A 72,089-nucleotide genomic window follows, 5' to 3' on the forward strand; every position below is an offset into this window, starting at 1 on the left:
CTCCTAGACTCCGAGTGTACCTTCTTTTGAAAAACAGATTACAGAAGGACCGGTCTGCCTTCTAGTTCTAAGGTGTTTTTTACATTCTTTTTGCATGGAAAGTTGCGGTGTGATCCATCAAGTGTGTTCTGAGAAAAGGTTGTGGTTCCAAAACTCCCAATGCCTTTTCCATAGACTTTTTTGAGAAGTGCTACAACAAAAATCTGCTGAACAGTATTAAATCAAATTTGGTGGGAGGCTAGATCTTGGCCCAGAAAGCATTTGGAGTGAATTCTTTCAGTAGTTTTTGAGAAATTAAGGATCGAATATATTTGTATCTCTGGCAAGTCAGGTTCAAAGGACTCTTGCGAGAGTGCCTCAACCCCAGCTTTTAAAAAAGTGAGCATTCTTTTTTGCCTTGGGGGCTCTTTTTCACTTGGGCCTCCTCACTTCCACAGGAGTGCACTGCTGCGAGTGCTCTGATTGGCTGGACACAACATGAACTCTGGGACCTTGGGGGGGGGGGGGGGGGGGGGGAGTCTGAACACCTGATTATAAAGGCGGCGGTAACACTGCTTCCAGACTGCTGCCAACATCTGTCATCCCGCAGCAGGAGAAGAGGTGGTGAATGATGGAGGTGCCAGCATTCTGACCAATGGCTCAATTATGACTTGCCTTTCTGCTGACATATACACAGTGATGCCCACAAATGCCGTCAAGTCAGTGCGTATACTATTGCACCTGCACATCATGTTGCATGAAAACTGTACACCTGACTGACGGGAGGCACGGCATCATGGCTGGCATTGGCTTGCAGCTCTTTTCTGGAGCCAAAGCATGCCACAGTCAGTACTCCACCTCCCAAACACCGCCAGCCCCGCAAGAAACTCATAATGTGGCGGTCGGGATGCCTCCGGTTTGGCGCCGTTCTCTCGGCTGGCTGAAGATGTGACTGCAAAAGTCATAATCTGCCCCTCAGGCCCTTATTCTGAGATTGTTATAAAAAAAGATATAAAAGGGAAGCCTGGGGTCCAAAATAAGATAAAAATTGTTTTTTATGTTGCAATTCTGTGGGAGTCCTTCGGGATATCAGCATAAAAAAAACGGCTGATGTAGTTTGCTAAGTTTGCATTTTGACCCCAGGGGTCATTTCTATAATAACATTGAGGACGGGGCATGAGTGGTGCCCACCACCCTAAGCCACTCTTGGACAGTAGGGACCCCACCCCATTGCCAATTGCAAATTTATGGAGAGGGGACATGCAGACCCATTCCCTTGCCTCTATTGGGCCCTAGACATCCCATCCCCAAGGCCGATTTGTAAAAAAAAAAAAAGAGAGAGGAGGTGATCAACCCCCATTCCCCATCCCGAGCTCCAGGGATTACATTTCCTAGGGCCATTTTGAAATAAAAGGCAAGGAGGGCCACACCACCCTTCCCCTTGCAGGCATCCATCCCAGGAACCACATCCCCTGGGGCATGATAATATACAGTGTCCCAGGGAACCTACAGCTGGAACACTGTGGTTCCCTCTCCACACTCTCCCAGGCAGGGAACTCAACTTTGCTCCCACCCACTAGCAGGAGCAGTGAAATTAAATGCTGCTACCACCCAGACAGAGCCAAGGAAAGGTACCGGCTCCTGCCAGCACTCCGTATGGTGCTGGTTGGAGATCTGGTTAGGCTGCAGGGGCCTTGGTGCTCCCCCAGTGGCCTCCCAACAACCCCTAGATTGGCTATCGGTACTGGAGTTTCGTCGGCTACCAACTATCGTAGAGACTTATCAAGGTCTTGAATACGTGCATACTAACACTGAAGAGGACTCTCCCCTCAAGACTATCATTTTACTTACGAAGAAACAGTGGAGTGGTAGCATGACAATTTGACTTGGCGAACTTTGCCTTGAACTAAGACTTGAATAATATTACCTTTGCGGTGCTGACAAACTAACATGAGATATCTTGCAGCCTGATTTGGCTTCCACGGACTGTATAACCTTGACATACCATTTCGGCTGTTCAAACAACGAAGACTCTCCACACATATCTAACATTCAGGAGAGGAACATTGTTTGGGTGGTCTACTGTATGACCATCGTTGAGCAACCACAACTTGAGGGATACGGGTCGACTATCAGAGGCGAAACACTAACACGTCTACGCATTTATTATCTTTGCCTTGAAAAAGTCTCTAGGAGACGAAACACGTGTCGGCGGTGTGAGTTGTGAAGTTTTTTATATGTCTATGGATATACAATAAAGAGTTGGAAGAATACGACTTGGCTTGGATCTCTGAATTTGAAGCTACTTTTAGTACTTTGGACTTTGCACTATTGTCAATTGTGAATGAATTTAAAATACAATATTGCACTTTGATAGCTCTAGAACACTTATCTAGGTTCTCCTAGATTTATCACTAATTGGACAATTTTGGGTGTGCTGTATGGCCTGCTCTCATTTTTCTTTTTGATATTTGGCACTTTATGCTGTTTAACACTCCGGGTGGTGGGTGTGCATCAGGCTATATGAGCACCCTTTTGAGCAGACGAATACTCTTTATGCAATATATTTCACATGTACCATTATTTCTATGAGACGTATTAACTTTATGTGCGGACGCTCTCCCTCCTGGTAGGGTGACACTACCACCGATCTCTTTTGTGAACCCCTAGATTGTGACTGCCCTCGGTGGCACCAGGGCAGCTACCAACAAATTTCAAAAAGCCATCTCCCACAAGGGGAGTTGGCTTGGGCCTTGGAGATCTCCCTGTGGCACCCAACTAAACATAATTAATAAAATGGATTTTTGATACCACTGGCACAAAAGTTGTGAGCTGGCTGGGCAGCCCTGGGTCCATGGAGGCACTGTTCCTCCCCCATGGCCCCCAACTAAAATAAAACATTAAAGTGTGCCGGGTGGGCATCCGGACACTTACACAATCATTTACAAATGGTAAAACTAAAAAATGTATTATTCACTGTTCCATAAAAGAGTACCCCATAATGGCCTCCAAGGGCATTTATATATATTTATTTTAGTTTGATGGTGTCCCAGTAAGGGGCAGGGGTACAACCATTAATTTTCTTTAATGTTTTGGGGGACTGCAAGGAGTGCAGCATCCACCTAGCAGCATATTCTTTGCAGCTGGAGTGCAAAGCCCCCTTCTGGTTGATTTTATGATTTAATTTTGTGGGCTAAAAAATGTTAAAAGAAAGACTAAGGGACATGCTGTTTTTTTTTTTTAATAATATGTCTCTAAGTGTATCTTTTAACATTTTTCAGCCCACAAAATACAATATTAAAAATGATGTTAAAATAAATACTCACAGACATGCTTTTTTATGAAAACTTTATTAGAATGTTTTATAATATTCACTAATATTAAACATTTTTGTGAATTACTGAAATATACATTAAATTAAAAATATTGGTGATACATATGCTACATATATGTGTGTGTGTGTATATGTATTTATATATGTGTATATATATATAAATATCAAAACAAAACCCTTTCAGGCATAGAGTGACGCATAAATTATGCAAAAAAGAAGGAGAGAACTCTGGATAGTTCCCAAGTTTAGGTGGAAAGCAGCTCCTGTCAGAGGACTCTCAACACCAGCGACACTCTACATCTGCTCACCTCAAATGTCTGTTTTTCTATCAATGTCTTTAAGCATAGGATTAGCGCATTGCCATTCACACCGAGATAGAAAAGGATAAAGGGGCATATTACCAAGGGCATTATCGCCGCTTTAGCTGGAATTTTTCCCGCTAAAGCGGCGATAATTGTATCGCCCTATTACCTCGCTGTCGCTAACACCAGTTAGCGACAGCTAGTAGGAGATAGCGGGCATTTAGGTGCCCACTTTGCATGTCAGCGATAATTATCGTTAATGACATGCAACGGGGGCGTGCCAAGATGTTAGCGACTGGAAACAGTCGCTAACATCTTTATCTCCAATTACCAACTTTTGGAAATAATCGCGCTAAGCGCGATTATCTCCAAAAGCTAAAGCCTGGCCTGAGCTATTCTTAGCCATGTTATCCAATGGTAGGTGGATAACATGGCTAAGAGCATTTTCTCGGTAATGCATGAATATCGCTGACTTTACAGCGATATTCATGCATTTCGGCTGATTTTTATCGCTTAGGAGATAAACCTTGATAATATCAAGGCTCCTAAGCGATAAAAATAGGCGAAGCTTGGCGATAATATTTTGCCCGCTAACCAAGCTTAGCGATAATTATCGCTATAGCTTGGTAATATGCCCCAAAGTCTTTTGCCATTTCTACAGCAAAGTCTTTAAGCATAGGACTAGCACAGTGCTGTCCTTGCCGAGCTGTAAAATGACCAAAGCCATTCATCACTCCAGCCACAGTATTTCTGCTTTGAATTGGTAAAATACCAACTCAAGCCAACCTGAAATGAGTAAAAGCAACCCCTGACACAGTGGTTTGCTCTAATTAGAGCTCTTCAGAGAGGTATAGCTTTGTCCAGACACAAGGGAGCACCAGTATTAGTCAAAACAAAACCCTTTCAGGCATAGAGTGATGCATAAATTATGCAAAAAAAGAAGGAGACAACTCTGGGTAGTTCTCAAATTTAGGTGGAAAGCAGCTCCTGTTAGTGCACTCTCATCACCAGCAAAACTCTAGATCTGTTCACCTCAAATGTCTGTTTTTCTATCAAAGTCTTTAAGGATAGGATTAGTACACTGCTAGCCACGCCGAGATAGAAAAGGACAAAGTCTTTTGCCATTTCTACAGCAAAGTCTTTAAGCATAGGACTAGCACAGTGCTGTCCTTGCAGAGCTGTAAAATGATAAAAGCCATTTATCACTCCAGGCACAGTATTACAGCTTGGAATTGGTAAAATACCAACTCAAGCCAAACTGAAATGAGTAAAAGCAACGCCTGACACAGTGTTTTGCTTTAATTAGAGCTCTTCGGAGAGGTATAGCTTTGTCCAGACACAAGGGAGCACCCAGTATTAGTCAAAACAAAACCCTTTCAGGCATAGAATGATGCATAAATCATGCAAAAAAGAAGGAGAGAACTCTGGGTAGTTCTCAAGTTTAGGTGGAAAGCAGCTCCTGTTAGAGCACTCTTAACACCAGCAACTCTAGATCTGCTCACCTCAAATGTCTGTTTTTCTATCAAAGCCTTTAGGCATAGGATTAGCACAGTGCCATCCATGCCGGGATAGAAAAGGACAAAGTCTTTTGCCATTTCTACAGCAAAGTCTTTAGGCATAGGACTAGCACAGTGCTGTCCTTGCCGAGCTGTAAAATGACAAAAGCCATTTATTACTCCAGGCACCTTATTACAGCTTTGAGAACTCAAGTTTAGGTGATAAATGGCTTTTGTCACTCTACAGCTCGGCAAGGACAGCACTGTGATAGTATATATATATATATATATATATATATATATATATATATATATATATATATATATATACATATATATTGAACACCAGTCCAACCATATACTTTTGATAGAAGGCGCTGACTCTGTGAATACTTCACAGTAAGAATAATTTTATTCACCAATTATCTGCTCATACGTGTTTCGGTGAACAGAGCCACCTTGCTCACCCAGTATTAGTCAAAACAAAACCCTTTCAGGCATAGAGTGGCGCATATATTATCCAAAAAATAAGGAGAGAACTCTGGGTAGTTCCCAGGTTTAGGCAGAAAGCAGCTCCTGTTAGAGCACTCTCAACACCAGCAACACTCTAGATCTGCTCGCCTCAAATGTCTGTTTTTCTATCAAAGTCTTTAAGCATAGGATTAGCACAGTGCCATCCAGGCCGAGATAGAAAAGGACAAAGTCTTTTGCCATTTCTACAGCAAAGTCTTAAGGCAAAAGCCATTTATCACTCCAGGCACCCTATTACAGCTTGGAGAACTCAAGTTTAGGTGATAAATGGCTTTTGTCATTTTACAGCTCGGCAAGGACAACACGGTGATAGTATATATATATTATATATATATATATATATATATATTTATATATATATATATATATATATTAAGCATGGCTGAAAATTCGTTCCACTTGCGGAATTTGCGGATTTTCCGTGATTTCGCGATGCGTGAATCTCGCAACATCGCCGTAAAATCCACAAATCAGCGGGGACGAATTTTCAGCCAAGCACTTACGGGGTTACAGCAGCAGGTGCAAAAGTTGAAGCTAATTTTTTGTAACCTTTTACAAAAGGGTTACAAAGAAATGAACTTCAACTTGGGAACCTGCTGCTGTAAGCCTGTAAGTGCTTCCTGGTGCCTTGTTGCCTACTTGCAACTATTCTCTGACCCTGCTCTGACCCTTGAAGCAGGGTCAGAGAATAGTTACAAGTAGGCCATGAGGCGCCTGTCACAAAAATTAAACCTCAACAGGTAGCACTGACAGATATAAAAACAAGCATTTGCAATGCAATAGGTCTCGCATTAGGAAAGTTTGAGCTATTGGTCTTGTAAATTACAATTTTTTTTATTTATGTGTTGGTTTTGAAAATAGCTAAATTAATAGCTTTGTCATTTACAATGCCAATAGTTATAACTTTCGCAAATGTGACACCTATAGCATTTGTAATGCAACATGTTTGTATTTACGTGACTTAGATGTATTGATATTACAAATTACAATGGCTTTTAATTTTTTTAAATAATTAATACTTAAATAAAAGTGATTTTAATTTATAATGGCAATAGCTTAAACTTTTGTAAATAAATTTTGTGAAGATTATGGTCAGTGTATTTTATTGTGACGAAAATCCAAGAACAGAAGTGAAATATTAACATCTTTTTGTGACATTTGTAATAAAGCTTGAAACATTGAGAGAACATATTTGAACCAGTTGTTGTTGAATGGTTGCGCAGATTGATGCTGGGGTGGTGCTGAGTGGTGCTGTGGTGGTGCTGTGGTGATGCTGAGTGGTGCTGTAGTGGTGCTGAGTGATGCTGTGGTGGTGCTGAGTAAGATGTGGTGGTGCTGAGTGGTGCTGTGGTGGTGCTGAGTGATAATGTGGTGGTGCTGAGTGATGCTGTGGTGGTGCTGAGTGATGCTGTGGTGGCGCTGAGAGGTGCTGTGGTGGTGCTGATTGGTGCTGTGGTGGTGCTGAATGATGCTGTGGTGGTGCTGAGTGATGCTGTTGTGGTGCTGAGTGGTGCTGTGGTGGCGCTGAGTGATAATGTGGTGGGGCTGAGTGATGCTGTGGTGGCGCTGAGTGGTGCTGTGGTGGTTCTGAGTGGTGCTGTGGTGGTTCTGAGTGATGCTGTGGTGGTGCTGACTGATGCTGTGGTGGTGCTGAGTGGTGCTGTGGTGGTGCTGAGTGATAATGTGGTGGTGCTAAGGGATAATGTGGTGGTGCTGAGTGATGCTGGGGTAGCGCTGAGTGATGATGTGGTGATGCGGAGGGCAGAAAGGCACAAAAAGCAGTCTAACAAAGGGCAGAAGGGCAGAAAAACAAGGGAAAAAAGAGTTTAACAGAGGGCAGAAGGGTGCAAAAAAACAGTCTAACAGAGGACAGAAGGGCAGAAAAACAAGGGAAAAACGAGTCTAACAGAGGGCAGAAGGGCACAAAAAACTAATCTAACAGGGAGCAGAAAGGCACAAAAATGAGTCTAACAGAGGGCAGAAGGGAACAAAAAACGAGTCTAACTGAGGGCAGAAGGGCACAAGAGCAAGGGAATAACAGAGGGCAGAAGGGCACAAAAAACGAGTCAAACAGGGGGCAGAAGGGCACAACAACAAGGGAAAAACGAGTCTAACAGAGGGCAGAAGGGCACAAAAACAAGGGAAAAACGAGTTTAACAGAGGGCAAAAGGGCACAAAAAATGAGTCTAACAGGGGACAGAATTAATCCCGCCTGCGTGTTTGTCCACGAAGATGCCACCTTTTTGTGCAATACCTCTACTCAACTGGAGTACTTTCTACTGTCTAATCAGTAAGTTTTCCCTCGTTGGCTAAATGTATAGGGGCAGATTTAAAATAACTGGCGCATTCCCAGGGATGCGCTTGTTATTGTGCGCCGCAGCTCCGCCACCCATGGTGCGCCGCATTTACAATGCGGCGCACCATGTGGCAAAAACGGCACAGATGCGTCACGCATCTATGCCGTAAAAGCAGCGCATTGCTGGAGCTGCGTCGCAAGCGCGACGCAGCTCCAGCAATGCTCTGGGGGGCCCTATCTCCCCAATGACCCTGATGAACGATGAGGCTGTGACTTTGCTGCGGACTGCCTTTCTCCCCCGGGACTTGCAGGCTATGTCAGCCCTCTTCCTGGACTTTCGGACTTGGACCTTTGTTCTCCCCACCATTTTCTTTTTATGACTCACTTCTTCTTCTACCTTTCTCCTCCGCCATTTTAGCGATCTCTGACCTCCCCCTCTGTCCTAGCGACCTTTCTATTGTCTCTCCTGTTCCCTCTGACACACTCCTCACTGTCTTACTCATTACTGTCTGCTTCCCTCTCTCGTTTGTCTCTCTTTCCTGCCCTTATCTGTCCCTCCCTTGGTGCTGTGACTGCATCCCCCTCCGACCCCACTTAATGGAACTCTTCTTTTCTGTATATAGAGATAACTCTAATCACTAGTATATGCAGTAGACCTTTGTACTCTACTATTCCTATGTGACTCTTAGAGTATATCCATTCATATCCCTTCCTTATGTATATAGAGATAACTCTAATCACTAGTATATGCAGTAGACCTTTGTACTCTACTATTCCTATGTGACTCTTAGAGTATATCCATTCATATCCCTTCCCTATGTATATAGACATAACTATAATCACCAGTCTCTTCTTAATGTGACTTTACATCTTGTACATTTGCAATTTTTTTCTGTGTGTATCGTTTATGTAACGCATGCAATCCTAAGTCCTTATGTTTTGCAACTGGTTCTTATGTAAAGCGCTCTGACACCTTCGGGTAAAGTTCGCGCTATATAAAATTGCATTAAATAAAATAAATAAAATAAATTCTGCGTCAAGCCTTGCGCCTGCTTCAAGCAGGCGCAGGGTTTTGATGCAGCATTGGCCTAAAAGTGACTAAGTGAAATCTTGTAGATTTCACTCAGCCACTTTTAGGAGGCGTTCCTGCGCAGGAACGCCCTCCCCTGCGCCAGAACGCCTCCTGACGGTGCAGGGCTTTACAACGTGACGCATCTCTCAGATGCGTCACGTTGTTCATACCCAGCACCATGGTGCATCTTTTGTGCTGCCGCTGCATCACAAAAGTGATGCAACTGCGGCGCAAAAGAGGCGCAAGCGGCTTGTAAATCTGCCCCATAGTGCTTTTACTACACTGTAGCTGCGTAAAGGGCCAGAAGATGTGTCTCCAGTGACCATGTGTGCCTGTGCCTGTGTTACAGGCACACATGGTCACTGGAGACACATCTTCTGGCCCTTTACACAGCTGCAGTGTAGTAAAAGCACTATACATTTACCCAATGAGGGAGCACTTACTAGATTAGCCGGTAGAAAGTACTCCAGAGCAAATCACAAAAAAATCTGCGATTTCGCAGGAAAATTCGTGAATTTGCAGATTTTTTTGCGATTTTGCAGGGAAATCGCCCATCCTTAATATATATAAATATATATATATATATATATATATATATATATATATATATATATATATATATATATATATATATATATATATTCCAAATACAACAAGGGTCCTTCCGGGATCATCTCCCGTCGTCAGGTGGCGCGTTGTTCGGCAGACCCCACCGCCGAGTATAATGTCCACAAAAACCAATATGCCAATAAGCACTGCGCGCACTCAGGAGTATGGATGCAATGTTTTTATTCCTTAGCAAACGTTACGCGTTTCGGCACTGAAAATGCCTTGATCACACGTGTGATCAAGGCATTTTCAGTGCCGAAACGCGTACCGTTTGCTAAGGAATAAAAACATTGCATCCATACTCCTGAGTGCGCGCAGTGCTTATTGGCATATTGGTTTTTGTATATATATATATATGTATATATATATATATATGTATAAGGGAGCCTCCTTAGCTTATAAAAAGAGTCCTGTCACTCAAGGGAGAGTAGGTTTAAGAACTTTATTTGGTAGCTGTCTCCCAGAGACACATTTCGGCAAACCCTGCCTTTGTCAATCTGGATATAAACGTGTTTGTCAAAGGTTACCACTGCATGTTTTCAACTTTCATTTCTGTAAAAATGAAACACAAAAACTCAACGTCCCCTTCTTCACAAGCCGGCGTCATGGTAGGCATTAAAACAAACAGCCTGCACGGTGAGTCCAAAGTGTGCACGTACCAAACACGTTGAAAGTTCTTTAAGTAAAAAAAACACTGCACATGATTTTTCGTTCTCTTTCCTTGTTTTAGGAACCACTCACCCTCCACTTCACTGCCTTTAAGCAGTGCCTTCTTCTAGAATCCTTCAGGTATGGGAGCAAGCCTCCGACAGGCTCCATCCAAAGTGCCTGCATGTCCTGCTATCGACTTTGTGGTTTCCCTGGTGCAGTCACAAGCACCTTTAGCCTCGTCCTTCAGGCTTGCCACAGTATCAGGTCCGGGGGCTGAACAGTTGCTGCTTCGCTTCCACTCCTTTCGGCGTTCTGCCTAAGACTTAGGGACATGCTGTTTTTTTTAACAATATGTCTCTAAGAGTATCTTTTAACATTTTTCAGCCCACAAAATACAATATTAAAAATTACGCTAAAATAAATACTCACAGACATGCTTGTTTATTAAAACTTTATAAAATGTTTTAAAATATTCACTATTATTAAACATTTTCCTGAATTACTGAAATATACATTAGATTAAAAATATAGGGGATTTTCTGAGAAAGATTATACATCTGCTATATATATGTGTGTGTGTGTGTATGTGTGTGTATATATATATATATATATATATATATATATATATGTATATATATATATATATACATATATACATATATATATATATTTAAGGGAACCTCCTTAGCATAGAGAAAGAGTCCTCTCACTCAAGGGAGGGTGGGGTTACGAACTTTATTTGGCAGCTGTCTTCTAGAGAAGCGTTTCAGCATTCCCTGCCTGTCAATCTGGATACAAACATGTTTGTCAAAAGGTTACCAGTGCATGTTTTCAACTTTCATTTCTGTAAAAATGAAAAACAAAAACTCATCATCCTTTTCTTCACAACCTGGCGTCATGGTATACATTAATACACCAAGTTTGCATGGTGAGTATTGCCAACATCCAAATTGTGCACTTACCAAACACGTTGAGAGTTCTATAAGTAAAAAAAGACAGCTCGTGATTTTTCGTTCTCTTTCCTTGTTTTAGGAACCACTCACTAAGAATGGCCATAGTTGGCGAAGTGCTACTACGCGGAATTCCACAAAATTTAACAAAAACTCAGTGAATTCCACAACTTCACTCTGTCGGACTCCCAATTAATAAAACAGAAACTTGATTAACTTTTGGTAAAATAACAAGTATCTCTGTCTTTACATGCTAAAATGCATATAGTAATTTTAAAAAGAAAATGAAAATTTAGCAAGCAGTGAGAGAGGTTATGATTTTGGGATCCTCCCTAACCTAGGCAGAGAACCAGGAAAATAAAGAGCACATTTTGATGAACGATTTAGTGGTGGTCCCATCCCACAGTTATGGGCAAAAATACAATCACAACCAAAGGCCCTGCAAAGCATTATGGGACAAGGTTAGCAGTGGCCAGTGAATATTATAGTATCCAATATCAAAATAATTCTACAAAGAGCTGCAGTTCAACTAGTCGTTACTAGGTGTCCCTCACGAGTCAAATGGAAAAGCAGTGTAATTATTACATCAAGCTGCAGTTCCACTAGTCGTTACTAGGTGTCCCGCATGAGTCAAATGCAAAAGCATTAAAACCCTTTCATGAAGCTGCAGTTCCACTAGTCGTTACTAGGTGTCCCTCATGAGACAAATGCAAAAGACTTGATGTAATTACTTGGTTTACAGTAACACAGTGTTTAGATGTTCCCAAAGGCACAATGCCTAGTGGAACACCTTCAGTACTTTAATAGTCTCCTCTACTGTCTTACTCCTTGATTGAAATGTGTATATCATTTACCACTGGTATGCATAGACTAATTGTGATATCACAAAAAGACTGTGAAACTACATGCACTTTGTATAAGAATATTAACATTATAAAATAGCTGCCCTATACACTCAGGTCTGTCATGTGACGTCAGTACCAGGGTTGAATAACTGATTCTAGCCCCCTTTTTATCATTTGATTTACTCTCAGAGGTCTGACATTTTATCCACTTTGGAAATTCATGTATGACAGAATACACATGTTTAATTTGTACACTTTTATACCATTTGCGTGTATCTCTACTACACTGCAAAATGGATGCCATTTGGCTGTAGAAATGCATCTATCCGATATTCCCTCCTTGATTTCCATATCTCCTATGTATTGCCAGCCTTTTCCCATGAATCACTGTGTGACCAAGCTTGCCGTGCAAGCGAAATGCGTAACCTGGAATAAAATCAATTACTGATGTTTGCAGACCTTCGAGTGATCGCTTTATTTGTGTATCTAAGAAATTGCTATGTTTGGCGCGCTCCGCCAACTATCAGCGATCCACTGCAGAGGGCGGGGGAAGGCAGAAGGAGCCCTAAGCCTGAAATCTATATATATATCTATTAATATATTGAGATATATATATATATATATATATATATATATATATATATATATATATATATATATATATATATATATATATATATATATATCCCAACGTAAAAGTTAAGCCCCAAAAGGAAGATGCCACAGGATCGGAATTTTTGAATCCATTTCTTTATACTCTTATACTTTTATACAATTAAAAAGAGCCTGCCCAAGTGGGCGTGGTAGAAAAAAAGGCCTTCTGGGTCTTCTGGGTCTTGAAGTGCACGCAAAGTTTTATAGTATCAAGTGAGTTTCATCTTTAAGAAGGAAATAAATTATAATGAAGTTCAAACCCAAGTGGGCCAGTGAAACGTGATACTGAAATGTCCTGTTGCCATTATTCTGCTGCTCCAGGACAGCCGATCTCATCCAACTTGGGCAGGCTCTTTTTAATTGAGTGCACATCACATCATCTTTAGAATGGATGCCATTGAAGAAGGGATCGTAATCCCGAAACCGGTCTGGCTGTTTATTTAGATGGTGAAAAGTTTGTCTGCATCCCCTGCTGGCTGCTGCTCTCATAAAGATATGGATTCAAAAATTCCGATCCTGTGGCTTCTTCCTTTTGGGGCTTAACTTTTACGTTGGGATATATATATATATATATATATATATATATATATATATATATATATATATATATATATATATATATATATATATATATATATATATATATATATATATATATATATATATATATATATATATATAGATAGATAGATATATCTATATATAGATATCTATATTACCTACTGGCGGTCGCCAGTAGGTTGTTATAGTTAGGACCTAGTTTCTATAGGAAATCGGCAACATTCTTTCTATTGGGAGTAACTTTGGCGCCGGTTGATGAATCTCCGTGAATTTCTCAAAGAAGATGGCCCGCTCCGCTCCTGCCCTGAAAGTCCCAGGAAGATTCGTCAAGCGGGGGCCGAGAAAAAAAGGGGTCCCAAAACGTGTTTTCCCCATGTTAATTTCCATAGGACGATTAGACACGGCTACAGCCCGAACCGCTGAACGGAATTACACCAAATGTGGGAAAATGGTAGGGTCTGGTACGCAGATCACGCTTTTGTTTAAATGGTGTAAATCCCTCCAGTAGTTGCTGAAAAAATTAAAGTTGAAATCAATTATATATCTATAAGCGCGCACCGTGCGCGCACCTTGCCGTGCACGAGCTTCATGCTGATTGGCTGCCACTGTCTGTTAACACTCAAAAACAGAAATTGATGGCAGCCATCTGGTGCCTCATTGGCTTTCAATACTTCAAACCAGGAAGTGTTGGCAGCCATCTTGTGCTCGGTACACCGAGGCACAAGAAAGCAGAAAAACAAACGTGTAGAACACAAAAAGGGATCAGGGTAGAAGCACCCTGACCCCCTAGGCCTGCTCATGGGGTCCCGCAAGGACCACCAAGGCCAAAAATGTTTTTTTTTTTAAAACGGTATGTTTATTTAAAAATTACCCCCAGGGGGACCAAAGTGTAGGGGCATAGTGAAAAAGAAGTGTGGGGGGTGCCCAAACCCCCCCCACACTGCCCCGGGGACCGCCGCCCTCCGGGGCAAAGCAACGCAGCCCCTGGTGCATACTGAAGGCTCCTGGTGGGCTAGTTGCCTCCCAGGGACCCCCAGTATGCAAGGGGAATTAGTTCCCCCTCTGCAAACACCCCGGGGGGCTGCGTTGCAGAGAGGTGTAAAAAGGGGCACAGCCTCATTACACCTCTCTGCAATGCAGCCCCTGGCGCATACTGGAGGTTCCAGGTGGGCTAGTTGGCACGCAGGTACCCCCAGTATGCACGGGGAGTTAGTTCTCCCTCTGCAAACGTGCCCGGGGGCTGCGTTGCAGAGAGGTGTAAAAAAGGGTGTGGCCTCATTACACCTCTCTGCAATGCAGCCCTGGCTCATACTGGAGTTTCCAGGTGGGCTAGTTGGCCCTCAGGGACAACCAATATAAAAGGGGAATTAGTTTCCCTTCTGCAAACGCACCAGGGGCTGCGTTGCAGAGAGGTGTAAAAAGGGGCATAGCCTCATTACACCTCTCTGCAATGCAGAACCCTGGTGCATACTGGAGGTACCAGGTGGGCTAGTTGGCACCCAGGGAGACCCAGTATGCAAAGGGAATTAGTTCCCCCTCTGCAAACGCGCCCATGGGCTGCGCTGCAGTGAGGTGTAAAAAAGGGTGTGGCCTCATTACACCTCCTTGCAATTCAGCCCCCTGGGGAATACTGGAGGTTCCTGGTGGGCAAGTTGGCCCCCAGGGACCCCCAATATGCAAGGGGAATTAGTTCCCCCTCTGCAAACGCATCAGGGGGCTGCGTTACAGAGAGGTGTACAAACATTTGTTATCAATTTATATAAAAAATATGTAATGTAATTTAAAAAATAATATATCTAAAAATAAAAAATGTATAATAATGTAGTAAATCAGTATAAAAAATATAACAATTATTACATTAAAAAATTTTCATTTACAAAACCATTGAAATTCACTGAATAAACCATAGGTTACAGCCACGTTATAATTAGGAATTAGCATTTAAAAAACCTTTGAAATTCACTGAAAAAACCATAGGTTTCACACCAGTTATAGTTAGCTGGTCATTTTACTCATACAAAACCAATGAAATTCCCCTGTTAGAGTTAGTTCAGCTAACTATAACTCGCGCGCCCGCAATGCACTGCTGATGATGTCACATATTACATCACTCATGACATGGTCAGTGACATCACTCATGACATCACTGATGACATCTCAAATGACATCCCTGATGACATCACTGATGACATCATCCTTGTGGCAGACCTCCTCTTCTTTGATACACACGATCAAAAATAGAAAGTAACATTTTCGAAAAAATGGAGATACCAATTCCAGTTAGAACAACCTATTCAGTATTTCAAAAATCTACATACATATCCAGTCATTCTCTAACAGTTCTTTATAGGCACTCATACATGTACTCACTCATCATATGTATTCATACACCTATACATCTTATTACACACCGACACTCATCTATAGAGTTACTCACACATGCAAATAAACTATCAAACATCCATTTACTTGCATATACAGCTATACACCCACCACTACACTAATTTCTACAGAATCGTACACATACTTACTCTCTAAAACAATCACTTATAGAAACACATACTTATTTATACAGGAACTCTTACAATCTCTCGCTCTCACATATACTCATTTATATACATCAATACTTACCTATACTAGTTTAAAACATATGTAGTTACTCATAAAGATACTTTTGAGACAGTCATTCACTCACTAACACACTCACTAACACACCCATACACACACTCATCCACCTATAAAGTCCTGCACACATGCTGTCTTCAAAAAACATACGAACATATTTGTTTATTTTTCAGAAAGAGAAAAATTCACTGGATAATGTCAGCAGTGATGTCATCAGGGATGTCATTTGAGATGTCATCAGTGATGTCATGAGTGAAGTCACTGGCCATGTCATGAGTGATGTAATATGTGACATCATCAGCAGTGCATTGCGGGCGCGCGAGTTATAGTTAGCTGAACTAACTATAACAGGGGAATTTCATAGGTTTTGTATGAGTAAAATGACCAGCTAACTATAACTGGTGTGAAACCGATGTTTTTTTCAGTGAATATATATATATATATATATATATATATATATATACATTAATATATATAGATAGATGTATAGATATACCGATATATATTGTAGCAGGGATTCCGTTTTCCTACAGAGCTGTGCATAGAGATCTGGAACCTCAGTGACTTAGGGTGACCCAAAACTCACCTCAGTATCCAAAATCCCCTTACCGAGCTAGCTACAGTGTCTCATTGGTCATAACAAACTCCGAATGACTTAGACAAACCAGAACATGAACTTAGGTTACCTCAGGTATCGTGGAACACATGAACACTCTTTCGCTCTACAATCATTTCCAACCAGAACTTGGAGTAAAAGAGGACATGTTTACATTTGAAATATTTATTATTCAATGCAAGGTTCTCAAACGCAGTATCTTATATAATACTAGCAAACATATTATAAGAATCAAAGTTATCAACATAGTCACTAGTCCATAGTAAGCAAATGGTGATAGCATAATATAATGCTGAAATTAATAGGAATTAATAACACCTATTTCTCACCCTCCCTATTTAGCATATTATATTATATCTATGAAGGTCTCTTTTGGGTTTTAGCAGGGCGGGCCCATACCTCTAAATCTCAGGAGGAGAGGATCACATCATCTGCCACCAGCTCTCTGAATGCGAAGCATCATCAAGTGTTCTTTTGCATTCCCAGTAACTCTATCTTAAACCCGCTTAGAGCCCAATGTTGGCAGCAACTGTATTTGTGTTATGTCTAATGTGGTGCGAGGATCAGACCTCCCAGCAACCTTGTGTTGAGTTGTTCTTAGAGGGTTCAGCACTCACTGTGCAGACAGTGTACCAAGCACGACTGATATCAGAGTAATAACATATTATTCTCAAATAAATCACATCTTTCGTCTAGGTTGAAAGCTACAATAACAATTATATGTTGTGTGCAAACTAAAGCCAAAGGAAAATATGGCATATAAACACTTAATAAACTCATGCTAACTATAGAAAAGCAGCATCTATATGACATCCCCCCAATGATCCGAGGACGGGCAAAAAAGTAAGCCAATACTAGAAAAGAGGCATAACATGAAAGCAGAGTTCAACAATATTGAGCTAAGCTAAATATATAAAAATATGTATGAATTCCTATAGTGGGCAAACAAATTTTAATTAAAAGTCTTCAACGCAAGGCCTCTGAAGTACAAAGTTTTAGGCCTGGGTTGTATAAATTCAAATGTTCGTAAGAAAAAGGCACCTTTCAAAAATACCAAAATTCACGTGCCATAATAATGAAAGTCTCCAAGGCATCTCAGCATTGGACAGAATATGCAAAATAGGCAGCAACAGCTTCCTACATGAAATCACTGTCATCATCCGAAAACAGTTCAGCCATCCAATTAAGCAATGGGAAAGAACATACGTGCTCCTCCAGCACCGGATCCTCTAGCAACATCAGAGGACAACTCGGGGGTTCTCAAGAACACTATGTGCCAGAAACTCATGCGCCGCTGCGGGTATGTCCCACTGACCCATTAGTCCATGCATCGCTGCCAAGGCCATAATCCGTTCGCCAGAACAAACCAACTCGTGAGCAACTACGGGGCTCATCAAGCGATTAAAATCGACATCAGGAGATACTGTCAAGCAGAGACACTAATCAATGGGCCAGTCGAAATCGCAGCTCAGGCAATGAAACACAGGCTGGACACATGTGAAATAGGGAAATCGAAACGATAATCCAAATGATGTGCTTAAAGTCGCAAGCGGCAGGGTGCCATAGTAATCAAGCATCCGGTTACAAAACAGTGTCAGGAGGAGCTGAGCAGCTTCTTGCGCAGGACGGGCATCCATGTTTTATAAAGCAAAACAATATCAAAATGCCTGCAGCCAAAGCTAGCAAAACAGGGAATCCGCCAAACAAACTTGAGAAAATAGAATGAAAGAACGCGGGGATGACACCAAATATTTTTTCAAAGGTAGTCACGAGACCACTGCTAACTAATTTTAAAAAATGAGCGAGGCCAGATGTGGAGGAGGCATTAAAGATTTGATGAACTAACTCGCAAAAATTAAATGGCAAGTCAGTATTTAAAAGCGCCTGCACCTCTGTGCGTGGGTTAGCTATGTGAAGGACAAAATTTTCCTGGGCCTAGCTCAGGGCCACTTCTTTTTGAGACAAAAGGGCTCTTATTCTACTCATACCATTGAACTCTGCCTTCAAGGTTGGGATGCGCAGCCAGATGGAAACATCTGAAGTCCCATGTGTGGGAGGATATAGAACATTTTTGCAACACACCACACGTTCTGATACAGTAAACACATAAGCGATACCGACCATTAAACCACAACACTCTTCGTTATTCAAAAGCAAATACCTATGTAAATGTGGAACTATTGCCGGAACTGGTGTGCCTTTCAAAACACAGGCTAAATTAGGTCGGTCCTGATTACAAGAACCGTGTAACTGGATGTGTCTGCATATTAATGAACGGTCAGGTGACTGCGTGCATTCTTCACCATTAAGATTCACTTCCTTTCCATCCTTTAGACATCTGTATGTGTATGGTTAAGACCATGCCTCATGGAAGAAAGCGCTGCCTAGCGGTTCATATCGCCCTATTGCAATATACCGCATACAATTAGTAAATTTGTACAAAGCAAATGGTAATGTAGTTAATCCATGGATAAGCCACGTTGCAGCAGCGGCCTCAGCTACAGAAAAGGGTAAAGACTCTAACCTTTCAATATGTAACATAGAAAATGATGCATCATGCATTGAAAGCATGCGCTGCTTGTCAGTCAAATTAAATGGGGCAAAGAGGGAGGACACGTTCATGTAACTCCAGGGCACACGGCCCGCCTTAAGAGACTGCAGTGTCCATGCAAACTGCATTACAGAACGCAATTGATTTTGACCATGGTATAATGCAGACACCTCATCATTTACAATGTCAACAACAGAAGAAACCTTATTATTCAAAGCGTAAATTCGGGAAGAAAGCATGTTAATACTGTTATCGACAACTGCAAGCACTTTTTCCAAATTTGCTTGGTCAATAGCCCTAAGGCGTTTAGCAGCCTCAATTTGGGAAAATTTCTAAATTTCATTGTAAACCGCATAAATCCACCGTTTTGATCTGCCATTAGCCGGGCCTTTTATAAAATCATTTAAATCCACATCATCATTTAACTGGGATAGATGTAGTTTAACTGCAGCTAACGTGGAATGTTGTAACCAATTCTGACGCAGTTTGCCCACTGAGTAAGGTGTTACAGTATGATCAGCTTCAAAACGGGGATCAGGTCTGACTTGTGTAAAACCCTCAGTCAAACCCAGAAATCGATGTTGGCAAGAATCAGAGCTTCTATGCCACATCAGCCAACTCTTTGGATACAAACTGGATACATTAAAGGATGAATTGTGCAATAGTGTTTGTACATCACAAATGGACAATTCAGTGTAATTACCCCAACCTGAATATTCTTCCAATTCGGGGATAGTTGGTGTATTTAATTTTTTAGAAGTTGCCAATCCAAAGCATGTTGTTTGGGAAATGGTAGAATTTAGAAACAACATGTGATTCGGGATGAGACATGCACGTTGCAAATCCTCAGTGCCTTGTACCTGCCAATTTTTAGTACCCCAAACCGATTCAAGGTCAATTATTTCCTTCCATAGCTCGTAGCCATCTACAGCTAACTTGTCTAGAAAGGACTTCGAATACAGCAATTTTGTATCGGTAAGTCTAACTTTGGACATGGACTTTTGTGTCATTTTGAAATAAAATGACTCAGGATTTGATTGATTAAAGTCTGTAAAATAAGTGTATTTGTTCAGAAATGTACTGGAGCTGCCTTGTAATGGAGCTGGGCAATGTTCCCACTGTGTGTAATTTACAGTACCCCTTCTGGAACTTGTTTTATGCAGAAAATGATTACTATAATGTTGAAAGCAAAACAAATCACCATAATTAACAGAATCTAAGTATAAATCCTCAGCATCAAAGGCAGCATAATATTTCAAATATTTCAAATCAGAGAATAATGCTTCCACGGCCTGAATATCCCAATCATCAGAACGCATATTTTGTTTTACCACATCCCCCATGTTTACTCTAAGCACATTCGGAACATTAATCACTTCAGTGGGGCATGGATTTGAAACCTAACCGCATCCCACACAATCCCATCAAGAACAGGCCAAGCAGTGATGTTAACTGTATTCAAATCTCTTTTCAGTCTGTGTGCTGAATGCGAAGAGGAAAGAGGGGCCAATGTTCCATTAAGGTACCGAATTCCTGTTCTCTCTTTGACATAGTGTCCATCGATCAGACGGAAAAAATAAAAAAAAATAAACCAATTGACATAAAAAGATAAATTGAAAAAAGAATCATCCAAATATATGTCCAAGGGGGAATCAAAAAATGTTTTTTAAATAACGTGCCATAAATTGCAATATTTGAGGGTTTCTTCGAATGTACTGAAGCAGAGTCAAAAGAGAATCTGGATTCCGTGGCCAAACGAGTCTGCAAATCCGGCATTGATAAATCAGTTGGATAGGTGTAATTCAGGTCATCAGTGTCATTAACAGGAAAAGTATTTAATAAAGGATTGGAAACAACAGGCATCTCGAGGGACACCTCTGGCTCAGCACCAGAAGTAATGGCCAACACAGAATGTCTCACCATGGAAGGACAGGATACTGCCGGTGTCATGCTATGAAGAATCGGCCACCCTGTGTATCTTGACATTGTCAATTGAGATAAATCTGTTTTCCTTATGACCTGGAAGCGGTGGTAATATGACTGTTCTCGTGCCCTTCATTCCAAGAACGCGAACAGGAGCTCGATATGAAGGACCAAATTCTTTCTTGTTATCGATCTTCTCTCGAACCAGTTCTCCAACATGGGGTAGCCAGCCAACTACCGGGATCTGCAACGCAACATCCGTTGTGGAGGGCAAATGTTCCTTAGCTAGACTGTCTCTGGTCTTTTGTAGATCCTGTAAAACATTGCAATGTTCATCCACGTCAAAGGTCGCAGCCTGGGCCTTGCAGTCTAGACCGTCGAGGTCAGGTACATACATCTTGATACCAAAGAGCATTTCGTATTCCCACCCAGAGACCTTCTAGGGAGATTATTAAGAGCACGCTGCACGCAATTGAGATGGGCAAACCAGTTTCTGCCAGTGCCTATAACTCGAGCTGTCAAAGATTGCTTTAAGTCACGGTTCATTCGTTCCACTACACTATTACCCTCAGGTCTGTATGGAGACGAAAACTTGACTTGGACCCCCAACGAAACCATAGCATCCTTATACGCCTTAGAAGCGAAAGCCGGACCCTGATCCGAATGGAAGGTACCACAGGCAGAAATCCCTACAAAGACACGCAAATCTCTTATGACAGTCCGTGAATCAGCGCTGCGATGGGGCCATACCCACACAAAGCGTGTGCATGAATCAACTACTACCAAGATGTACTTATATGCAGTATCAGAAGAATACAGACCACAGTGATCTAAATAAACACATCCCAGAGGTTTATTAGAAATGTACAACTGTGTCTGAGGCGGACGCGCAGCAGTTGAAGGCTTAATCTGCTGGCAAATGTCACATTGAAGGACATAATCGCGTGTCTGTTTGTACAGTCCCCGCCACCAGAACCGTTGTTGTAGCTGAGTTACAGTGGCTGAGACGCCCGCATGCGCAGACGCCACACCTTCATGCGCCGCTGTAATCAAAGCAGCTCTGCGATCCATGTTGGGGATCAAACGTTCACCAACATCAGGAATTTACACATAAGGAACCTTATAGGGACTTAAGTGGTATGTGTACTTCGAAGGGAACCCCGCAGGATATTTACCTCCCTTCTCAGTTGCAGTAACAGCTGCTAAGATGCTATCATCTATTTTACTTTTGGAACGAGTAACAGCTGCAACTAAATATTTTGATACTGCTGACTTCACCGCTTCATCAGCAAGCGAATTACCGACAGCGTGGACTCCCACACGCTGGTGGCCAAGAGTATGAATCACAAACATGAGTGGTAACTTATCTTTAAGTTCAGCCACTCGGACTCGGATCATTTTATGTTTTATTGTGCTACCTTTGGAATCACGAAACTCAGTCTGAATCCAAAAGGACAAAGTCTCATTGTAAGACTGGACACAGTAGTGAGAGTCACTTACCATTAAAGTCGTCACACAAGGATCAGCGTACTCTAATGCAAGCATCAGAGCACGAAGTTCTGCTAATTGTGCGATGCAGTCCCCAAGTGTCTGCATGTGCACGACACTGGACTTGAACTCCTCGTTCACCATGGCACCGACCACAATGGCGCACGCGGAAACGTAGGCATGTTTAGAGCCATGCGCAACCTGCGCCGAACCATCAGTGTAAATGATGCAATGGAAATCCTCCAACGGCCGCATTGCTAAAGGAGCCGGATGAACGAATTCATACTGTAAGTACTCCTGCGACCGTAAAGTGGCATCAAAAATAAACGTGACATCCTGGGATGTCAAGGATGCAGCCCATTGAATTCACAGAGGGTGAAAAGCTTTGGAATTTGGTACACTGGCTTTCGTAACTGCCTCCAAGGCAGGACACGGGGTAACAACCAACATGCGCTTTCCCTGTGACAGGGCACGTTCATTGAGAATTGCCATCTGCACAGCCGTCAACACTTTCTCCACAGTGGAAATTCGCATTTCAGCCGAAGTGTACAAGTGTGACTTGTAAGCAATAGGTACTGTATCTCCTTCATTAAAAGCTAGGTACGTGAAACCTACCGTCCCAGGAACAATTCTTATCACCAGGTTGGTCTGGTTATCACGAGTCTGTAAATATTCAGAAGCGAGCAAATCAGCTTGCAAAGACTGCAGAATAGCTGAATGCTCAGGCAGCCAGCATGATTTGGAAAAAGATGGTTGTATCAAAGCATACAAAGGCTTGATACGCTGGGCATATTCCGGAATGTATGTTCTCCCGAAATTTAAAAAGCCCAGTAAAGACTGTAATTTTTTCAGTGTTGTTGGAGAGCGCAACTGTGCGCATTTCTCCAGGAAGTTAGGAGCCAAACCTTTTCCTTTATTGTTGAGTTCATAGCCCAGAAACAACACTGTGTACTCTGCAATGTGCGATTTTGCAAAGTTAAACTTGTAACCCATGTCTGCAAAGTTACAAATAATACTGTTTACTCGACACAGATGCTCCCAAAGCTCGTCGTCTGTGAGATATATGTCATCCACATACAAAGAAGCATCTGGGTCGATTCTCTCCAACAGAGAGACTATGCAGGCGGAAAATACTCCAGGACTATTCTTATAGCCCATAGGGAGATGCCGAAACATTTTTTGCACACCGCCGCATGTGAAGGAGGTCCATTGGGAACTTGGACCGTACAATCTATGGGCTTAAAAACCATTGGAAATGTCAAGCATGGTTTTGAACCGCTTACGTACAAGACTATTCACAAGGGCAGAGCCGTGGGTATTCTGTACTGCACAGTTACGGCAATGCGAGTTTAAATGCTGGTAATCCAAAACCAAACAATATGAGCCGTCCGGCTTGTTCACAGCAAAAAGGGGGTTATTTATCGGTGACACACATGTTTCAATTACACCTTGATATTCCAATTGTTCAAGGATAGCCGCGACTAAAGCTTTGGCTTCACGTCGTATGGGATATTGAGGTTGAGGCTGCGGCTGAGACCGTAAAGGTATCTCGTGGCTCGGGGGACAATTTATCCCAGCCACATTGATTGCGGTACACAGCCGGTGCATGCGCCAGAACCCACTCTTCTGCAAAGTGCAGTGCTTCCGCTCTCGAAACAGTGTTCGCAAAACTGAGGAGGATTACCTCCTCCCCTCGCGGAGCTGCAAGTACAAAAGGTGGGGGCCAGTCAGCCTCCGAAAGCAAAATATCATACATAGACGAAAGATTTTCCCAAATACCCCTTTTATGGTTCGCTGTATGTCACCTTCTATCAACAGGACAATTTCAAAAAGTCTATCAGGGGGAGCAACTCTAGTGTCAGCTGTTTCAATGACAACATAAGTATCAGTCGCTGTTACCTTTAGTAGTGGACGGAGCGCCTCTCTCACTATGGTAATCTCCGCTGCGCTGTCCAGCAAGGTCAGAGCCCACGTCAGATTCCGAAGCCGCGTTCTCACTATCTGGGGCATATCGATGCGCTGTTAAGGCTGCGACTTTCCTCTTGGCAAACTGTGGTCCCCTAGGCGTAGAGCCTTCCTGCTTTTCTGCACTGCTCCTCAGGTGGGGCTGGACACGTCCATGCTGGCCACCCCGCCCCCTGCCGCCCCCTCCACCACCGGTCGTCGGAGCAAATGAGTCCTGAAAGGAACGAGGAGAGCGTTGGTCAGAAGCCTGAAACAGATCAGGAGTCTTAATCGTCGCGCGGTTGCGCAAGTCATAAACACGTTCCGACTGCGTAGGTAACAGAGACGCAGGGCGAGAAACCTGTGTTTGTTGTTGTGGTTGGTTTCCATGTTTCTGTTTTTTAGGCCAATTTTGTTTTTTGGACTTGGGCTGCACGTCAGTTTCCAAAGTTTGTCCCTGGGGCTGCTTTTTCTCCTCAACAGAAAAAGGCTTAAGACCCTTGGCAGTGCGACCAACTGTTTTACAAGCCGCCACAATTATCTTCGCCAACTGTCGGGGTTTCTCGGCATCAGGAAGAGCCGCCAACGCGTTAGCAACCTGAAAGTTCACAGCACCCCCCTTGACATTTGCAAGGATCATATCGCAAACTACATCAAAGGTGCCACACAGGCGCATACCCAACTCAACCGCAGACTCCGGTCCGTGATGATCTTGAACACGTTTAAGGACCGTAGACAGATTGGACATAGACGGGGTGCCGTAGCACCTCGCATAGACCGCTGCAAAAGTCTTACCCCATGTCTCACAGTAAACAAGCTCAGGGGCCAAATCTTTCGGCAAACTAAGCGTAAGAATCCGGAGCATTTCACCCGGAGTCGTATTTGGAAATACTGCTTCCAGCTGGTCAAAAATACTCGGCAAGCCAGAAAGGAAAATCATCCTTATCCTGGGGCTTCTTGCCCATTACGGAATTGACCATTACAGGACTGATTTTCAAACCAGTCTGCCCTGCCGGAAGCGCCGCACCACCCGGGGCTCCACCCTGAAGATTACGGCTTGTGTAGTGCACTAGGGCTCTATTCACGGCAATCGCGACTACATGTAGCCGCCGAAGTTCACCTAGGTTACAATTGCCGTGCAGAGGATGAGGAGTAAATCCAGCCAGAACAGGCCAATCAGCGCCTGGAATGGAAAAAGGACCCAATCTCGGAGCGGTTAAAGAATGGGGTAGGGCGCCACCAAACCAAACTCCATGGTGCCAAACATAGATAGGAACTTCCTGCGCCCTGTACGGAGTATACTCATTAGGTACAGGAGTGGCTGTGTATGTGTGGAACACACCAGAATTTGGGTCCACCGCCGGAAATGTCACCCACGAATATAACAACTCGTATGGATAAGCATGTTCCGCACTCACCACCATTATCACAGCCAAGCTCTCCAAAGGAACATTATAAGCCCGCAAATGATCACGCACCGCAATGTGACTATGTTGCGGAACGTCCACGGCTTGTGCCATGACTGCACAGGAACGTGAAAAAACAAAGATTACTTTGTAGCACAACTGGGTAGTAATTCAAGGAAACCGTTTTAGATAGATTCAAGCTTGAAAAGACCTATTTCAAAAATAGGTAGGTTTTTCCGACACCACCGTTTTCCGGAAACGGGAATGAAGGGGTTAAGGTTCGAATGATATACTACTCGAGTGTCATGATATAAGACCACCAACGATTGGGCACCAATTAGCAGGGATTCCGTTCTCCTACAGAACTGTGCATAGAGATCTGAAACCTCAGTGACTTAGGGTGACCCAAAACTCACCTCAGTATCCAAAATCCCCTTACCGAGCTAGCTACAGTGTCTCATTGGTCATAACAAACTCCCAATGACTTAGACAAACCAGAACATGAACTTAGATTACCTCAGGTATCGTGGAACACATGAACACTCTTTCGCTCTACAATCATTTCAAACCAGAACTTGGAGTAAAAGAGGACACGTTTACATTTGAAATCTTTATTATTCAATGCAAGGTTCTCAAATGCAGTATCTTATATAATACTAGCAAACATATTATAAGAATCAAACTTATCAGCATAGTCACTAGTCCATAGTAAGCAAACGGTGATAGCATATTATAATGCTGAAATTAATAGGAATTAATAACACCTATTTCTCACCCTCCCTATTTAGCATATTATATTATATCAATGAAGGTCTCTTTTGGGTTTTAGCAGGGCGGGCCCATACCTCTAAATCTCAGGAGGAGAGGATCACATCATCTGCCACCAGCTCTCTGCATGCGAAGCATCATCAAGTGTTCTTTTGCATTCCCAGTAACTCAGTATATAGAAAAGCAGCATCTATATGACAATATCTATCTATATATATATATAGATTGATATGTTAACAAGAGAAGGCCAATAGGCTCACTTTTTATATTTTGGTGTTGTGACTTTTTGACCAAGTCAATAAGTCTGCTTGAGTGTGTCAAGGACCTGTGAGACCAATCGCAAGCTGCGCATGCATGGTGCGGGGCTGGCTGCTAGCAAGGTACTGGATGCAGGGGTTGCTTGCATCTGAGGGTTTGGTTACAGGACCTGGCTCTACAGCTAGGCCCTGCAGCTAACCCTATGTTACGTACTGCCAAAGGACGTGCACGGTGGGGAGTTGGGTTTAAGGATGGTAATAAAATATGACTTTATGCTAAAGAAAATCCTCGAAATTCAGTCAAAAAATAAAAAGGTTATTTGACATGGCCTATAACTACAATACCCCCACTTAGACTAGATGCAATATAACAATATGGGGGTTTAGTTATCAATAAGGCCTACTGACTTTGTCAGGGTGCCCCAACATCATTAAAAGCAGAAAACATAGAATAATATCTCAATGAAACAATTTTGAAATCAGTTGGGAGTGAATCAACATGCAATAGTGTAGACGGTAATATAACACTTTGCATTGTCTAGCATCAATGTTGTGAATAAGCAGTATATTGATAAACATGTGTCCCAGAGTCTTATTTCTACTTTTACTAAGTACTAGTGCAGCTTTAGCACCAACCAACAGAGGACCCTGCATTCCATACAAAGGTTCAGGCTCTATGAAACATATTCCTTGTTGCATAAATGCACCCTCTGGTTAGGTAGGGTTACTGAGCAAATTAGTTTTGGTGGAAATGCTGCACTTCCTGCAGGCCGCTGAATGTGCCCAAATTGCTGGTTATGCCCTGTGTTTGTTGTATGAGTGGCCTCGTACCACAATCCTTGTATTTACCTGCTTGCTGCAGCCTTGCATTGAAAGTGTTTCTAACATCTAGAGACATGTGTTTACCTTTAAGACTGTGCTAGGACCCTATCCTTATGCAGCCAGGCCAGCTACCTGTGCTGGCAGAGCCTTAATGGGGCCAGGATGGCAGCCGGCTATGCTCATCTTTCCTGTCCATGTTTTTAAACACTGCACTGGATGCCTCTTGATCCCCGCAGACAAGTGCAAGGTGAGTGGGGTAGGACACCAGTAATATCTGCGGTGGCATTTACTCTAATTAGTATTTTATTTATTTTAGTTAAGTATGTCGAATTTTTTTTTTTTATTCATCTACAACATTTATATATTTAGTAGTGGGATATTTGTAGGGGACCAGGGCAGGTGATTAATACATTTTAATACATTTAAATGAATGTGTCCATTTTAATATGTAAATTAAATAGATAATGAAATTGTTTATTTGATTACCTTTTTTTGTAAATTTAATTTGTAAATTATAATCTTGTTTTTAATTTTTATACATTTGATAGTAATTTATAGTTCATATTTTAGAATCTGATTGTTGAGTTTGTATGGGAATAGTGTAGGAAGTTATTGACAATATAGATTATTTAGAATTCATTGTTAACTTTATTTGTTTAATTGATAATTATGTATATTTTTAATTCTTTATTTATTACTTAAATGCATTGTTTTGTTTGATTTGTTTCTTAATTTCTTAATTAATTTAGCTCTATATGTATAATATGTTGATATTTCAAAGACATTGTTTTTGCTTAATTTGTTTAATTTAAGTAATATGTTCATATAAATACTAAATGTTAGAAGCAAAGTGACTTTAATAAAAAAAAATCATTCTTTCAGGAATTTGTATATAAAATATGCTTTAAACATTATTAATATTAGGTTTTTAAAGGTTTCTGTAAAATGAGTGTGAGTATGAATGGTATTTTTAATCCTTATGAAATTCAACACTTTTCCTACTGTTATAAACATTGGGATGAGAATGGTAACTATAACCCTTCTGAAGTCCAACACTTCCAATGCTGTTGTGTAGACTGAAGTGGTAACAGTAAATCTAACCCCTTTGAAATCTGACACTTAACTTACTGTTGCTTAGACTGGAGTGGGAATAGTAAATCTTCCCACCTCTAAAGTTCAACATTTTAACTGCTGCTTTGTAGTTCAACAATTTCCCTACCATTGCTTATACTAGAGTGGGAATAGTAACCCTCCGAAATCCAATGCCATCCCTACTGTTGTGTAAATTGGAGCAGGGGTGCAACAATAACTCCCTCTGCCCCCGTGGTGCGGGTGGAGCCCCGAGCTACAGGGGGCCAGTCTGACACTGTGCATGGGTGGCGTCCGGAGCATGGAGAGCCACCTCTATGCACTTTGCAGGGGGCCCACTCAAGTTTCGTTACGCCACTGAGTTGGAGTGGGAATAGTAAACCAAACTCCTCTGAATTCCAACAGTTTCCCTAATGTTCATCAGATGGATCTATATTATATTGATATTACTTTTAATATTGTTATTTAATTTCACTTGTTTATTTTGCTTGTCTTTTTGCTGTTTTGTTAAATTTTTGAAATAACTACCTGTTTAATTATTTCTTTTGGATACTGTTAAAAATGTATATAATGTAAATATTGTACAGAGGATGTGCTTTAATTTAATTTAATTTACACTCTGATTTTGATTGTATTTACAATATGTATTGTGAATGAATTATGTATTCTGACAAGTAATTCAGTTCACAAATGAATGAATGAATGAATGAATGAATGAATGAATGAATGTGGGATTTGTATTGCACGACTTAGCCCGGAGGCATCAAGGCGCATAAGATGGAAAACAGCTGAGTGAGATGTGAGCACAGATGAGGGGTTTACAGGTAGGCTTCTGCGAAGAGCGAGGTTTTTAGACCTTTACGGAACAGGTCTAGGGACGCCAGGCCCTTGAGTTCTGCAGGAAGCAAGTTCCAGAGATTCAGGCTCAGGGAAGAAAAGGGCTTCCCTCCCCATCTGGCCTTGGCGGATCGAGGGACCGACAGAAGATTTTTATTGGAGGAACGCAGGGCCCTACCCGGGGTGTAGAGGGACACAAGAGACCTAATGTCTTCCGCAACAGATCCGTGAAGAGCACGGAAGGTAAGAACTAGAACCTTGAAGTTTATCCTGGCCTGCACAGGAAGCCAGTGAAGGGTTTTTCTAATCGAGGAACCTGAGGACCGTCTGGGAGCATCAACAACAAACCTTGCTGCTGCATTCTGGACAAGTTGTAAGCGATGGACTAATCTTTTGCTTATGCCCAAATATAGGGCATTACAATAGTCCAGACGAGGGGAAATGAGAGCCACCGAGACTTGTTTACGTGCTTCCGGGGAGAGATAGTGCGTAAGCTTTCTCAGAATCCTTAGGACACCACAGCAAGTAGAAACAGTCCTGTTAACTTGCTTATCAAATGAGAGTGTGCTGTAGAGGATAACACCCAGATTACTGGTAACGGGGGAGGGCTTGGGGCATGTTCCAAGGGCAGTGGGCCTCAAGTCGGCTGACCAAACATCTTGTTTTCCTCCAAAGATGAGGACCTCGGTCTTTTCCCCATTTCATTTGAGGAAATTAGAGGTCGTCCAGCCTGCCACTGCTTCCATACAATTCCTGAAATTAGCGGCCGTGTTCTCCACAGATTGCGAGAGGGAGACCATAAACTGGGTGTCGTCAGCGTACGACAAAACTTCGAAAGATCTTACAAGCCTAGCAAGTGGGGCCACATATATTTTAAAAAGGGTATGGCTCAAAGATGAGCCCTGAGTGACCTCACATTGCAAAGGCTTGGCAGAGGAGAGGAAGTCGCCCAGTTTAACCCTTTGTTCACGCTGACTAAGAAAGCAAGTTAAGAGGCTCAGAGCAGGCCCATCCACTCCCATCTCACTAAGACGGGAGGCCAGAATGGTAGGAGACAGGGTGTCAAAGGCGGCTGTAAGTCGAGCAGGATCAGAAGAGTCATCTGACCACTGACGACCTTAACGCAGATGTTGTTGACTACCACTGTTAGCGCTGATTCTGTGCTGTGTGCCTTCCAAAAGCATTGTTGAGAGGGGTCTAGCAGGTTGGAATGATCAAGGAAGGCACCGAGATGGTGATTGAGATGGGCCTCGAGCATCTTTGCGGGAGCAGGGATGAGGGAAATAGGGCGGAAGTTCTTTAGTATCCCCGGGTCCATAGTGGCCTTCTTCAGGAGGGGCTTGACAATGGCCATTTTCCAGGGTGCGCGGAAAGCACCATTGGAGATTGCCAGATTCATTACGGGAAGCAAGACCTCTCTGCAATTCTTTAGAGTTTTTAGAGGGCAGGGGTCCAGGGGAGGGTCCTGGTTTAAGTTTGTCAAGGAGCCTATTGAGAGCTTCGAAGGTAAGAAGAGGAAAATTAGATAGGTTTTTGTGAGGAACAGAAGGCGGCTCCTGCCAGGGGGATGGGGCGGGGGTACGATTGAGGGCTTCTAAGGTAGTATAGATGTCCACAATTTTGGTGTGAAAAAATGTGGAAATCTGGTCACAAAGCTCTTGAGATGCAACAATTGGATCAGGGTACTGAGCAGAGGATAAGGAGTCAACAATTTTGAATAATTCTCTGGGAGAGCTGAGGGAGGTGGTAAGCTTAGTAAAATATGACTGTTTTTCGGCCAGGACTGCGGTCTTATATTCTTTAATAAGGTCTTTCTGCCAGATTCATCAAAGACCCGTTTTGCGAGTCTTTAATAGCGATTCATAAGGAATCGCTATTACAGACTCGCAAAACGGGATTCATGTAGGAATCGCAAAATAAAATGCGATTCCGACACATTCCTTATTTGCGATTAGCCCATAGGAATGAATGGGCCTAAAGGCCCATAGGAATGAATGGGGAGTTATTCCTTATTTGCGATTAGCAATTTGCTAATCGCAAATAAGGATGCGATTTCAAGGGTGCTATGGGTGTCCAAAGGACACCCTGTAGCACCCCAGAAATGTAATCTACATTGGTGTTGCGCACACACATGTCCAAAGGACATGTGTGTGTGCAACATGCTACTTAGAAAAATGCATTTAAAAGCATTTAAAAGCATTTTTCTAAGTTTTCGCTATTTACCACGAGGTTTGACCTCGCGGTATATAGCAGCCCGAAATTGCGAATTTGCAATTTATAAATGGTTAATGAATTGCATTTAAGGAATCTCAAATAGAGATTCCTTAAATGTAATTCCTCGCAATTTAGCAAAATCGCATTTACCGATTTTTGCATTTGGGATTATGAATCCCAAATGCAAAAATTGCGCTCGCAAAGGGCCAGATTCTCAGAATCTGGCCCTTTGCGAGCGCAATTAAGCTTCATTATTCTGGCTATTTGTGTTTAGTCCTTTCGCCGGGGTCAGGATGGGTCCTCCAGACCCTTTCTTGCCTTCTACACCCCTGCCTGAGCAGTCTGAGGGGGTCCGAGTACCAGGAAGCCAACGGTCGTTTCCTGGCGCAATAATAAGGCTTAGCCGGGGCTAAGATGTTAACAGCCTTCGAGATGGTAGTGGCAAGCTCAGAGGCGGCAGCATGAATATCGGAATTAGAAGAGAACTTGAGGTTAGAGATAAGGGGGCCAAGGGACTCCTTGTTCAGACCTCTGTAGTTCCTTTTTGAGGCCCAATTATTCTTGACCTTTAAAGGTGCGAGGGGTAGACAAAATGTTAACCGAATAGGCACTGCCATATGGTCAGACCAAGAGAGAGGAAGGGGAAGGTCATCTATCACCCTAGAATCATTGGTAAATACTCCATCCAGAGTGTGACCGGCAGAGTGGGTAGGACTTCCCACAATTTTTAAGAGCCCGCAGGAGGCCAGCGAGTCCACCAAAGACATAGTGTATGCTGAGGAGTTTTCCAGATGGAAATTGAAGTCACCAAGGATGGTAAAATTGGGCCTATCAATGAAGGGTTCCAGTATTTCAAGGAGCTCGGCGGTGAAAGCGGACCTGGGACCGGGGGGCCTATAGATAAGGATTCCTGCAAAGGATACCGTAGGAGATGGGCTGAGAGAAAAATGTAAAGCCTGGAAGGAATTCTGAGGAGATGGAAGACACTCGATGTGGCAGTTTACAGAGGTTTTGTGTAAAATGCCAATTCCACCCCCCTTCCGTCCCTCTCTGTCCAGTCTCACTAAGGCATAACCATCGGGATGGCATTAACCAATTCAGGTTCAGAGGAGTCGGAACCCCAAGTTTCGGTGACAAAGGCCCATGAGGGCTTCCTCTCCGAAATGAAGTCTCGGAAAGCAATATTGTTTTTGACGAGGGAACGAACATTGATAAGAAAGCCTGTTTCCCTGGAGGAAGGGGGCGGGTGTAGCTCCATTGTCACAGTCGGGACACATGGGGGTGAGAGTGGGGAAGAGGTTCTCGTATCCCTAAAGCACCAGCACTCGAGACCATGCCGAAATCTCCCAGGCACATGCTTATGATGACAAGATTGCCAGTATGGCTTGAGTGCTTTGAGAGTGCATAGGGGATAGACATGGCTTACTGCGAGAGGGATAGTCACTGGGTCAGCCTCCTTGGCCCCTAGCGCCTCCTTGGCACTGACGGGCGCAGATGGGCAGGACTCTGGCACGACTCCGGCACAGGTCCGGCACGTCCGCTGATCGCGTCCGCTGCGCGGAGACATGTCCGTCACCTTTTATGCGAAACGCATCAGAGCGCTAGAACACACTCAATATGGCCACCGTGAATTTTTACCCGGGACCAACTCGTCAGCATCAATACTCGGCTGAGAGTGGCCCAGGCAGCGAAGAGGTGGGGAGAGGTATGAGCAATTTAAAAGCTTATTAAATCAAGCACAGTAACAATCGAGTTAAAATCAAGAAAATGAGAGAGCAACAAAACCTCCCGGCTTCCGCCTCAGGAGGGATCCGGACACACAGCCTAAACAAGCGCAGGGCTCAGCAATGCTCCTTTTATGCGAAACTAGAGTGCGTCAGAGCGCTAGAACACACTCAATATGGCCGCCGTGAGTTTTTACCCTGGACCAACTAGTCAGCGTCAATACTCGGCTGAGAGTGGCCCAGGCAGCGAAGAGGTGGGGAGAGGTATGAGCAATTTAAAAGCTTATTAAATCAAGCACAGTAACAATCGAGTTAAAATCACGAAAATGAGAGAGCAACAAAACCTCCCGGCTTCCGCCTCATGAGGGACAAGGACACACAGCCTGGTGAGTTTATGAGAGTTTAAAACTATGTCCCATAACATGTTCTAAGATGGCTCCCATAGAATTGTAGTAATTTTTCCGTTCGTTTTCAAATCGATGTCACAATCATGTGTTTAAAGGTCGCCATGACAACGGGGCCACCAACATTGACAAAGGCAGGACTGACGAAACTCGTTTGTTTGTTAATCATTTTTCGCCAATAAATCTTGAGAGTGCTGGTCGAATCTACTTTGCGGAGAGAGAGAGAGAGTGGTGGAAAAATGGAACATGGCCTCCAAAGATCTCTCTGAGATCTTCCTGTGTGGGACGTACTAGAGGTAATAGGACGTCTTGTTGACCCCCAAGGACACTCAGCAGACAAAAGAACTTCATTTCCCCACCAGTAAGGTGCCAGCAGGTGCGTTTGCAGAGTAGTGGAAAAGGGGCGTGACTTCCAAAGACCTCTCAGCAGGACATTCTTGGGGGCCAACAACTCCTCCTGTTACCTTCAGTAAGTCCCACACTTCCAGATTGCTGAGAGGTCTTCGTGGCCCCATTCTTTTCTCCGCCCTCTACAAAAATGCTTCCTAGTGCACTAATAGTTGGGGGATGAAGTCCTGTTGCCTGCTGAGGGTCCTTGGGGGCCAGCAATCACTCCTGTTACTCCAGTATGTCCCACACAGCAGGATTGCTGAGAGGCCTTTGGCACTCTCAAATTCGCTTTAAAAGCCAAAGGTTACAGGGATGTCATAATTAGGAAATAAGATTTGAAATACCTTAGAAATTCTCTGAAAAAAACAAATGTTACAGAGACGTAATAGTTAGGCTCAGATTTCACTTGTATAAAACCCTAGAAATTCAGCAATTTTAGTTACCTAAACTAACCTTAACTAATGCCTCCGCAATCCACTGCTTATGACCTCACATATTACATCCCTAATGACATGGTCAGTGACATCACTGATGACGTCGCAAGTGGCAATTGCTTTAACTTCTGGATGTCGGCTATTGAAATATGGCAGCTACTTTCTTTTCATCCACCTCAATACACTCTGGTGTGATGCAGTCCACAGCAATAGTACAAAGAGGTAATTTATCAATTTTGGCAGAAAAGTTATGTTTCATAAAATGTTGCAATACTGCCTAAACATCTAATATGTGTTTCCAAAATATGAGAGTAGATCAAATTAATATTTAGGTTGATAATGCAAAACGCATTCAAGACACCCCACAAAACTTCATCTATAGACTACTGAAATGCTGTTGGAGAAATACAGAATGTGAAAGGGAAAGCCTGGTATTCAACCATTCCAAATTAAGGGGCCTATTAGGATTGCGGTGAATCCGCATCCTCCAGGCCGGCGGAAGCCAGTGCCGGGCTGGAGGATGCGGATTCATCGCTTTGGTGAGGGAAAACACCAACCGCCACATTACGATGGCGTTGGGATCAGCGGCGGACGGCAAGTCCATTTGCCGCTGATCTGCGGTGGGTGTACGCAAATATGGTGGCGGTGTCTGCAAGACACCGCCAGCCATATTACTATGCAGGCGGAAACATGCTTTTGCATGGCGGCTTTTTCGCCGTGGAAAAGCATGTGGTCTTTTGTTTTTGGGGGCCCGTTGCCAGCCACCAGGGTGTTGGGGGGTTGGTGGTGCACCCGGTGCCTGCCGCTTTGTGCATGCAAATGCACAGCATGCATATTTGACTTTGCGGCGGGTGCTGTTTAAAGCAGCACCCACCGCAATGTTATATATACAGGATGTGACCGCCAGGGTGGCGGTCACATCCTAATTTCAACTGAGGGACGGCCGCTGCCCCTGCGGACGGTCCCTCCACCTAGGGGGTGGTGGACGGACGCAGGTCCGTCCGCCATCCTAATAGGCCTCTAAGTAGGAAATGCTGTTTTATACTCATCACCCTCTCAGACACTGACTAGATGATATGTACATTTTAAATCAAACATGGGGACTGATTCCAAAGGCAAACTTATATAAAAGATAGGACAGTCCTACTTTATGATATGTGGAGACTACGCAGTTATGAAGATAGTACTAGTAAAATACCTTTGTGAATAGAAACCAGTCAGTCACTTGCCCAAAAGTGCAAGCATACCATTGTGAATCAGGCCCTTAGTGAATTTTGTTGGCGTTTCTGATCTAATCTAATAAGAAAGATCAAGAGCAAGGGGAGATGTTTCTATTGATAGCTCTGTTATGTGTACATGTCCTGAACTCACCTCTGTTTTTGTATGGAAAATAAGGGCAAAGAAGAATAAGAATGTAATGGTTCAATAAAACTATAGGGGCTCATTTGTTTGTAGATACAGTTGAGATATTCCATCCCTGACTGAGAGAGTATGCGCTTACCTACAAGGAATTTATGTACCCGGTTCAAATTCTATCTTGCAAGCATAATTTGCAGAAGTAATACATTTTCCTTATTCTAAGACATCACTAAATTCTTGATAGCAAAAAAGTAAAGAAATTGCGCACTGCATAGCTGGAAAAATGTCCATGTCTGCAAGAACCTTGAAAATATTATTCCTTCTTGAACAAACAATAATTCTGACAATAATCAGATTGTATTGAACAGTCCTGGGAGGGTTATCAGAGAGCTAATCAGGGCACCGAAATTATGTTAAACTGTGGAGCATCCATGAGATAAAAACAAAACTTTCCTACATGATTCCAAAATAAATCACTGATAAAATTAACTAATCCTGAGAAGAACTTGGAGCCATCCAGTGGCTTAACATCCTCGGGCATCTTTCACTTAAGAACTGGGATGTGTAAGGATTGAGAAAATGTATATGAATATCACTCCCAGAAGCTTCAAAAGCCAAAAATCCTGAAACTAAACCACCTGTTTCAAGCCTTAAGATAAATCAACTTTATAGGAATTATGTGAATCACAGCTGACTACCTGATATTCACAATTCATATGCATACCTACTTAAATTTCTCACTGGAACAAGATAAGGTACTTGCCAAGGATACCAGCTTTCTGCTTTCTGTAACTCATATGTAGGTAGCACTAATGCCCCTTGACTCTTAAACATCTTAGATTTATTGTATGTAATCTTTTACAAAATCATCTGGTTTTCTACAATACAAACATGAACAGTTTACATGTTTTCATCTCACTCTTCTATACATATAAAATCATCCCAACTGTATTGGCTCTGGAAAATCTCCTATTCTCTTGTACCTTATTACTTATTACTGAAAACAGCCGCCTGAAACTGAACTCAGACAAGACGGAAGTCCTCATCCTGGGATCATCGCCCACCGCCTGGGACGACTCCTGGTGGCCTCGCACGAAACTTGGGCTTCATCCTGTACTCCTCCCTCTCGATGACCAGACAAGTCAACGCTGTGTCGTCATCGTGCTTCAACACCCTGCGCATGCTCCGTAAGATCTTCCGATGGATCCACACCGAAACCAGGAAGACAGTCACCCGGGCACTCGTCACCAGCCGACTAGACTAAGGGAACACCCTCTACGCGGGAACCACTGCCAAACTACAGAAAAGACTCCAGCGCATACAGAATGCCTCCACACGACTCATCCTGGACATCCCTCGCCACAGCCACATCTCGTCCCATCTAAGAGACCAGCAATGTCTCCCCGTCAACAAGAGGATCACGTTCAGACTCCTCACCCACACACACAAGGCTCTCCATGAAATGGGCCTGAAGTACCTCAACAACCGCCTCACTTTCTACACACCCACCCGCCAGCTACGATCGGCCAGCCTCGCCCTCACCGCCGTACCACGCATCCGCAGAGCCACCGCTGGAGGAAGATCCTTCACCTACCTGGCGGCCAAGACATGGAACTCCCTTCCCATCCACCTACGGCTGACCCAGGACCACCTCTCCTTCAGGAAACAACGCAAGACCTGGCTTTTCGAGCAGTAACTGACCCCCCACCCCCCAGCGCCTTGAGACCCTACTGGGTGAGTAGCGCGCTATACACATTTTTTGATTGATTGATTGATACTCAAATCTGGCTTTATGATTTCATGCATAGAGATTCTGAACAATTCCTTTTTAGATAAAGTGCATGCCAGCAAGAAAGATCAGCACCAGTTGAGTTGGTGACATCAATGTGACCTGGTTATGACTTTACACCCTGGAATGGATCAGCCCATATCTTTTGTTGGTAGTGAGCTTCTAGATTGAAACCATTTTTCAGAAGTACAAGGATATTTTCAGTAACTAGTCAGGCAGAGTAGAAGGCCTTACCATGACATTTAACTTAAGGCTGTAGCCATTCACGCCAAACACAAATTATGCATTGTTCCCCTTATCATTAGGAAGGGCCTAATTAGTATGTTGAGGGAGTTGTGTTCCCTGTACATGATTGAACTTACAGATTCTTCAAAACGGGTGGTGCCCACTGTTTCAGTGAAAGAAGAAGTCTGTAGATTTGAGACTCTGCATGCAGTTTCACCCCCTAAACAAATAGATTCTGGTGGATTCATATCTCCTACCCAAGACTCAGGAATTCTTCCCTTGGGTAAAGCCAAGTTATTCTCCACTTTTGACTTAAAGCGGCATACCACCAGAACTGTTTGATGGATAATTGCAAGCATTTAACTATATTTGCAACTGCTGATGGACCATATTTTAACCATAGGATACCGTTTGAATAAGCACTAGCTGTGCTAGATTTCAAGTGGTATATGGAATGTTATTCAAAGACACAGAGGAAGGTGACACATTCCAGAATTACATCTTGGTTTTTGCCACCTACAATGCAAGACGTAATTTTTTCAAATGGAGAGAGAATACCTGGGTCGCTGCATATCTTTTGAAGGTATTAAACCCAAGGAGAAGGAATCCCTCTTAAACACCATCAGGGATGTACAGTTAACCTAGCACAAAGGTCAGGTGTCTTAATTTCTTGGATTATATGAGTATTATTCAAGATTTACAGATCAAATGAGAGTCCTCTTAAAAAAGAATGCTAAATCAGAGTGAACACAACAGATGGCATCAGACTTTAAAAAAACTAAGTGAAACATTATTAGAGACCCTGTCTGTACAACTTTTGAGTGGAAGGGTTTGGGGTGCCGTACTAACTCGAAGCACAGGCACAAGTCCTATTGAAACTTTCCATTCCATTGCTTTGCATTTAAAGCACATACTGATATGGAAAAGAGGTATTGCAACACTAAGCATGAGGCTCCTGGGTTCATGTTGTCCGTTGAACAATAAACATTTTTCTAATAGGTAGCCATTTCCTTCTAAGGGTAGATCACAAACCCCTGTTTTCTTGTTTTCGAAAAAGGGATTGTAAATGGACTGTAAATGGACCTTTGAGACGAATGAGTATTTTGACCAAGATGTTTATATTCTATTTTAATGTGTATTTTTATTTGTTAAGAACTGCAGAGCAACTGTTTTTTGGTTTGTTATGTAAGTTTGACACGATCAAATGTTTGTACATGACTAATGTGTGGTAGCTGTACTTGGGGTTGCTAATATGCTGGTTAACTAGTAGGAAATTGGTCCAGAGAAAAATCCTTGTTGATGGATATACAAATCTAATCGAAAGTAAAAAATGCATTGTTGGTTCAAAATGAAGTTGATTTAAAGCGGGATATGTTTGTCCCACCCTAAATGTGCGTGGCAGAAATTCTGAGATTGCTCATTAAGGAGACTTAGGTGAGTGCTCTACAAGAAGGTTTGTGAGGACCACATATTGGTGGCCTTACCTGGAAAACATGTTTACCAGGTTTGTGAAATATTCTGTGAAGTGCTCCGTTTCTGATAAAGCTTTAGTTTGTCATAAGATCTCTATTTCTCTCCATTTCCTGATGCTCCATGGTTCAGAAGAGACAATAGATTTGTAATCACACCTGAGGTTTAATATTCGAAGTCTACGAAAATAAAAAAATGCAATGCCCACTTGCCATGGGAAGTATCTCCCACGGAGAAGGGATCTTTAGACAATTTTCTCTGCTCCTTTTGCCAGGGTTTTCCAGACTTTGATGGGCAGTGAAAACTGACCTGTATGTCCACCCATCTAGAGGTCAACCTCAGACTACTCTGTCGGACCGTTGGAGGGTGTAACAGTGGCAGAGATGGAGTACTCTCCGCTATGGTTACACCAAGGTTTTTGCTACATTAAAGTCCAAATGTGTTAAAGATTTGAAACAAACTTCAAGCTTTGCGGCAAGGCAACAAGTGATTCTGCACACTTACTATACAAATAATTGTTAAATGAGGTAAGCAGCCTAATTCCTGACCTAAATACATACACTGACAATCAGATGAGCAAGTTATTTTTTGGGTCAGACATAAATTAATTTAAAACGGGTGTGCGCAACACACTACATTAATTAATTACACCAAAGGTTCGTCAGATTTTAAATCAAATGGGCAGACCATTATGGTGGTGGTAAGGATACTCTGTCAGCGTTGCGTGGAGCATCCTTATGGCTGACATATGCATCAGGCCCTTAGGGGCAAATTTAGAAGACCCCTGTGCCACCAGTATGTCACTTTTTGTGACGTACTGGAAGCGCATGTATTTGCCCTTTATGTAAAAAGACAGGAAAAGCCACCCTGTGTGGCTGTTCCTTTCCTTGTAAATTTGGCCCCTTTACACACAACACTTTGCGTGAACGGGGCGTTCCATGGCTGTTGCTGTGGGTGTTCCCACACAGCACCCATGGAACCAGACACATTTCCAGATTTACGAGAAATCATAAACCTGAAAATGCGAGTTTGCTATGCCACCCGAGGGGTGACGTAGCCAGGCGCAACGAGGAAAAATGTTTTCATTTTGCCTTGTTTTTTCCTCTTTCAATGCATGCTGCATTCTACAGCACACATTGAATGAGGAAAATGCCTGTAGTGATTGCTTTTCTGCAGGAAAGTGCCCCTTCCTGCATAAAAACAATCCTCCATGGCGCAGGCATCCTTGCACCATGGTGCAAGGGTACCTGAGCTGGCGCATGGCAGCTGTTTGTGCACCAGCGCAGGGGAGAGCACAGGAATACGACATACTATTGTAGATATGTTGCATTCCTGTGCTCTGAAAGTGCACCGCGTGGCGCAGTCAAAGAGCTTGCGGTGCCACGCTGCAGCACTTTCTTGTAAATCTGCCCCTTGGCATTTAGTTACTGGATTTGAATCTGTGCTATGCACAGTACTCAGCTATATCTGCAGCAGGTGTATTGTACCAATGAGACAACTTAAAGAGACTGTAACTTTGTGACATAAAACTCGGAATTCATGAAAATATGAGAGTCACCCCCTCCCACCCACCATACAAACACATACACACACAGCCATACCCACATGCATAAAGCCGCTAACTTTGACCCTATTAATATTCTACTATCTGAAACGTAGTAGCAAGCCAACGATTTGAATATTAAATAGTGAAGTATTGGAGACATTTGAAAACAGTAATTCTAACGACAAATAGAACAATGCAAAACAAATGTGTGACAACTTCAAGCATTAATCCCAAAACAAAGCTCTCTCGACCAAAGATGCAATAACAGCACACAATGAAACAAAGCACGCATCTTAATGCAAGATGATAGCAACAATCCTATGAATTAATTTGATATAGAAACACAATTAAATATGTCTAATCAGAGTGTCCAGTAAATTATTACTTGACTAAACCTCTATCTTTGACTCATCACAAAACATGCAATTGATTTTTTCCTCAAGCAGGTGCAGTGGAAAATAGCTTCATAGAGTAGATCATTCTATGGCGACAGGTGCCGAAAGCTTCTTGTCAAACCATTTGGCCTTGGTTTTTAAATGATAGTCAAAAGACATCACTATAGGATCAATGGGGCGAAACTAATACTCCTTTTGTTCCATATCTATTTCCCAGCCCCAGTCTGTGGGTGTAACACAATCCATGAACAGCGTCGTTTTTGAATGAAGCGTTCTACTTGTGTTACAACTGAGCAGCATTTTTACAAGGTGCTCCGCCTGCAGTTTAAAAAATACAGGCACACCTCTTCCTGCTCCTTTCTTACTCTGTGAAGCATTAAGACTAAGCAATTGTACAGAGGTTTCAAACTTTCGAAGGAAAAAGTTTCCAGATTAGTTATCAATAATCCAATTACTACGAGTTCTCCCCTAGGTTTCCAGGCCTTACTTTTTTTATTGAGCAGGTATATTCAACATGTTACAACATAGGAGTAGTTCATGCTATATATTGGAATAACTATACATTAAACGTGAAGTTAAATCGAGAAAGTGCTAGTGCTTTGCGCTTACACAATAAAAATAGTTAACAATGGGATATCAAAATTGTAACTAAAGTAATACAAGAAAATGCTGGTGCTTATTTGTTCAAAAGCTTAAGTCCAGAAATTTGTGCAACTGTAACCATTGGTTGATGATGGCATCTCGATAAAGAAAATGACGCATTTAATTGTGCTCTAATTCATAGACAATTAGGAGAGAATAAAGGTGCTGATGTATTCATAAATATTATGGTCTTTGTGCCCTTTAACCCTTTACGAACAACCCAATAAACCGGGAAGATTTTAAACTACAGCCAAGTGCAAAGGGTTCCAAAACTCTGCCAGATAGCTGTATGCCTCGTAATACTTTTAGTGTTGGAACCGACTGTATTCTCCGATTTTGCAATATTAAAGAGCAGCCAACAAAAGCACTGATTCGGGACTAAGGGAAACATTTTATGAAGGGTTTGGGGCTTATAATATGCCATCCAGTGAGACAATGACATCCTTTCATAGTTTGCTGTTCTTAAGGATTAATGCTCCAGTTCAGCGATTAACTGCCAATATATTTTCGACAACCTACATTGAGTTTTGTCAAAAAATGTTCCCTTAAAATCAGCAGTTAATTCCTGCGCCAGGTATTTGCTACTCGAAAACGTGGACGTCCGGGTGAACGTGTGCCTTGATAGAGAGAGAAACCTTATGGACATGGAATATTGGGAAAGGACGAGACGCGAATAATCTATTAGATATTTCTATGAAGAGCCCATATAAGAGGAGCTCGTTGGGGGCACTTTGTTTGTGAGCAGGGACTCCAGGTCCCAGGAGTCCACTGGGCCACGCCAGCTGACTTCCATCAGCCCCTCTCACCACCAGCAGCTACAAAACTCCTCACGCCACCCGCTTCGCGGGTGATGCTTCACACCAGGAGCTCGTAGGGGGCACTTTGTTTGTGAGCAGGGACTCCAGGTCCCAGGATTCCATAGGGCCACACCAGCTGACTTTCATCAGCCCCTCTCACCACCGACAGCTACAAAACTCCACGCACCACCCCATTTGTGGAACGCGCGCAGGCACGCGCCAGGCAAACCCTGGCCAAGGGCGGGCCCGTCTACGCTTGTCATCGCTCGGAGGAGGCCGGGCTGGGCCCACTCCCTTTCGCCTGCTACAGAAGAAGGTATTTAATTTTGCCTGTTCTTATCCCTTGGCAATGGCTAAAGGGAGAGGCTTAAAAGAAGTAGGAGGTGCGGGTGTAGGGGCAACCCTTGATTCTTTTTTGACCAGGGCTACAAACATTCTTGCCCATGAAATTGAAATTACAGAGAGATGGCTCTCAATGGAATCTGGGGTTCCCTCTGGTAGACTTTCTCTTCCTTTAGTTTCGGTTTCTTCTCCAAACCTTACTAATGAGTCTCTGGGAGTCCCTCGAGTTTTCACCGAAAATGAACCTATTCCTCCCATTCAATGTCCCTCTACTGAGTTAGAACAGATCTGTAGTTCTTCACCATCTGATGTGGAATCATCTCCAGAGAAACCTTTTCCTTCATCTAAGCCAAGGTGCACTAGAGGCAAGAATGTTGCTGTGGCCTCAAAATCAAAACAAGGGAAAACTGTGAGTCCTGCTAAATCAAAGGGCCCAATAAAAAAAACGGCTTCTAAGGCCCCTAAGCTATGTCAGCCAACTTTAACATTTGCTTCTTACGCACTCCCAGTTCCTCCAGTTATTGACCACGCTTCAGTCTGGGATGATCTGCTGCTAAAAATGGATTCCATTATGCTGCCAATCATAGACAAATTATCATCTATTGAATCTAGACTGAATGAGCTTGAATCACAGCTTCGTCTTGCTCCTGTCCAGGGTTGTACCTCGGCACTATTTGCAAACCCTGCTCCGCCACAACCAGCCCAGCCAGCTGTGAGTGTTGAAATTATTCAATCTTTGCAGTCTCTGTCCACTTCATCAACCTGTACGACTTCTAAACCAGCACCACTTTCCCTTACAGCCATGTCAGCTCTTTTACTACATAGCCCTAGTCCTTTTGCAAGAGAGGTTATGAACAACGCAACAGCACGAAGCTTATCGGGCCATGGAGGGCGTGAACAGCCGGAAATAATTAGACCTTTAATTTCAATAACATTTAATACCCCAGCCCGACCAAGTTTTCATCTTCCGCCTGCTGCTGCTCCTCTGGTCTTGGTCCTGGCTAATGTTCCTCAACTTCGATTAGATCAGATTAAATCCACGACCGATTTTATGGACAAATGCCTGCATTGGATTTCCTCCAATATAAGTGCTATTGAGAGGACCTGCCCATCTCTGGTAAACAAACTAATCATGGCAAGGAGGGTGGAATGGGTGGGCAGCCAGGAAAAACGCTTCAAGGGGGATTGTGTTATTGTTAATTTTTCAAATATCAAGATTTTACCAATACTCCTAGCAAATTTCTATCCCCGTCAACGTAGGAGCTGTGAGAGAATTCCCCTAACTCTAGACTATTTTTATCATACACACTCTCTGAGGAAGAATAGATTGAATAGGGATAAGTCCGTTAATGTGATATCTAGTGAAGAGACCAGGATGCATCCCCTGGGCAATGGCTCAGTGCTAAAAAAGAATAGATTTGAAGCTCTATCTACCCTGGAGGAATGTGATTGACTGACAAGCACATCTTCTTATTCAACTTTGAAGACAGATGATTTAATCTCCATGGAGACCACTGCCCCCACTTCACACAGAACAACAGAATGCATTATAAATATTCTCCCCTCCTTAGCAACTTTCCCTTTACCGATGGCAGAAGTAGGCACACTTTTTGCAAATAAACGGGGTTAACCCAGTCCTCCAGAAACCACCCTCCCAATAAACCCAGCGATTGCTCTATCAGGGGCTCGAATTTAAAGGTATTATCCTGGAATGTGGCAGGTATTAAACAACCCAGATTGGATAAAGTGTATATCCCAATCTGATTTTTGCCTGTTCCAGGAAACCTGGGCAATAGATGATATTGTGAGCCTGGCCTATGCACGTATAATGCACCCGCACACAGAAGCAAAAGGGGAAGACCCTCTGGGAGTTTGTCTCTCTGGGTTGCAACCCACCTGTAGCCAGATGGAGGAAGTGATCACTTTATCAGATGATATTCAGGGTGTCAAGCTAACCTTTTTTTCTAATCATAAAATTGTGGTTATTAACATGTATTCACACCCTGTAAGTGTCTCGAAGGAATCCTCTGTTATCAATGATCTGCCACAATTTTCCAACCCTTACCTAAGGATGTAAGGAAGGTGATAGGGGCGATTTTAACTGCCAATTTGAGCCCCTTGTTAACCCCTTAGATACAGCTCCTAGTGACGAGGACAGATTTTGGTTAGTTCCTGATCCAAAGATTAAGCAGGTAAAGGCGTGGTCCCCTTTGGGGATGCAGATAAACAAGGCCATGCTAATGCACTCCTTCAGGGCATGTAATGTACCACTAAGTCCAACCAACCAGGGAAGTTCACCCTTAAACTGCACAGTTTTCTCTTTTGGACTATATTTTGGTGGAAACCAGTGCCTGGCTGTGGGAAGTTGTTTTTATGGTTCTCTCGAGACACGATAGGGATCATAATGTTTTAGGCCTGTAACTTTGGGTCCCAGACAATCAAATATCAGGGAAGAGTCTCCCTAATGCTTGTACTAATCTAGTTTTAGCAAATAGCAAAAGAAGGATAAGGTGGGAATCGGTCAGGTTAGTACCGGAAAAAGTAAGTGAAATATCCTTTTTTACTGTTTTTTAATTAATATATCATTGATTTATCTTATGATATTTTTATACAATATACTAGCAGCCCGTCCCGACGTTGTCCGGGAGCAATCATGGCTCAAGGCCCCCACCCGCCCTAACGTTGTGCAGTATTATACCTCTATGTTTACTTTGTACGCTTTTGTAAGCTGCCCACGTCACTGCCCACGTCACTTTTTCCTCCTGTAATGCCCTGTTTGGTACCTTCTCCCGATTGTCATTTTAGCTTTAAGCTGACCACTCCACTTTGTACGCTTTTGTAACCTGCACACGTTTCTTTTTCCTCCTGTAATGCCCTGTTTGGTACCTGCCCACGTCACAGCCCACGTCACTTTTTCTTCCTGTAATGCCCCGTTTGCTACCTTCCCCCGATTGTCATTTTAGCTTTTAGCTGACCGCTCCACTTTGTACGCTTTTGTAACCTGCACACGTTTCTTTTTCCGTTTGGTACCTGTGGCTAGCTTACCGCTCCTCTCCGCCGCCGCTCCTCCCTCACATTTGCTTTGCTCACTGCTTACTTTGCGCCCTACCTCATCCGCCGCTCACCGCTCCTCCCCGCCTCCGCTCCTCACTTCCTGCCCGCCAATCCTCACCGCCTGTCCCCCGCTCATGTCCGCTGCTCCTCCACTCGTCACTGCTCCTCCCCGCGCTGATCTCCACCGCTCCTCGTCACTGCTCCTCCCCGCGCTGATCTCCGCCGCTCCTCCTTGCGCTGATCTCTGCCGCTCCTCGCGCTCGTGTACGCCGCTCCTGATGTAAGCAGGCACGTCGCGGCCGGCGCTACTTTGAAGGGACTAATTTTTTTTAACTTATATTTTTTAAATAACGTATTTATTTTTAATTTATAAAGCCTATGTCCATCTGCACACCCTGAGGATTACAACAATGTATCAGGTGTGTGGATTGGTGCTGTGGTTCCCGAGTTTACCCGCCTCAAAGCCTCAAAGTTCTTCCTTTATAATAGTAGTATAGATTAAATTAATTTCTGTGCTAATTTAGTGTGCTATTTCTATTTTTTATCACATTTGTGTTTACTTGAATACTGCCAGTATTTATATGTTGCCTGGGTGTTTTTTTTTTCACAATTTAAAGTACCAGAAAAACTGACAGCTTTATATATTTTATCTACCCCTTTTCTTGAGAAACTTATGGAAGAGACAAAGCGACTTCCTACCACCTGGGATACGAACGTGGTTGAAATAACCCATGCCGAGCTAACAGTGGACCTAAATAAATTTTGTAATCCTCCCTCTAAACCCCTTGTGAATAAGTCTTATGAGCTCTCTTGGTTTGAGAAATCCTGCCGGACAACCAAGGGTGCTCTTATTGAGGCAATCCGGAGCGAGAACAGACCACAAATAAGAATAAAAAGGCACCTGTATGATGCTACGATTAAGCAAGCCAAACAACTCTGGGAGTGTGCTAGATGGGATGATATTAGAGTAGCCCTACACAATAGGGATATGAAGGGCTTCTGCTACCTAGATTCTAACCATAATTCTACCGAACAGTCTCCGTGGAGCCGAATATTCCTGCCTCAGCCTGGGAAGCGCATTTGAAATCCCTTTATGCTAGTGAACTGTCATCATCACCCATGGAAACTAAACAATCTTCTGCATCTGTGCCACTTCTAGAGGCAATTACACTAGCAGAGGTTCAAGGTGCAATCAAGTTACTCCCCCTTGGTAAAGCCCCTGGATATGATAAGATCCCTGGCGATCTTTTCAGGGAACAACCAACAATCTGGGGCCCTGACCTTTGGATAGTACTTAAGGCTATAGTGCGGGGGATGAAAGTTCCAGAGACATGGCTTGGAGCAGAAATATTCCCGATATATAAAAAAGGCTCTCCAACTGTGCGGGGGATGAAAGTTCCAGATACATGGCTTGGAGCAGAAATATTCCCCGATATATAAAAAAGGCTCTCCAACCCTGCCCACAAACTACAATCAGCCTGATAGACGTTACTCAGAAGTTGTTTTCGAGAATTCTGCTCGATCGTCTACATATGTGGATGGAAGATCGTGACATACTGAGTGACTACCAGGCTGGTTTTAAGAAAAATTTATCGACCATTGACCAACTTCTTAGGCTCCAACGCCTTTATTGGAAGACAGTATCAATAGAGGGTGGCAGCCTCTATTTGATATTTGGCGACTTAAAAGCAGCCTTTGACATGGTACTCAGGGCCAAGTTGTGGGCAGTCCTTGATGAACTTGGAATTCCGCCAGACCTATTATACATGATCATCCGCCTACATACTGGGTATTTTGCCCAGTTTGGATTTGGGAAATCAGGGGAATTGACATCACGCTTTCCGGTGGACAGGGGGGTAAGACAGGACTGTGTTCTTGCTCCCACCCTGTTTTGCCTTTATGTCAATGCTATGGTCTCCCAACTAAGCCAGGTCAAGAACAGTGACGCCACAAAACTAGACCTTGCTGCTATCTAAGTCTCCAATAGGGATTCAGTTAATTTTAGATAGCTTTGCCCTATTCTGTGTAAACAGGGGCCTGGAAATAAATGCAAGTAAGACAAAGTTTATGGTGTTTAACCCAGTAAAATCATCTCGCTCCAACCCTACGCTTAATGGCACTCCATTAGAAAAGGTTTCACTTTTTGACTATCTTGGGGTTACTCTCTCTGAGTCTTTTTCCTGGGGACCCCAAATGGAAAAGGCAGTTTTAAGGTTGGCTCAGTTGTCTGGTGGTGTCATGAGAGTAGCCAAGTCCCTAAGTACTGTGGTCCCTGGTCCTGCTACTGAAATATATAAAGTGCAGGTGAGAAGTGCTGCACTATATGGGGCAGAGCTCTGGGGGCACTGTTCAATGAAGGGCTTGACCTTAGCTGAGAACAAGTATATGAGATCTCTGTTGAATCTTCCGCTAAGCACCCCCCTTTTTCCTCTTCGCCTTGAGCTGGGCATAAGACCTATTTCTGAAGAAGCGGGACTGCGCCCATTGACTTTTTGGCGCAGAATCTGGTTGATCCCTGAGCTAGCCTCATATAGGTCTGAGCTTTTCTCGATCCTGGAGCTAACTAGGATAGTGAAATTTCCTTGGCTTGTATATATGAAAGATCTCTGTGCCAAAATTGGTCATTCTGACCTCTGGTTTAGTGCAGAGGCTTATTGCACGCAGATCTCCCGTCTGGATCTGGTGAAATCCTATAGATTATACAGGCTTGGGGTTTTGCAGGAAAATAGCACTTTTGGGCAACTAACAATAGATTTTTTAAGCTTCAAAGATCAATACATGTTTGAACCTTATATGGATGAAATCCAACCCGCATTGGCGAGGAAGCTTTATATCCAATTCAGGCTGGGCACCCTTCCTTTATTTGGTTATACAAAGAACTGGGTAAACCCCACTGTAAATATATGCCCAGCTTGTAATGGTCCCCCCGAGACAGTGATACATGTACTATTTTTCTGTCCAGGGTACAGATCGTTAAGAAAATATTGTCTCATTCCACTTTGCAAATATATGGCATTATCTCAATGCACTGCTTCTTATCGAATTCTAAGATCTGATACAAAAACTATTGTGGTCTTTGCTGTTTCCCGCTTTCTTCTCTCAATGTGGAAAAAGCGCCAAAAGTTGCTGAAAACAATACTGTAATTGTGTAACTTAGTTTTTACATACCTCTTTTTTTAATGTAATGAGCTGCTTATAGTTGTTGTAATCTATAAATAATTACTCTTACATTTTTTATGGATTGTCACTTTTAATGTATTTTTATTCTTGTGATGTGTTATTATGTGACTTTTACGGTCTTTTTATGGCCGAAATAAAGTTTACAATTGGAAAATGGATGGTAGAGCAGCATGAATCAATTACGGTGCCTATAAGTTTACTCCTGACTAAAGCACACCATGCCAGATGTTCTTCTAAAATTGTTGATTGAACTTTAGTATTTAAAAGTGAATGGTCTGTCCATAACTCAAGAAAAACTGACTGCACTGCTCCTCATACAGCAGTAGGATCTCTTCCCATTTAAAATTGTTACACCCTAATACAAAATCTCCCAGCTACTTAAATCCTTTAGTGTTCCACAATCCTGTCACTGCCCTAGATAGGCTTATCCCCAAAAAAGACACACTCCTGCAAATTAAGAAAGTTATAGCCAGCTGTCATTAGACGAGTTGTAAAAAGGAGATTCATCCTACAACACCTCTCCTGAATGGACTTATATCCAGTTTTCTTTGACAATATTACCATTTTAATAATAGTTGGGAGATTTATTGTAGATTCCTAGAGCATCTTTTTCAATAAAAAGGTTTCCAGCACCTGTTTGCAATCAATCAGTCATACTAAAATATCCAGCAATGCTGTCTGGAAAAATATTTCAAAATTGGGAGCGCCAGACCTCCTTGGGTCTTATCACGTTGTAAAATTAAATATTTCACCCTAGGGTCTTTCTTCTTCCATGCGAGAGCGCCCAGTTCCTGAAAATAAAAAATATTAACTCTGAAAGGTACTTTATTAAAAATGAAAAGAAATAGTGGTAAGATCATCTTAATGAGATAGATCCTCCCTATCACCAACCATCTTTCCAGTAGTGCTTATGCTTTTTTTAGCATTGTTGCATAGTTTAATTGAAACAGCTGATCATAGGTTTTTGTCAAAAATGCTCCCAAATATTGAGTAGTTCACTGTGAGATACCTTGTTGCTGTAGACTAACAGAAAGATTCCCCACTGACAATTAAATAGAAGCATCTCTGGTTTACTCTCAATAATTTTGTACACCTCTATATTAGTAAAGGATTTAATCAAGTCGAATGCCCTTTGCGTAATAATCTCACCTGGTTTTAAATACATCATAATATCATCCGCAGATAACTTTATTTTGGGCATGCTTACAATGGGTGGATGAATGTACTCTGTATTAAGCATGGGCGGAAAATCCGTTCCGCTCGTGGATTTTGCGGATTTTCAGTAAATTCGCAATCCGCGAACGCTCGCGAATTTACCGAAAATCCGCAAATTCGCACGCAGCGGATTTTTTTTTCTTGGTGATACAATTTTGTGGCGTGCGGTGTAAGTTCGCAATTGCGAACATGTAGGTGCGGCGGGCAGCAACAATTTCGCACTCGCGAAATTACAAAAATTGCAATTCTGCACAAGAAATCCACTAGCAAGCAGCATAGACCTTCTGAAAATGATGATTTTTATCAGAATAACTCCTCAGGTTGACATTTGCCTGCACTTTTTTGGATTTGAGGCCTTTTGACTTTCTTTGGATCACTTTTGGATTAGAAATCAACTTTCACAAGTAAGCTTGTTTGGGGCATTACAGTTGCTGTAATGCTGTTCTGCAGAAAAACGAGTTTTGCAAAAGTGAAAGCATTCAGCAGGTGCAAAAGTTCAAACTCATCATTAGTAACCATTCCCTGTAGTGCTTCCTGACTGGGGCCCATCCAGAGCTCAGTTGCTAGTTGCAACAATTGTATGACCCTGCTCTGACCCTCACAGCAGGCTCATAGAATAGCTACAAGTAGGCCACAAAGGTCCTGGGAAAAAAATTGCACTGCAACAGAAAGCAAATTACAGATAAGGAAGCAGGTGCCAGTCTGGAATGTTAAAACAGTGACACATTAATAAATCAACCCCAAATTAATTCATGTCAGTTGAAGCAGGGCAGGTGTGCTTGCTTTTTCCCCCCATAATCTACAGTGATGATAAACCAGAGGGTGGCATTGATGTACCAGAGGGTGGCATGGGTGAAACAGAGGGTGGCAGGGGTGAAACAGAGGGTGCTGGGAACCTGTGATGATGAACCAGACATAGAAACAACATAATCGCGACCGTTGCGAGCCGACATGTAAGTTCGCAATTGAGATCTGGTACAAAACCCTCGCGAACTGACAGAAATCCTTGCGAACACAAAAAAAATCCACAAATTCGCGAGAATTCGCGGATTTTGCGAATTGCGAGTTCGCAAATTCGCAAAATTCGCGAACGCCAGATTCGCAAAATTCGCCCATGCTTACTCTGTATTGCAAATCTTTACAGTCAGAGGCTCAATAAAAAGAGCAAATAAAATAGTAGGGAGTTTGCAGCACAGTCGAGTTCCTCTTTTAATTGTGTAAGCGAGCCCCAACTTTAGAATTAATAACTATTTTGGCCTCTACTACCCCATGATATAGTTTCCGAATCATTGTTGAAAATTGCAATGGGAATCCAAATTGATCCAAACTGTATAGCAAGGCATCCCAATTAACTAAATCAAATACCTTCTCAGCATCCAGCACTATTATTGCTGCTGCATTTTGATTGCACAAGAAGTAATCAAATGCCTGAATGAAAACTTTTGTATTTGACACCGTTAATCTAATGGCAACAAATCCGCTCTGGTCCCTGCATATTAGCAGTGGAGCAGCAAGGGTAATCCAAGCTGCCCAGACCTTAGTCAACATTTTTTAATCTGAATTAAGCAAACTTTGCCGATATGAGCTCACTTTCGTCTGCAATTTATCCTTCTTTCAAAAAATAACTATTGCAGACTCTTTAAAAGTAGAGGGGAATCTCTTCTCCTGCCAATATCCCTTTTAAATAACTCCAATAAGAATAGGACTAGTTCCTTTGTGAAAGTCTTATAAAATTCTGAAGAATGACCATCATTCCCGCAGGCTTTTGGATTTGGCATTTTTTGAAGAGCTTCTTCTGCCTCAGAGATCGTTATGTTTGCCACAATTTTATCCTGGGTTCTAGACAATCGCCATAATAATATTGCTCAATATCAGAAGCTGCAAATAGACAATTATTCTTGTATATTCTGCTGTACAGCTGTAAGAAAACCCGTAACACATCCTCTTCCTGGAAGACTTAGGAATTGGTTTTCGGGTTCTCAATTTGCCTAATTACTTGTTTGTCTTGCTGAATTTGACGCCCAGGCAAGATGTTTTCCATTTTGGTGATTCTATTCATACATTTGTTGTTAAAATGCCCTTTAAGCTGCTTATTTTCTCCAATACAAAAAAGTCCATAGGATTTTGCTTGGTCCTTTCCAACTCTTCTTTATCGAGATCGAGACTCCCTACCTTAATACAGGCCTCTGTGGCTATATTAACTGGCAGTTGTAATTCCTTTATTCATAACTACCAATGCTTATTCCCACTAGCCTTAAAATGAGATAAAATGCCCTTGTGCTGTAGCTTTAAAAGCCTCCTATACTACAAAGTGTGATATCATATTGCAATCCAACCCCAAAAAACTCCTTTATAAAACCTTTCATATCTGAAACACAATCCAGATTGGTAGCAGGGACCTCGCAAACTGCCATCTGGGCCTCTCCTTAATACCAGAATCCAGCTCAATAGTAATCAAGATGGATGAGTGGTCAGAAAAAACATTTGCCCAGATACCAGAGCCACACCTCTTAAGCACCTGAGACACCATAATAAAAGTCCAACCGTGATGCTGTTTAAAGCACCGGGAGTAGCAAGTGTATTGAGCTAACCCAGGATGGTCCTCCCGCCATAGATCTATTAAATGGAAGTCAGACTATAAGAGTAAAGATTTTCTTTATTTCCGCTTTAGGTAGTTTTTTCGTAATCCAAAAAAAGGTCCTGAATATGGTCTCCCCCTGCAGTACAGGCCCTACGACACCCATAGTAATATTACGTAGCTATGTTACGGATCAATCTCATCACTAATGGGTCCATACTAGTTTACTAATGTTTACTGTGACCCCTTGAGCCAAAGCTCTGACCCGAAGCCATATAGCTTTGGGATCTCTAATAAAATATTTAATGTCCCAGTCAACTCTGTTAATCAAATAGATTGTGACCCCCCTTTACCAGCCATGATGATGCAAAGAATGTTTGAGAGTACTGCTTCGGGATATAAACTTTCAGGTTGTTACTTTTCAGGTTAGTCTAGAAGAAAAATCACTTTAGGACTGAATGATATCAGCCCTCTTAGCAGCTGCCCACTTTTATGACAATTTGCAGTTCCATTAGCATTACAAGATATCACCCACAACTTATACATTGTTTAAATATGCATTGTTATATTAACACTCTCGCTCCTTACCCCTGTCAACCTAGTTCTGCTCTGACATAACCAAGCTTCGAGAGCTGAACTAGCAGCACAGTACTTTAGGCCTGCTCATTTTTACCTCTGGAGCTCCTCTCAAATACCCCTGCCGACAACCCCAAGGAATCCACCTCCTGTCCAGCCTCCCCCTCACCCTCACGCCAGCTCCATCTGAGGAAAAGGAAAGACCTTGTCACTCACCCCACCCATTGAATTGTGGTGCCCTGACGTGCCACCTGCAAAAAGAACAATTGATGGACAGAATGTTGAACAATGTCAAACATTCACCCCAATACGGAAATCTAGGCCTAAATCCATTATTTTTTTGCTCCCATGCCATTCCAGTTTAAACCCAGTCTTATGCAAATCGTTCTTGGCACTGTTCCCCGTGGCAAAAGTACAGCCTGAACAGCCAGGCCAGGTTTTCCTGGGTGAAACCTGTCCCAGGATGCTTGTTTCCGGTGCAGGGAGGCCCTGCTTGACAGTTCGGGCTGGACTGTACCCATGAGGCCCAGGGTCAAGACTGATTCGCAAATGGCTGTGTCTAAATTGGAGTGGCATGGTGAGCAAATGAACAATGGATTTAACCCACATCTCTTGACTGGGGATGAAGGTTTCATTTGCCCTGCATTCCGTCCATAATCTTTGTGTCTTCTGCTCTCATGGCATGTGATCACACACATTCGCACTTTTCCATATTGCTACAAAATATAATTCCACAAAGTGCTACGTGCTAAGTGCAAGGTGTAAGTGCAAGTGCCACTCCCACCTAATAATGTAGGAGTTGAGGTATTCAATACTATATACAGCAGTATATAATTGGAAACTTGAGCAGTCCCCCGAACCATCAATCAATGTCACCAAATCTGTAACAGCAGAGGGAAAAGGTACCTAATGCAAACACGGCCTACTAGAAATACAAGATAACAATTGTTTAACCCTTTCGATGCTGATGACGAGCTCAGCTCGTCATCACCAAAAGGTGTTGTGTGCTGATGACGAGCTGAGCTCGTCATGGTGCCACTAAAATGGCATTTTCCAGCACAGGGGGGGGAAACGCCCAGCAGCCATGTGGTTAAATCATCCTGTTAGGATTTCCCACTGTAACGGTCTAGGCCCTGATACTGATGTGAGGAAGTTTTTTCCCTTTGTGCTGCGATACGTTCCTGCGCTGCTCGCCTTTTATATTTTTGGTTAAGTGGTGTAGTAATTTTAACAGGAGAGCCTGCTCCCCTCAGGTGCATATGCTCCACGCTCCTCAACCTGAGGTTTATTATAATCCCCTTTAATGGAGCAGTGACTGGACTCTAGTGGCTCCTCTAGGGCAGCATGAATGCTGTATATAAAAGAGGATGGTAGGGGGGCAGAGAGCCTGAACAGGGAACCTCTATTGGGAAGGGCTGGCCTACTGTGGAGACTCCTCGATACAGAGAATCTTCCTTACCTCAGTGAGGCACCTATCAGCTGCCCACCTCATCCCTCATACTGAATCTACCATATTTCAACACCGTCTGGGCTGTAAATAGGATGCTGCTGCTTCACTGCATCCTCAGTTCAGCAGCGTTGGTAAATTTCATTTAAGCTGACTGTGCTCCATGAAGTAAATACAGCTGCATATCGAGGAAAAATGGTGCATTAGGTGCCTTCTGGGATCATGAGATGCAGGTCCAGTCTTTCACACTTAGAAAAGGAGGGCAGGAGGCAGCGGGTCAGCACAGCAGGGCAGTAGTTCTTCCAGAGCAGCAGTTGAGCAGAGTGGCAGTCATTCAGCAGCACAGCAGTTCATCTTCCTGGGTGAGTATCCAGAGGTCCAGAAGTGTACTGAAGTGGTGGTGTCTGAGGTCCAGCACTTATACCCAGTAGTTCCTTTAAAGTGGGGGTGATTTTCCTAGACAAGCCTTTAAAGTGCACAGATGTCCTGCTCTGTCAGCCCTGGCTCCAGACTAACTGCAGGGGTAGACGGCCCTTTGTGTGGGGACCACCCCCCTCTCGCCTCAACCTCCCCTCAAACATCTCCCCCTCCCTAACATTCAATGCACTAACTCGCCCTCCTCTCCCCCATTTCTAGACAACTCTCAACCACTCTCAGTTCCCCCCCTCTCAGTCTCCACTCTCATACACCACCAAACTAAAAACAATGCCTCCTGGAGCGAATTCTCCCCTGTCGCTGAAACAGCTATCATCAACATCATCTCTCTAAACTCAAACCATCCTCTCACACCAAAGACCCTCTTCCCTCTCACCTGGTCCAGGAACTCAAGCACATCATTGCCCGCTCTGGATCAATATCATCAACTCCTCTCTTTCCACGGGCTGTGTTCCAGCCTCCCTTCAGATAGGTCAAATCTCCCCTATCCTCAAAAACTCCTCCACCGACCCCAATGACCTCAACAACCTACGCCCCATCTCTAATCTTCCCTTCCTCTCAAAAGCCCTGGAAAAATGTGTCCTTTCCCAACTAGATAACCATATTGTCTCTTTCAATCTCCTTGACATGTTCAAATTGGGCTTCAGAAAAGGATGCAGTACCGAAACGGCCATGCTCAATATCACAGACGACATTCACCACTCGCTAGACAGAGGTGAATCCTCTCTATTAATCCTCCATGACCTCTCGGCGGCATTCAATACTGTCAACCATCCCACCCTTCTTAACCCCCTAAAGTTCGCTTTGGTCTTGAGGGCACCGTACTCAAATGGTTCTCAGCATTCCTTCACAACAGATCCCAAGAGGTTAGGCTCAGTCAATCCCTCTCCACACCCCAACCGGTCTCCCTTGGCATTCCACAAGGCTGTATCCTCTCCCCCACCCTGTTCAGTCTATTCATGGAACCACTCACCTCATACTCAAACAAGCCTCAATATACTACCACCTCTATGCCGACGACACTCAACTTTATTACAAGATCAAATCCCACAATGACATCCTTCACCTCAATGACACATTGAATAAAGTTCAAGCCTGGTTCCACCTCAATCACCTCAAACTAAACCCAAAAAATACTGAAATCATCCTATTTAGTCCAAAGAGCAACTCTCTCCCTTTTCAACTCTGGATCAACGATATCACAGCTCTCAACTGCCCCCTCTCCACCTCGAACTCTGTCAAATCACTAGGCATCAGCATTGATCTAAACCTGAATCTCATCGCACACATTAAAAATACTGCAAAAAATGCCCTTTTCACCCTGCATCACCTCAAAAAACTGAAACCTTTTATTCCAGCCGATGACTTTATAATTGTTGTCCAATCACTTGTCCTGTCTAAAATTGATTATTGTAACGCAACACTTGCTGGCACCCCTAAAACCAACCTGGCACCGATTAAATGTGTTCTCAACCTCGCCGCCAGACTCATCTCTGATTGTAAAAAATTCGACCACATCTCTCCCGTCCTCAAAAACCTTAACTGGCTCCCAATCGAAGGAAGATCCACATACAAGATTGCATGTATCACGCACAAAGCCCTCCACCTAAACACCCCCTCTTATCTAGCTGGCAAATCACAAAAAGCTTAGGAGCACTAACTACCTTGTCCTAATCCCACCCAAACTCAAATACAAAAAAGCCCAATCTTGTGCATTCTCTAGAAACGTCCCTACGATTTGGAACTCTCTCCCCAAAGATCTCCGCTGCAACCCCTCGTACCCTCTCTTCAAAAAAGGTTCAAATCACTTCTTCTCAATAAATATTGGGGCACCGAATGTCACTAATTTGAGCACTGTCCAATCCTGCTCCCCTGCTGTCCCCTCACCCTTTCCCCTTTCCCACCTCTCTTACCTCCTTACCTCCTGTTTTTACACCCCTATTTCTCCAATTCTCTTTACTCCCCATCTTCTTCTTTTGATCTCCTTGCCTCCCCTCCCCACTCACTCATTTACAAGATATGTTTTTTATCCTCCTTGATTACTTGCACGCGGCTTTTGTCGTCTTATATGGCTACCTCCTATCCATTTGATTATAATGTTCTATTTCCTGCTTGATTAATGTACATTGTGAACTATCTCTTGTATGTATACCTACCTTGTAAAGCGCTTTGATGGCCTCGGGTCCAGTAGCGCTATATAAAACTCTCTATATAAATAAATAAGTGAAGCTGCTTCTAGCTCCTCACTCACATCATGTCAGTACAGCCCACTGAGTCACACCTAAGCTCCCATTGTTTGTGGCTCTCTATGGGGAATAAAAAACGGCCAGCTACCAACTACACCCAGTCATGTGACCAGAGACAGGCTGTAGGCACGAAATGGCTAAAGCAAGACAACTTTCTACAAGAAACAAAAAATGGGCAACCCAATATACCCTTGGAGGCTTGAGTAAATTATGCGATCAGGTAATAGTGCCTTCAAGGGATTCTTTTTGATATCAAAGTCTTTAGAAAATGTACAAAATAAATTATCTTTAAGACCCAATTGGTGGCCTAATACAAACAAATGTATATTATTTTTTTATTTAATTAAACAACGAATCAAACGCAAAACTACGCAACATTCAGCAGGAAAAAAGCAGTTCTACACTAGTGTATACTTCATAAAGTCAACATTTTTATAAAATATGGTGTTATATAAAGGGTACTAAATTCAATTTACATAAAAGCAAAAGTGACTGAGATGAAGATTCTTTCATATATATCTTTTTATCATGAATACTTATGCTGTAACCCATTTCACATATTAAAAAAGGAGCAACAACATTGGCTCTACAATGAACATTTCCTGAAAAACTGATGACAAAGAAAATGGGTCAGATTGTCGACGTTTCAGTCTTTATTGTGAAAGCATCCATAAGACCATCTTCAGGACGTAAGTTCCTATGTGTCCTGATGACCCTGAAACGTTGGGAACATAGTTATTTCAAGATGCCTAACCGTATGCAAAATTAAAGATTGCCGCATTATCCCTTAAAAAAAAACATTTTCTTTTTACTTCTCAAGGGGCCCCAGTTAGGTTTGGCGTCCAACATAATCACCAGGTACGAGAAGGCGCTAGTCTTAGGGACTGGGATAGCCCTATCCTAAAATAATAAAAATCCACATTTGTAAAGCACGAACAATCACCCGTAAGGGGCTCCAGACGCTGGGGGCCGTCAAGAAGATTAAGAAAGCTATTGCCCAGAGTCACATGGTGCTGGGCTAATCTGCTCATGGCACTGAGGATCGAACCGTGATCTTCAGATTCCAGCATCAGTCACCCTGGCCGCGGCGCCACACCTTTCCCCTCTTTTTTAAACTTGGCAACACCTGCATCACGTATGACTTGGAGTTGTTGACCAACATGTCCCGGTGCTCCATATACCTTACAAAGGAGTTAAGTAAAATTTGCAAACCCCTCGTGGTCCAGGCCATAAGGACTGCTTCGTCTGCATATAGTAATACGGGCAAACCACGCCGTCCCACCTGGGGAAAATCTGCCTGTGTGTCAAATAAAACCTTATTCAAGCTTTTAATATATACATTAAACAAAAATGGGGCCAATATGCATCCCTGTTTGACGCCTCTCTGGATTGGAAATTGTTGAGTAACCTTACAGTCTCTTGTATATTGTTCCTCTGCTTTGGAATCCCTGTGAAGCTCTCGTAGGAATAGGACAATGTCTTTATCTACACCCAGGCACAATAGGGTCTCTTATTGCTTGTTTCTATTTACACGATCAAAGGCAGAGGACAGGTCTATGAAGGCCAAGTAAATCCTGACAGATCAAGCGATGGAACATTCATTGACAATCATGTATAAATTCAAAATTGGTCAACTGTCGACCTCCCTGGCCGAAAACCATATTGGATATAACTTAAAATGTTGGTATCATCTGCCCAAGTACATAACCTGTCCAATAGGATGCGTCCCACCACTTTAACAGAAGAGTAGAGTAGCGATATGAGCCTATAACAGAGAGTACTGTCCCTATTTCCATTTTTAAAGACTGGGACAATGGTGGACATGGACCCGGTGCTAGGTGGGGCACCTCTTATGGTTGCATTAATAACTGTGGTGAGGACTGGCACCCACAGTTGCGGGTTAAATATGTAAAGGTCTAATGGGATACCATCAGGTCTTGGTGCCTTATTCCTAGATAACCCTGCAATACCTGTGCTGACTTCATCTGCTGTTATAAAAAGGGCTGGCTTCCCTCCACCACTGGAGGTACTGGTGTCTAGTGGAATTCTAAACATTTCCTGGAAATGACCCACTTATTCCTCTTCCGTGATGTGTGCGTCAAGAGCCTGTGTGTATTCCCCAGACAAAAAAGGGCAATTGATAATGCTCCAAAACTGAGTGCTATTTTTCAAGTTACAGGCCTGAGTGAGCATTCCTCATCCTTGAGCTCCGCCTTACAACTTGCTTGTTCCGCTTTATATATCCCTCTACACTCTTTTACCAGAGCACACCGCTAGGTTTAGTCCCCAGTGCCCCCCTCAAATTTCTGGATGCGCTGGAACAGTTATGGTCAAACCATCTCATTACTCGATCTTTCGAGTTCAAGGTCAGCACCTTATGCAAATCTCCAATTGAGCGTTAGATGGAGAGAAAGCTTCTAATACAGCCCCCGCCTCTTCCGGCCCATAAGTACAAGTGTCAAATTCCCTCTTACACTTAACCATGAGGGACTCATAAAAAGAGTCAGGGGGTTATCTGAGCCCACCTTTGCCTTCTATCTTGGTCTATTTCCCTTAATGACCCCCTAGATGCTGACATTTGGGATTTTCCAAGTGTTCAATCTACACAGCGGATTATGATCACCAAAAATACCATCTTCAATGGTAAAATCAAAAGAAATTGGGAAGATGGTCTTGAAACAAAGATAAAATCAATGAATGTTGCACTACCCCTACCTGTAAATGTCGGATTGAAGGGGTTCCCACCTTTAACCATTCTACTCATGGACAATGTTAGATTAAACTCATCCACTAAGGAGGTAAGAGTATCTCCCTGCAAAGTATGTTCAACATGCATGCCCGAGAAACATGGGCATCCTATTCCAGTTAAAATTCCTTCTGTTGGGTCCCCGATGGATATTAAAATCTCCTGCAATCAAGAGGTGGCCATTGTGAGGCGCCTTAACCGTCACTTTTCATAAAAAAGAGCCCATTACAGACATCTGAGAGAGGAGGCAAGGCATTATGAAAGATCAACAGCAACAAGTTGGCAAACCCTTAGGAAAAGGATAAAGCCTTCAAACAAGGATTGTCAGTAGCTAACACCCTCAAACGACAATGCACATCCAGGGATACATAAATTACCAGTCCAGCCTTAGATCTCCCCGCCCATGAAGGAGTGCTGGGACATAAAATGGATTAAAGCCCTCCAAGAAAATTTTATTGGTGTTAGTCCACGTCTCCTGCAGGAAAACCACATGAAAACCTTTTAAGTAGACGATCCAACTGGGGTCAGTGAACTTGCTTGCTAATCCTGCTACATTCCATGAAATAAATTTGCATGTCTTGCCATCCCCAAGACCTGTAGATAGAGGACCTGGAACCAATTGATGCGCGGGTGCTGTCTCTATTAGTTATATAACAGAAAGTCAGTCATAAGAATCCATTGATTCCAAAGGAGTACAAAAATTATGAAGGGGTATATCATAAGTTAACTTCTGTTGGTCCAGCATGGAGTGACCAGGATTAACGGTGAACCTCCATTAGCCCACCCTGTTGGTCTTCTACATGCTGCTAAAGGATCTATAGAAGTGCCCAAGCGGTGAAGCCACAATAGCTGAGCCAACCCCACCTAAGTTGATCTGTGAGCTGCATGTAAAATTCTTTCCACCAATTGGGGTCTAGTAAAGTTAACAATTACGCAGTCTCCTCTCAAGTCTTTTGTAGATCTCCCGACCCATGCGCATCATATTTATACAGGTCTCCAAACTTAGACCAAGGGATGTGTTATGATTCAGCCAATGCAGAACCTTGTTCTTCAGTTGCTCAAATTCTTCAACAGCACCCGAGAGCACCGGAACATTCAATCAATCAATCAAACAAGAGTATTTGTAAAGCGCGCTACTCACCCGCTAGGGTCTCAAGGTGCTGGGGTGGGGGGGCTGCTATTGCTCGAAAAGCCAGGTCTTGAGTTGCTTCCTGAAGGAGAGATGGTCCTGGGTGAGTCGTAGGTGGGTGGGGAGGGTGTTCCAGGTCTTGGCCACCAGGTAGGTGAAGGATCTTCCTCCGGTGGTGGTTCTGCGGATCCGTGGGACGGTGGCGAAGGCAAGGCTGGCGGAGCGGAGCTGGCGGGTTGGCGTGTAGAACGTGAGGCGGTTGTTGAGGTATTTGGGGCCCAAGTTGTGGAGAGCCTTGTGTGCGTGGGTGAGGAGTCTGAACGGGATCCTTTTGCTGATGGGGAGTCAGTGCAGGTCCCTCAGGTGGGCGGAGATGTGGCTGTGTAGGGGGATGTCCAAGACGAGTCGTGCTGAGGCGTTCTGGATGCGCTGGAGTCTTTTCTGTAGTTTGGCAGTGGTCCCAGCGTAGAGGGCGTTCCCGTAGTACAGATGGCTGGTGACGAGGGCCTGGGTGACCGTTTTCCTGGTTTCAGTGGGGATCCAACGGAAGATCTTACGAAGCATGCGGAGTGTGTTGAAGCAGGAGGAGGTAACGGCGTTAACTTGCCTGGCCATCGTGAGGGGGGAATCAAGGATGAAGCCCAGGTTGCATGTGTGATCCGTGGGCTTGTGTGGGGGGCCCAGAGCAGGGGGCCACCAGGAGTCGTCCCAGGCGGAGATGGATGGGCCGAGGATGAGGATTTCCGTCTTTTCTGAGTTCAGTTTCAGGCGGCTGAGCTTCATCCAGTCTGCGATGTCTTTCATTCCGTCCTGGAAGCTGGCTCTGGCGGAGGTGGGGTCATTGGTGAGGGAGAGGATCAGTTGGGTATCATCGGCGTAGGAGATGATGTTGAGGTTGTGCTTGCGTGCGATGGCTGCGAGGGGGCTCATGTAGACGTTGAAGAGGGTGGAGCTGAGCGAGGAGCCTTGAGGAACGCTGCAGATGATCTTGGTGGCTTCTGCGAGGAAGGGTGGGAGACGGACTCTTTGGGTTCTGTTGGAGAGGAAGGAGGTGATCCATTCTAGGGCCTTTCCTTGGATCCCGGCGTGGCGGAGGCGGGTTGTCAGGGTGCGGTTGCAGACCGCGTCGAACGTAGCCGAAAGGTCGAGCAGGATGAGGGCGGTGGTTTCTTCTTTGTCCAGCAGGGTCCGGATGTCGTCGGTGGCCGCGATGAGGGCGGTCTCGGTGCTGTGGTTTGCTCGGAATCTGGACTGCGATGGGTCGAGGGAGCCGTTCGTCTCGAGGAAGGTCGGAGAGTTGTTTGTTGACCGTCTTCTCAATGACTTTTGCAGGGAAGGGAAGGAGCGAGATGGGGCAGAAGTTCTTGAGGTCTGAGGGGTCTGCAGTGGGTTTCTTCAGGAGGCCGCTGATCTCTGCGTGCTACCAGCTCTCAGGGAAGGTGGCTGACATGATGGAGTTGTTGATGATGTCCCGAAGTATGGGTGCGATGATGGAGTCGGCATTGTTGAAAATTTGTGTGGTGGGCAGGGATCGGCTGGGGAGCCCGAGTGGATGGTGTTCATCGTGTGGGTGGTATCTTCCGTGCTGACCTGAGTCCAGGCGCACATGGTGGTGGTGGGGGGTGTAGGTTCGGTGGTGGGATACGTGTTCTGAGCGCCGAAGCTGTTGTGTATGTCGACGATCTTACGGTGAAAATAGGTGGCCAGAGAGTTGCAGAGGTCTTGAGAAGGCGTGATGTCATTGTCTCTGGCATTGGGGTTGGAGAGTTATTTCACGACGTTGAAGAGTTCCTTGCTGTTGTGGGTGTTGTTGTCCAGTCGTTCTCTGAAGGATGACCTTTTGGTGGTGCGGATCAGCTGGTGGTGTTTGCGGGTGGCGTTCTTGAGGGCTGTCATGTTATCCGTTGACTGGTTGTGGCGCCAGTCTTTCTCGAGGTCACGGCAGGATTTCTTGGAGTCTTTCAGATCGTTGGTGAATCACGCGGCTTTCTTGCTGTTGAGGTTGCTGGGAGGGTTTTTCAGTGGATCAAGGGTGTCAGCGCAGTGATCCACTGTGTGAGGTTGCGGGCTCCTTCGTTGGGGTCCGTGGTGTTGGTGGGAGGGTTTAGGCGCAAGGAGGTGGTAAGTTGGTCGGTGGTGATCTTGCTCCAGCATCTTCGGGGGGTTTGTTGAGGGCGGTGGTGTTGGTCGTTGTTTTCCTGAAGTTGAAGTGTACGCAGCTGTGGTCAGTCCAGTGGAGCTCGATGGTGTGGCTGAAGGAGATGTGGTTGCTGGAGGAGAAGACAGGTGTGGCCGGCGTAATGGGTGGGGGTGTTGACCCGTTGCTTGAATCCGAGGTTGGAGAGGTTGTCTAGTAGGGCGGTGGTGTTGTTGTCCTGGTCGTTCTCCAGGTGGAAGTTGAGGTCTCCTAGGAGGATGTTATTGGGGGGAGGCGAGGGCGAGCGGGCTGATGAAGTCTGCGATGGCCTCGCTGAAGTGTGAGCGTGGTCCCAGGGGTCTGTAGATGAGGGTTCCTCTGAGGGTGGTCTTGGGGTGGGTGTGAATCTGGAAGTGCAGGTGCTCTGCGGTGGCGAGGGTGTCGTCGGTGTTGGTCGTGATGTGGATAGTGTTTCTGTGGGCGATGGAGATGCCTCCTCCCGTCTGGTTGGCGCGGTCCCTCCGGATGATCTTGTAGCCGTCCGGGATGGCAATAGCGATGTCGGGGGCTGAGGAGGCGTTCATCCAGGTTTCCGTGAAGAAGGCGACGTCTGGGGCTGTTTTGTCCAGGAGGTCCCATAGTTCGACAGAATGCCTGTGGATGGATCGGGTGTTGAGCAGGATGCACTAGAGGTGGTTGTTGCTGGTGGCTGTTTTGGCTGGCGCGGTGCAGGACCGAGTGCAGTTGAAGTAGCAGGCGTGGCAGGTGAAGGCTCCGTGGGTGCGTTTCGGGGTAGCTTGGTAGCAGGCTGGATGTCGGCCGGTGTTGAGTGCGTGGAGGGTGGCGGCGGCGTAGCTCAGTCGGGTTGGCTGGCTCTGGCGGGGTCCAGGGGTTCTGGCGCTCGGCGCGGTCCAGGCGTAGACGGGCTTGCCTTTGGCACGCCTTTGGCGCGCAATCGACGTGCCCGTTGCACGTGGCCGCTGCACGTACGCGCGGTCCCCACCATTTATGGCGAAGTGGGAGGGAGGAGAAGCTGGGAGGCGGGAGTGGGGCGGCGAATGGGGAGCGGGAGACAGGAGAGGGGAGTGGGGCCGCTGGAGAGCAGCGGCGGGGAGCAGAGGGGGGAAAGAGCGGGAAAGCGGAGCGAGGGAGAGCGAGGGCAAGTCTGGGCAAGCCTGGAGATCGGGGCAAACCTGGAGAGCAGGGGCCCTAAGGAGAGGCGGCAACAAGAGGGCCAAGCAGGCAGTGGCAGCAGAATCCGGGCACACAGGGGCCGTGCGGTAGTGGAGTGACCGGGTCAAGGGTCACTCCACATTACCAAGTAATATTACATATGGTGAAGATTCTGGAGGGAGCTGAATAGTAGCTAACATCTGCCTCCGTCTCCCCCCATGGGGTCTGTTATGCTGGCCTCTGAAGCAAACCCCCCTCCTCTTAGTGGCTCCCCCACTAATGATTTGGCTGGGTCAGGACAGGCTGTTGGCCACTGTGTTGGGCACTGTGGTTTTGATGCAACCGCTCCTCCCAATAAGTCCACCTCCTGGGAGTTTAAATCCACCAAGGGCCAGGGAGGGAGATTGGCGCTACTTTGCACAGATGTTAATGGTGGCACATACCCACTTGGACCTTGCTCACATTTTATACCACTTGCTTGCCGGGGGCCGGTTAAACCGAAAATCTGTATACCCAGCTGGCCAGTTTTGGGGGAAACCACATCATCTCTTGCTCCACTGTGGCTAAAAGTTGCCGGATAGGGTCTAGTTTAAGGTCTATATTTCTCATCAAGGTGCCCATCCATCCTTCCATCACAGCCTCCATATCTTCTTTGGACAGCGGTTGCGATTTGCTAATGCATTGTCCTGTCCCCTCTGCCCTGGAGGTTTTTGGTTTAGCCCCTGTTAATGAGCTAATGAGCCTTTCCTTTTTACTCCAAGCCCTGCTCCTGCCCCCCCACCCCCTGGTTTGGCTATGCACCCCGGGTACTTAGTTAAAAGAGGTGGGACAGTAAGCTCAGGCTGGGTAATGTTGACTGGTCCTACATTTAGGCCATAACCTCTATCTAAACTTGCTGGTGTTGATGAGGGTTCTTGGTCGAACTGAGTATCCTGGGCACACTGTGAAAAACTACTCTCTGGTATGCAAGGAGCACTAGAAACAGGATGGGGTTCAGGGAAAAAAGAAAGCTGATGGGCTACCAGCTCGATTTCCTTATCTATAATCCCAGCTGCTCTTGATAGGAACACATCCATCGTTGTGATTGGTGGTCCCGGCGGTACTGCCATTAGACCCTTACGTTTTCCCATAGCTTCGAAAACAGGTTAGCCAGTAGGCAGTGCAAGAGAAGATGACTAAACTGTATCCACAGTCACACAAGACAAGCCAGGTAAATCTAACACCCTTGGCCGGAGTTCAGATAGTAAAAAAAAAAAGAACCACTGGACCCCGCGCCCCCCGCAATGTCAGACTGCACTATGACTCCAACACCCTCCACGCACTCAACACCGGACGAGACCACCCCTGCCACCGGGCCACCCTGAAGCGCACCCAAGGGCCCTTCGCCTGCCAGAACTGCAGATTCACCAGCATCCAGTCCGTCAGACCACCAACCAGAGAACTCAACCACCTCGGCTGCATCCTCCTCAACTCCAGCTCCGCCCGCAAGCACGCCATCGAACTCTGGGACCTCCTAGACTTCACCGCCAGCGACGTCCCCTTCCTGACGGAGACCTGGCTAAACACCACCTCAGCACCAGACATCGCCATAGCCATCCCACAGGGCTACAAGATCTCCAGCAGAGACCGCACCAAAGGAGTTGGAGTGGGAATCGCCATCATCCACATGGAAACCCTCAGAGTCTCGACCAACACAGGCGACACCCTCACCACTGCCGAGCACATGCACTTCCAGATCTATACCGATCTCAACACGACCCTCCGAGGAACACTCGTTTACAGACCACCCGGACCAAGACCACAGTTCAGCGACACCATCGCCGAACTCGTCAGCATCCACGCCCTCACTTCCAGTGACTACATCCTCCTCGGGGACCTGAACTTCCACCTCGAGAATAACAACGACGCCAACTCCACCGCCCTGATAGACAACCTCGCCAACCTCGGACTCAAACAGCTCGTGACGAGACCCACTCATGCCACCGGACACACGCTGGACCCCATCTTCTCCACAAACCCCCACGTCTCTTTCAATCACCGAACCCCACTGGACCGAACACAGATGCGTCCACTTCACCTTCAGGAAATCCACCACCCACCACCGCACACAACAGCTGCCACGCCGCTGCTGGGGCAAGGTCACCAAGGACCAACTGACTACCACCCACGCCCTGAGACCACCCGCCGACCCTACCGACCCCAACACCGCCGCGACCAACCTCAAACTGATCAATGACTGAGCCAACACCCTCGCCCCTCTCAAGACCTCCGCAACCAACCACACCAACAAAAAAGTGCCTGTTTCACCAAAGACCTCCGGATCTCCAAGCGCACTTGTCGGAAGCTGGAGAAGAAATGGCTTCACGACTGAACACCATATATCCACACAGCCCACAAGAGCGCCACCCGCAAACACCACCAACTCATCAGGACCACCAAGAGGACCACCTTAACAACAATGCACACAACTCCAAGGAGCTCTTCAGCATCGTGAAAGAACTCTCCAACCCCAGCTCTAACACCAACGACATACCTCCATCACAAGACCTGTGCGACTCCCTGCCCACCTTCTTTCACTGCAAGATCACCAACATCCACGACAGCTTCAACCCCGAGACCCCCGCACCAACCACCGAGTCCACCACCCCCGCGTCCACTACCCCCACCAGCCGTCTGGCCGCCTTGTCAAACGTCAGCGACAAACACACCATCCAAACCATAAATTCCATCCACTCCGGATCCGCATCCGACCCCTGCCCTCACCACATCTTCAACAAAGCCTGCGCAAAAATCGCGCACCACCTCCGGAAAACCATCAACAGCTCCTTCGATACAGCAACTTTCCCGGAAAGCTGGAAGCACGCCGAGATCAACGCTCTTCTGAAGAAACCCAAGGCAGACCCCAAGGACCTCAAGTACATCCGGCCCATCTCCCTGCTCCCGTTCCCGGCGAAAGTGACAGAGAAGTTTGTCAACAAACAGCTAACCCGCTACCTCCAAGACAACAGCATCCTGGACCCTTCCCAATCCGGTTTTCACAGCAACCATAGCACCGAGACCGCCCTCATCGCCGCCACTGACCACATCAGGATCCTAATGGACAAAGGAGAAACAGCCGCTTTCATCCTCCTGGACCTGTCAGCAGCTATTGACACAGTCTGCCACTGCACCCTATCAGCACGCCTCCAAGACGCCGGAATTCAAGACAAGGCCCTGCCTGGACCACATCCTTCCTCTCCGGCAGAACCCAGAGCATCCACCTCCCACCCTTTCGCTCAAAAACCACTGAAATCATCTGCGGCGTCCCACAGGGATCCTCCCTCAGCCTGACGCTGTTCAATATCTACATGGCACCGCTCGCCCTCATTGCACGTCAACATAACCTCAACATCATCTTCTACGCCGACGACACCCAGCTGATCATATCCCTCACCGAAGACCCCCACACCGCCAAAGCCAACCTCCACAGAGGAATGAAGGCCGTAGCCAACTTGACGAAGGACAGCAGACTGAAGCTGAATTCAGACAAGACGGAGGTCCTCATTCTCTGACCCACCCCATCAGCCTGGGACGACTCTTGGTGGCCCACATCGCTTGGCACAGCCCCGGAACCCACAGACCACCCACGCAACCTGAGGGTCATCCTCGACTCCACCCTCTCGATAACCAGGCAAGTCAACGTGGTCTCTGCATCCTGCTTCAACACCCTCCGAATGCTCCACAGGATCTTCAAGTGGATCCCTCCAGACACGAGACAAACCATCACCCAGGCCCTCGTCACCAGCAGACTCGACTACGGGAACGCCCCCTACTACAGAACAACAACCAAGCTCCTGAGAAGACTACAACGAATCCAGAACGCCTCGGCACGTCTGATCCTCAACGTCCTCCGGCACAGCCACATCACACCCCACCTGGGAGGCCTACACTGGCTCCCCGTCAACAAGAGGATCACCTTCAAACTCCTCATCCACACACACAATGCACTGCACAACATCGGACCCAAATACCTCAACAACCGCCTCAGCTTCCACATCCCCACCCGAAGCCTCCTCGCAGCCAACCTCGCCCTCGCCACTGTTCCTCGTATCCTACCTTGCCGCCAAGACCTGGAACGCCCTCCCTACGAGCAAACAACAGACCCAGGACCTGCTGGCCTTCAGAAGACTTCTCAAGACCTGGCTCTTCGATCAGTAGCGCCCCCCCCCCCCAGCGCCTTGAGACCCTCACGGGTATGTAGCACGCTTTAGAAATGCAATGATTGATTGATTGATCAATGTATATGTAATGTATTGCAAACAATGGGCTTGTATATAAACAGCTAAAGTTGTCTATAGTTGAGAAACAAAGATCGAATAATGTTGATCAGTCAAGTTTATAATTGTAATTTACGACACCCAGCAAGGGATTTTGCGTATTTAAAATCTTGAGATATTGGTAACAGATATCAACAGTTTGTGCCCTGCTATTGATCAGTGGGACTCAGTTAGACATCCAGCAACGTAGCAGCGCATTGCATTGGATGCCAGTAAAATTGTAAAGTAAAAAATATTTTAGATTTGCTAAGATTTCTTTTGATGCTATGTGAGTCTATATTTTATTTTAGGTTCAAAAAGTTTGGGTCCTTCTGGAGAAAAATCGAGGAAATTAGTCCTGGCAAAGATACCTGATTAAAATATATGGCCACCCCATCACATGGGGAAATTATTTCATGTCACTGCAAGTAGAACAAAGAAACCGTGGCAGATCATGCGGTTTTCAGTTACAAAAAATAAAATCCAACCTTACTCTAAAACATGAAATTGTTTTAATGCTCACCAAATATTTCAAGACCATTAGCAAAAGTAAAATCTTTAAATGCATTTTGAGCTTTCTAGAACTGAAAAGATTGACTTTAATTTTCTGATCAGGAACCTAAATCAGCAAACTAATTTTGGAACACATTTCAATTTAAAATAAATGCATTGCTTTATGTGCACTTACAAAAGCATCCAAGGAAACCTTCAATCCCCCTGGGTCACGTTCGCATTATTAGCCGGCAGGAGCATTGAACGTTTGTTTCTCAGTGTATGCAGTACAATCTATCGATCAATTATGAAAAGGGCTCTCTCCCCTATCATACTACTAACAGGCCAGGGCTCTTTCTGTTCTGCTGTGTTTGCACAGAGTGGGCCTGATTTAGAGATGTGCAGATAGGTTGACCGTCACCAGTGACGATATCCCGCCCAGCATATAACAAGTGCCATAGGATATAACGCGCTTGCAAGTGCCCTAGGATACATGGCACAGGTATTGAGGTAGGCAGGATATCCGTCACGTAAACTGTAAATCAAGCCCAAAATCTCTTCATATTCTTACTATAATGAACTTCAACTCGAAGCAGTAGTAAATAGGGAATACAAATAAATATTTGTGTTATTTAATGCTGCTAGATTCCTTTATACTCGTAGGGCCAGATGTATCAAGATGGAATTTTGCGATTGCATAATTGCGAATCACAAGGATTCACAATTAGAGAATTGCAAAATGCAGTGCATGACGGTGTATAGTACATCTTTGGCGATTCCTAAGGGATCTCAAATGACCTACCTCATGAATGTTAATGAAGTAGGTAGGTCGCAATTTGCGACCCCCTAGGAATCGCAAAAATCACGGGGAAGGAGACCTGCTGAAATCAGCAGACCACCATGTCCATGATTGCTTTTCAGTAAAGCAGTCTTTTTTTATTGTAAAGCAGCCTGTTTTCCTTAAAGGAAAAGGCTTTACAAAACGAAAAAATGAAAAGTGTTCTTTTAATTTTTTAAGAGCAGGAAGTGGTTCATGGGACCACTGCCTGCTCTTAAAATGGTTTTACAAACATTCACAATGGTGTTGAAGTTGGAGTTGAAGTAGGTGGTAAAATCCAAATGTTTTGCAACCGCAATTGCGGTCACAAAGTATTCATACATACCGATGCGATTCGGCATTAGCAAGGTACACCCTAAAAACGCCCCTTCCTAATACAGAAACGCAAACCAATTTTGTGATTCAGTAACAGGTTACCAAATCGCAAATTTACGTTTGCTGCATCGGAAAAGCAATTTTTGCATTCACAAATGGACAGATTCTGTGAATCTGCCCGTTTGTGAACGCAAAAATGCTTGATGCATCTGCCCCACAATCTTTTAACCTGGGACACGTTCCTACATTGAAAATCTTACACCAAGTGTTCGGAGGGCGAATCAGAGCTCTTTGTTCTCTATTGCCAGGTCAATTGCAGAATACATGACTGTGATACTGCACTCTTTACTTTAAAATAGGTGTTGTGTATATACATATCATAATTATGTCCATTTGTATCTATGTCATTGCCGGCTGCCTTCTCGGGAAACTGCACAAGTTGTTCACATTCTGATTTAGAATAGAAGGCTGACTGTTTTGACATTTCTTGATAAGGTATTTATTGAGGAAGGGCTGCCTGTACAGATTATCTCTGACAATGGTGTTCATTTCCCGTCCAATGTCGGCAAAGAGTATTTTGACAGAGTGAGAATCAAATACAGTGCTTCCTCTTTATATAATCCAAGTGGTAATGCCATGATAGTAAGGTTCAATAGGGTGTTAAAAAATACCAAACAGATGGCTGTTAAGAATGTTTGTCATTGGGAACTCCAAATTTTTGAAACCTTGTGCATGTATAGAACTACACTTCATGAGGCGTTGGAAGAGTCCCCGTTTGAGGTTATGAGAGGGAGGAGTGCGAGAACAATATGCAATCCTGAGTGAATTTTGAAAACTCCAAACACCACTGTTTATTGGGAAGAAGGTGAGATCCCAAATTATAATTTAGCACAAGA

Source organism: Lissotriton vulgaris, chromosome 1_1, assembly GCF_964263255.1.
Source record: "Lissotriton vulgaris chromosome 1_1, aLisVul1.2, whole genome shotgun sequence".
NCBI classification, from domain to species: domain Eukaryota; kingdom Metazoa; phylum Chordata; class Amphibia; order Caudata; family Salamandridae; genus Lissotriton; species Lissotriton vulgaris.